Raw genomic sequence first — 70,997 nt, forward strand, 5'->3', positions numbered from 1 at the left:
CCTCCGCCTCTCAGGTTCAAGCGATTCTCATGCCTCATCCTCTCGAATAGCTGGGATTATAGGCATGCGCCACCACACTCAGCTAATTTTTATATTTTTAGTAGAGATGGGGTTTCACCATGTTGGCCAGGCTGGTCTCAAACTCCTGACCTCAAGTGATCCACCCACCTCGGCCTCTCAAAGTGCTGGAATGACAGGCGTGAGCCACCATGCCTGGCCTAGAATACATCCTTTCTCAGTAAGCATGCAGTTAATGCTACAGAAAGTACAGTTATTGATTACCAGTTATTAGAAATATTATTAATAACATTATGAAAGGTTACCAGACATTTACAAATGACTGAAAAAGAAAGAAGCGTATTTGAATTTCAAGAAACAATAGTGCGCCGGGCACAGTGGCTCGGGTCTGCAATTCCAACACTTAAGGAGGCCGAGTCAGGAGGATCGCTTGTGTTCAAGACCTGCCTGGGTAACATGGCAAGACCCCATGAGGGGTCATGAGAGTGAGGCCAGGTGTGGTGGTTCACACCTGTAATCCCGGCACTGTGGGAGGCCAACGTGGAAGGAAGATTTGAGCCCAAGAGTTTGAGACCAGCCTGGGCAACATGGCAAAACCCTGTCTCCAAAAAAATACAAAAATTAGCCAGTCATGGTGGAGTGCACCCGTAGTCTCACTACAGCTACTCAGGAGGCTGAGGTGGGAGGATTGCTTGAGCCTGGGTGGTTGAGGCTGCAGTGAGCTGTGACCACACAACTGCACTCCAGCCTGGGCGAAAGAGCAAGACCCTGTCAGAAGAAAGAAAAGAAAAGGAAAGAGAGACAGAGAGGGAGGGAGCGGGGGAGGAAGGGAGAGAGGGAAGGAGGGAAGGAGAGGGTGATGAGAGAGAGAAGGAAGGAAAGAAGGAAGGAAGGAAGGGAGGGAGGGAGGGGAGAGAGAGAAACAGCAGTTTTGCTGGAAGACCAGGAAGGGCTAGGAGCCTGCTTCTGTCTCCCTGGGGGTCTGTGGTTCCCAGTCTGGCCATCATAACCTGCCCCTTCCCTTTCTTAATTTAGCCCCTCAGTCCCACATGGGCTCGTCAGTAATGTTAGATATGGAAATTCCCAGAGTTTCAAAAGACCTCAAAGTGTCTTCAATCACTTCTTCTCCTGAGGCATGGCTCTGTACTCCTAGACACACCACTCTTATCCCTGCCTGTCCCTGACTACCTCCCCAGGTGGGGCACTCACTACCTACACAGCTGCCCTGACTATTGGATAGTTCATCTTGTGAGGCAAAACCGACCTTTCTTGGTAGCCTTCCGTGGTTCTGCCTTCTGGGTCCTCCCAGAACAAGTCCACACCCTCTGCCTCAGGCAGGTCCTCCAGCCTCAGAAGCAATGGCCACTAAATCAATTTCTCTCCATCTGAAACCTCCCCTGTGCCTTGCCCATCCTGGAGCAGGAAAGAGGCTACGTTTGCACAGAGCACCAGACCCGGGGAAGCATGGTAACACAGCCCTACAGAGAAGCCCAGGGAGCCACGCTGGCCTGCAGCACTGGTCACCAGCTGTGGAGCTTTCTTGCTGCCTAGCACAGAACTGCAGGCAGAGAAAAAGGCAAAGATTCGCCTGAAGCAAATACATCAAATCCTTCCGCAAACACACATTCCCCTGAACATCGACTCCAAAGATACGGAGGAGAAGAGGCCTACTTGATTAGATTTCTTTGGGGCCTGTCGCCTAATTTTGTTGCGCGTCTTAGCATGAGGTCCCTGTAGTGACTCTGTAACGTGTATAATTTCTCAAAGCCGCTCACAGGCTGGTGTGTAAACTCTCATCTCTGGATGTTACTGAAGGACCCTTGCGAGTTACAGCCCTTGGATCAGTGGCTTTGTGGGCAGTGGAAGGAAGGAGTTAAGGGTGTGAGTTCAGCTCCCATCCCAGCCTTCTCATTCCCCAGCACCGTGTCCCTTCCACAAGTCACTTTGCTTCTCCAGGCCTCAGATTCCCATCTGTAAAATGGGGACAATAATTCTCCCTACTTCTCAGAGCTTTTGCGAGTATCCTATGAGGTCAATTCTCTAAGGCCTCAGACCCAGTCCCGGGCAGGCAAGTAGGTCTTTGATAAATGAAATAATTTTTTTTGTTGTTTTTGAGTCTTGCTCTGTCACCCAGGCTGGGGTGCAGTGGCACGATCTCGGATCACTGCAACCTCCACCTCCCGGGTTCAAGCGATTCTCGTGCCTCAGCCTCCTGAGTAGCTGGGATTACAGGCGCCCGCCACCACACCCAGCTAATTTTTGTGTTTTTAGTAGAGACGGGGTTTTGCCATGTTGGCCAGACTAGTCTTGAACTCCTGACCTCAAGTGACACACCCACCTCAGCTTCCCAAGATGCTGGGATTACAGGCGTGACCCACTGTGCCTGGCCTGATACGTGAAATAATTTGATCTCAGCCAGAAGAGCTTGGGGAACTGGTGAAATCAGTCGGATTTAGGGGAGATAACTCCCCCTGGTGAGAAGGCCATTTGGTCCTTTCTGGCCGTAGGTCCGTGGTCTTGAACTTTACTATGCTTGAGATGCACCCAAGAGAGCTTGTGAAATGCCAAGTCCCTGGCCCTGTGCACAGAGAGTCTGATTCAGTAGAATCTGAGGCGGGCCCGGGAATCTGCAGTTTAACAACATCCTGTTCCATGAGGTTGGGAATAGATGTTACTGCTACAGTCACTTTGTTGGCTCTATGCCTGTACTGCGTCAAGAGCGGGGAATACTGAGTCAAATAAAACAGATCCAGCCCCGAATGCCAGGGAGCCCACCGGGGAATAGGGGTGCACTCCCTCCAGGTGGACGGGGGAGCTGGAGCTCTGGAGTGAGCAGGTTACCATTGCTGGAATCAAATGTTTAGAAGAGACCCACTTCCTAGAGCTGTGAGTGTTGTCACAAGACAAAGTCTCTGAGGCTTGAGCCTTGGGACATGGAGGCCTCGGGAGGAAGGGACACAGACTGTTCTGGAAGCAAAGGCTGTTCTGACTGACCCTGCCTGGGCTGGGCACTGGTGGGAACAGGTGAGATGTGGCATGGGGTAGATGACATGGAAGGTGGCACTCCTACTGAGGCAGTTAGTTCAGGGTGCTGCCTGTGGGGTGGGACCTGGGTTTGATCCCAGCTTGTCCTTTCTACCTGTTGTGACCTTGGGCCAGCCTAAGCTTTGTTTCCACTTCTGCAAAAGGATGACAGTTGTGTTGTCCATCCACAGAGGTGAGTTACCGAGAGGCTAATGAAGCTTTAGCTCCTGGGACTGTCATTTGCCAAGGCCCTGAGCTTAACCGCCTATTCATAACTTTGCACTATTCTTCTTAAAGTGGGTCCCCAAGATTATAAAACCTTCAGGCCCCATAAAACCTGGATCTACCCCATTCACCTAACAGAGTTATTGCAAGTTTTGTTGAAAGAAGACAGGCAAACCCCTAGGCAATCCTGGGTCGCAAATGGAAGCCTCCTTCACCCCTGAGTCTTGGAAGTAGAACGCCTTGACACCCCAGACGAGGGGGAGATTTGTCCAGGGAGGGCCAGCTGAGCCCCCACCCCTGTTCTGACTGCCCCGTAGCCCCCATGGCCTCAGGGCTCCAATCTCCCTAGCCCAGACTAGAAGCAGGTTGGAAGGAGGACCCAGATGGGGATGTGAAGGGCAGAGTGGGAGGAGGCAGCGGAGGTGGGGAGTAAAAGGACTAGATTGAGCCCCTCTGGCTGCCATATGCACGACCTTCTGCAGGGCCAGGCTGGTGAGAAGCCAGCTAGGGGTGAGCGCCCTGAGCAGTGGCCTTGGGGGTGGCGTGGTTTTAATAACGACCTTCAAATGTGTGGGCCCCTGGGAGAGGCAGATTATATGGGACCCAAAGTTGGGGCTTCGAGATGGGGAATACTGGGGGACTGGGCATGTTCCCCTCTGTGTAAAGTTTCCCAAGGACAGGACCTCCCTTCAACCGCGCCCCTACAAACTCTCTGCCCAAGCGCCGCATCTCCCACGTCCTGAAGACCACTGGCAGATGAGGAAGTGGAGGCTCCGAGAGCGCAAGCCGTTGCCTAAGGCCACACAGCAGGGGAGTATAGGATACAAATCCGGATTTGGACCCAGCTGTACCTCGAAATTCCTTCCTGCTCCTAACCCTTCCCTAATACCGCCCTCTGCTGTGGGCGCAGTGGCACGTAGTGGGCTCGCAGTAAGGATGGGGACGAAGGAAGGAAGGAAGGGAGGAAATGCCTAGGCCAGGTTCTTCCCACGCCCCCGTCTCCGCGGCCCGCTCTTTCCAGCTCCGCCGCCCGCCCCCCTCTCCCCTCCCAGTCTAATTGGGAGGTCTCCGAGCCGTCTCTCCCGCTTCCTCAGGTTCCCCCGCGCTCCTCCCGGAGCCCACCCCGAGGCAGCTTTCTCACAACGGGACCCTCCCCGGGCGGCGTGGGGACGCCTCCCGACCTCGAGGCCCGGCGGGAGAGCGGCCACCGCGGCCGGGTGGTCTCCGCGTCGCACGGCCCCTCCCGGTCCCCCCCGCCCATGGCGGCTACATAATTGATTCGTCCATAAATAATTGATCGGGGTCGCGCGAGCGCCCGGTGTCCCTAGGACTGGGATCCCCGTTAGGGTTAGGGGCGCGGGGGGTCGGCGGCCGCAGGGCTGTGCGTGCCGGGGCGCACGGTTTTGCTCCGCGGGCCTCTCTCGCTCCCTCGCTTCCTCGCGCTGGCTTTTTCCCTTTTTCTCTTTCCTTTTTTTCTTTCCTGGAGCGGAGCCCGGCGCCAGGAGTCTGGAACCAGCTTGACAGGCTTTTGAGTTATGGAGGGGGGAGGGGGAGGGGCGGGCGGCGGGGAGGGGGAAGGGAGGGCGCCGCCGCGGCGTGGGGGCGGGGCCGGCTTCCCGGTTTGGAGACTCGCCCCGACTTTGGGGTCCGCCGGCGGCGGCCGGGCGGAGGGCGGGGGGCTGCAATCGTGGGGGGAGTCACCCCGCGGGGCCCGGCGGGCGAAACGGGCTGGGCTTCAGAGCCTCAGTAAATGAGGCCCGGGGCGGGCGGGGGTGGACACGGCCTCGGGGCCACGGCCTCCCCCGTCGAGCAAGGCATTCCTTTCCGCTGAACTGGGCGCCCCGGCCCGCGCCGCGCCCTGCACGCCTCGCGCCCGGCGATCGGGCCCAGGGCGGGGGAGCAGGGAGGCGGCCCCAGCCGGTCGCCGGCGCCCCCAGGCGCTGCTTCCCAGGAGCTCGGTTCCCCGGGATGGAAGGGACTGACACTCAGTTAATGGGCGTAGAGCGTGAGCCCCTGAGGGTCGTCGCTGCCGGGGGTCGCTCAGCAGGGCCGACCTCCTCTGCCTGCCTGGGGTGTCTAATCCCCTCTCCGATCCTTTGCCCGGATCTGAGACTCGTCGTTCACGCCCCTCCTCCCTGGCGACTTTGGGCCTGGTGACAGCCCCCCGACCCTCGCAGAACCAGGGGCACAGCAGGCGCCTTAAGCCACTGGCAGAATTTCACTGGCGCTCTGCCCGACGCCCCCAGCCCCAGGGCCGGGCGTGGGTGGAAGTGTCTGGAAGGGTGGGTTCACCAGGGCTGGGCACGTCAGCGGCCCCGTACAGAGAATCCGGAGCCTGGGGTCTCTGGAGGGGGACTCAGAGTATCCGAGGAGGAGAGTCCTGGATGCTAACAGAGACCCCAGTTAGGAGCAGACCGCGAGACAGTTGGTAACAGTGCTGGCCTTGCCCGGGCGCCGGAAGGTTCCGTGAGGCCCAGCAAGTCCTGACTTGGCACAGGGCCCAGCACACGGTAAGCGCTCGGTACTTGGTCACTGTTGTTTGATTTTATCATTTCGGAGGGGCTCACCCAGGCCTAGCAAAGCCCCCCTCCCGGTGACCCAAGGGGAGTTCCAGAATGTTGAACCGCTGAGCGGCCTGGCTCCTCCTCTGGACCCCATCGAGCCAAGTGTCGAAATCATCCCAGACGAAGCTGCTGAGCAGAAATTTCCAGTCTCCCTGGCAAAGCTGGGAAGATTTTGGGTGTGGCTCAGAGACGCAGCTGGGTCGGCTCTGTGGAGCCAGGGCTGGGGAGGGACCCCCAGATGTTCTATGAGACCCAAGCAGCACCCCCAACTTGGGTTGGGGGCATTGGGGATGGAGCCTGGCCTCCTGCTGAGCCCCAGAGCTGATACAGGCAAAAGCCCATTGTCCTCAGTGGTCCACAGAGGCTCAGAGCATGAACGAGATCAGGGTTTGGGTGCTGGCGCCACCCCTCGTTTAGCCCCTACCCGGGATCTGAGTGAGCACCCATCCTTGGAACACAGGATAATAGGGTTGCTGTGAGGATGGAAGGAGACTGTGGCCATGAACACTTAACACAGCTCCCTGCCTGGGGAAAGCACCCAGGAAATGCGGGCTGTTTGTCTTAGTGATGTTCCACTTAATAGCACTTGTGGTGGCTCCCTGGCCCCCGAGAAGCCCACCTTGCCAGTTCTTGGCCACAGGAGGAGTACAAGCCCCTCCGTCAGGACGCTGGGTCTCATTGAGGCTGTCCCTATCCTGAGCAACCTAAAGAACTCACATGGAACTTAGCAAACAGGCAGACCCTTGCTTTGTTCTCAGGGCTGTGTGACCCTGGGTGAGCAACTCAGCCTCTCTGAACCTGGTACTCCTTCTCTGCAAAATGGAGACGATGGCCTGGGACCCTCTCCCGCTAGAGGGAAGTAGCATTGGAGGGGGAAGAGACAGGGGGAGCGTCCCAGCACTGCCCAAAACTGGACAGGTGACTTTGGACAAGTCTGAATGAGACTGAATAAGACAAAACTGAGTAACATTAGAGCTTGCTGGCTACTCTCTGCCCCGGGCCAGTGCTAGATGTTTTACATGCACTGTTATCACTGTTACTCATGGAGGGAGATTTTATTATTAACTTTCTTTTCCAGATGAGGTAACTGAGGCTCAGAGAGGTTGATTCACTTTCTCAAGGACACACAGCTAGGAAATGATAGAGTCACGATTCAAACGCTCATTTGCTGGCTTAGAGTCTGAATCCCTAAAGAAAAAGCAGGCAGGGTGTAGTGGCTCATGCCTGTAATCCCAGCAGTTTGGTAGGCTGAGGCTGGAGGCTCACTTGAGCCCAGGAGTTTGAGACCAGCCTGGACAACGTGGCAAAACCTCATCTCTACAAAAATACGAAAATTAGCCTGGCCTGGTGGAGCGCGCCTGTAGTCCCAGCTACTCAAGAGGCTGAGGTGGGAGGATCACCTGAGCCTGGGGAGGTCAAGGCCGCAGTGAACCGTGATCGCGCCCCTGCACTCCATACAGCCTGGACAACAGGATGAGACTCTGCCAAAAAAAAAAAAAAAAAAGAGAGAGGAAGAGAAAAGGAAAGAAAGAAAGAAGGAAAAAGAGAAAAAGCAACTTTAATTTTTTTAATATAACATTTTAAAGTCCCTACTATGTGCAGGGCATCAAGGTAGGTGGCAACAAAAATGAAGATGCCAGGACCCCAGCCTTTGAGATGCTCATAACTGAGTGGGGACAAAAGACTTGGAGGAGGCGCTCCTGAGAGTTAGATGTGAAAAGCAGCACCCTAGAGGCGTCCACCAGTGCTGAGGGCGCCGGGAGAGAGAGAGGTGGGTTTTGGTGTAGGGGATGGGGAGGGAGGAGAGCTGGTGGGGGAGGCACAGAGGCCAGGGGACAGCAAAGGCTGGTCTTGAGAAATCTCAGTGGAGGGCACTGGGCCATTCCCAGAGGTTGGCACAGCAAAGCCAAAGGCATGGTGGCAGGAGAGGGGCCACGCTCTGAGGAAGGGCCCGCAGCCCAGTGTCAGGGAGGGTAATGGGGAGGGGAAGGAGAATGGCGTTGTCGAGCCTGGGCCAGCCTGCAAAGGCTGGAGGAAGCTACCTTGCTTTATAAAAATGCGGAGCCATCGAAGGCCTTTGAGCAGAGGTGGATGTCATCCTATGGCAGTTTTACAAAGACAGCTCCATAGGCAGAGAAATGTCCTGGAAATGTACACGAAACCTAGAATGACAGTGTCAGGATGTACTGCATGAACTTTTACAGTGCTTCCTTTAAAAAAACTGGTTTTGTGTTTTTTTGTTTGTTTGTCTGTGTGTGTGTGTGTGTGTACGTGTTTGCCATGTACAGGTATGACTATTCTAACAAAAGAAGGGAGGACATTTTCAAAAGACAGAGGGGAGCCAGGAGGCAAAGAGACACAGGCAGCAGGAGGGAGCCCAGAGCTGGCAGGCCAGGCTGCCCCTCTCACTGCAGCACTGACTGTTTGGGTGATGGGCCATCTGGCAGGTCTACAAGGAGCCCAGCAGGCAGGGCCGTGGGGCCTCTGAGATCCCTCTCTTACCTAGAGCCTGAGCCTTGCCTGACCCATGACAGTTTCGGGCTGCTCCCCCTCCTCCCAGCAGTCTGTCCCTACCAAACTCCTCCCCATGGGTTAGACTGTGGGACACAGACTGATCTTAAATCCCATTCTGGGCCAAATGGGGACAGTGATTCCAGAGGCCTCCCTACGTCCTTGAGGACACATCACCCTATGAAAGAGCCCCAGCCACCGTGTTAGGTGCTGTACGGGCAGTGTCTCTTGATCTGAATATAAACCTGAAAAAAAAAATGTTATTTTCCCAGTTTTGCAGATCAGGAAATACAGGCCCTCACAGTGAGGAGGGAGGGGGATTTCTCACCCAGGATGGACCCACCCGAGTGCGGATGGACCACTAGGCTGTACTGCCTCAGGCCCTTTAGGAGAAAATCCGTCCTCCCAGTCTCCCCAGGTCTCTTGCCTTTGGCCTGCTCTGGTTCCTGTTATAGAATGGGGGCTGCAGGCGGGCGCCCCTCTGAGCTAATCCCGTGTCCTTGGGCTGCCTCTCCTAGGCAAACTCCTATTTACCCAGTGAAGCCCAATTAAATTATCGCTTCCTCTCCCGAGTCCTCTGGCTGCACCACTGTCCTCTGTGTTCCTGTGGAGCTCCCAAAGGGAGGGGAGAAAAGGCTCAGGGGACATGGCTGGGACACAACTTCCAGCCCAGCCCTGCGTGGGCAGAGATGAGGGAACAGTCCACCTATTCTAGGCTGGACGTGAGAGGGAGGACGGCCTTGGCTCAACCCAGGGCAAGGCAGCCTGACCAGCCCCTGGGGTTATTTGGCTTGGCGGCCAGAGAAGGACAAGTTGCAGGAGAGAGAACCAAAGATTCAGGCTGCCTAGTGTGGCCACCGCCCCATCAGCCCTAAGATGATGGCAGCCCTTTTCTGGCCACTGAATGTGGGCATGCCAGACCTCTGTGGCAAGGCTGGGTGAGAGCTGTCTTTGGTGCACAGGTGCCCGTAATCCCCCACCACCAGTGAGCATTCACACACAGAGGTGAACAGCCCCCTTGTGGGCCTGGAGGCTCCGAGGCCAGGTAGAGATGACCAGATTGGGGAGCAGAGAATCCCCAGTGCCTAGCACAGTGACTGGCACTGAAGCATTTGTTGGATGAATGAATGAGTGATTCCCTGACCTCAGGCCCAGGGAGCAAGGCCTGGTGTGCAGGGCAGCTCCTGGGAGGCTTCAGGGATGGGGAGGGGACGGAGGGGGACTGGGAGAGCCACAGGAAGGCAGCCCCATCCGACTGACTTGGGAGGGAAACAGAAGGTGGGCTGTGTTTCTGGGGGAACACCCCCCTGATGCCCGGGCACCAGGAACTTCCAGGTACCCCCGGATCACCCCATTGAGGACACTCCACAATTCCCCAGGAGGCATCACAGTGGGGCCGTTAAACCTAGGGACTTGGGATTCAGACACTTCTGGGCTCCAGTCCACCCCTCACTGGCTGGACCAGTTGCCTCAGTTTCCCCATGTGCACGGGGGATTGATAGGACCACGTGCTGCACAGGTTTGCTGGGAAGGCCATATGAGAGGTGCCGGCTCAGCACATCCTGTCTGCTATTGTTACAAACAACAGCACGGGAGAGTGGGGAGCAGAGCCGGCCAAACGCAAGACCCTGGGCTCTGGCTCCCCTGTGCTACTGACCTATGGGGTGGCTTTGGACAAGGCCCAGCCTTTCTCCAGGCCTTAGTTTCCCCGTTTGTACAGTCAGGCCCTGCTAACTTGGACAGGCTTTGGCCCTTCTCCAAGCCCCACAGAGACATCAGAGACATGTGCACACACGGCCCTGGGATTGCCGACAGACACACAGGCACACATAGGCACGTACACACAGGCACACAGACACAGGCACAGACTCACACTCGGCCCCTACCCTGCGCCCTCCCCACTCACACTCGCTCACACTCATGCTCACACTCACACCACCCGCCTCCCCCAAATCTGCTGAGCACCAACGGTTGGTGCGAGCGGGGTTGGGAACGGGAGGAAAAAAGCCCACGACTCAGCCCGGGAAGAGGGGTGCGGTGGGGGGAGGGCGGGTGAGGGAAATGACAGCCCGCGGTCCCCCTCGAGTCCCGGCTCATGAATATTAATACGGCGGTAATTAAAATGCAGGGACGCAGCAGGATGGATGCGGCTGCCTCCGGAGCGCGGGGGAGCGCGGAGTCTTTGCAGGCGGGTGAAGCCCGCTCCTCGCCGGCGAAAAGCGGGGCCGGGCTCCGGGGCCTGGGTCCGGGGCGGGCGGGAGGGGGGACTTTTTCGTGGTCCTGAGCGTCCCGTCCCGGCGTCCCCGCCCCCGCCCCCCGGCCGCCCCTCCGCGCCCTGCCCCGGGCCGCCCGCCAGGCCGCCGTTTCCCGGAGCCGGCCCCCTCCCGCCCTCGCGGCCGGCTGATGTCATCTGCACACAACTTTCCGCTTCCCGGCCCGTCTCGGGGCCCTGAGTCATCGCCGCCCCCGGCCCCGACGCTGGCCTGCGGCGTCTGTTTGTGCAGAGCGAGGCCCCGCCGGCCGGGCCTGACGTCAGGCTGGCAGGGCCTGGAACGGCCCCGCGCCGCGGCCCCCTGGGGGCAGGACGACACCGCTGGGGGCCGAGGGCAGGGCACGCCCTCGGAATCCGGCTTCGAAGCCGGCCGCCTGACCTGGGGCAAGTGTTTTCGACTCTCTGAACTTCGGTTTCCTCATCTGCCAGTTGGCAGACGCTCTGCAGATCTTCCTAGACTCACGGGGCGAATTGTACAGTTAGGTAAATCGAGGCCCAGAGATGGGAAAAGGACCGTCCAAGGTCGTACAGCCACCCGGAATTACAATTCCTTTCTGCCGGGTCACACGCTGTCATCCACGTGTTACCTAAGAGAGCTTTCCAGTCTGTGCTAAGAAAACTGCCCCACATCATCTGCAGTAGGACCGGGGAAGCTGGAGCCCTGGTCAGGCCACTCTGCTACTGACCAGTTTTCTCATCTCTAAAAAGGCGCAGTAACAATATAATTACCGTATGGAGTCCCCCAGGATACAGGGTCAAAGGAGAGCACAACCATCGCAGTTTGAAGCTCATGGGGCAGGTGAATCACTATTGTCACTACTGGGTTCAATTTTTTTTTTGTTTTTGAGATGGAGTCTCGCTCTTTCCCCAAGGCTGGAGTGCAGTGGCGCGATCTCGGCTCACTGCAAGCTCCGCCTACCGGGTTCACGCCATTCTCCTGCCTCAGCCTCCCGAGTAGCTGGGACTACAGGCATCCGCCGCCACACCCGGCTAATTATTTGTATTTTTAGTAGAGACGGGGTTTCACCGTGTTAGCCAGAATGGTCTCGATTTCCTGACCTCGTGATCCACCCGCCTCGGCCTCCCAAAGTGCTGGGATTACAGGCGTGAGCCACCGCGCCTGGCTACTGAGGTCACTATTGAAGTTGGCTAATGTCACTATTGAAGTCAAGTGAGAAGGCCCTCTTGGAGTCAGACCACCTAGGTTCAAATTCTGGCTCCTGCTTCCGGCTCCTCTGTCCCCCTTCTCCCCTCGGTGCCCTCCAAGCAGCGGGCCTGGGAAAACGTGTTCATGCTGGAAATGCCTGCCCAGCCTTTGCCCAGTCACACAGAGCAAGTGCTCCAGAAATGTCCTGAACCCCAGTTTACTGAGGGGAAGCTAAGAACCTTCTGGCTACAGCTCTCAGGCTGAGCAGGGATTAGGCTCGGGTCTGCGATCCCAGGCCCTGCGGCCTCCCAGAGGCTTGGTTGAGAGCTCTGGCTCTCACTCCCCAACCTCCGCTCAGCACCTGCCCCGGTCCAGGCTCACCCCCTACCCCTCCACCTGGTCAGTGGTGGCTCGGCCTTCTCTCAGCCCCTCCACCCCTCCTGGCTGTACACACCCTCAAGCTAACGGAACTCAAACTGGTGGAGGAAGGCCTGCCCTGTCCCTGCCAGCCCCTGCCTCTCCCTCCCTACTCCCAGCCTCACTGGACCACTTTCAAGTCCTCCAGTGCTCCAGGCTCCGTCTTCATGCCTCCAGGCCTTTGCACGTGCTGATCCCTCTCCCATTTTCCTGGTTAACTCCTCCACCTCCATCCGAGCTAGGCTCTTCCCCTGGAGAGTGTCCCAGTTAGCACCACCCCACAACACACACGCACACCAACATACACTCCCCACATCACAGGGACCACATCCCACACAGGCACAGACACACCGCATGACACAGATCACAGGCACAAAGGTGCATGCTCTAGCGTGCACACACACTCACACTCACACGCCATATGCCAATACACTTATCCCCCCACTCCCACATCACACAGACCATTCAACACACTCCTCACATGCTCTGGCCACACAGTAAACACACACAGACCACAGAGCTCGTGTCTGGGCTGCCCTGGTGCCCTCCTCTGGGCTCCTGCCCCAGCCTCAGCATTTACCCACCATTGAGGGCAGGGACCCATCCATCTCCGTTTTCCTCCATTTCAGCTCAGGGCCCTGCACCAAGTCTCTCCCAGTTGTTGCTTGGACCCAGACTCCTCCCACAGTCACCACTGTCACAGTCCCACCTCCTTCAAGGTCTCAAACACCCCTCCCCTGTTTCTGGCAGGAGCCGTCTTCACTCCCTCTATTGCCTCTCCAGGCCCAGACTTCACCCTCAGGTCACCCTCACCTGGACTTTGGGGTGCCCACACCCCGCCCCAGGCCCTGGCCTCTGGAATATTTGGAAACTTGAACGGGGCCTGAGGCTTAAGCTCACATCTGTCTGGAGCCTCAACTTTCTCCTCTGTAAAATGGGCTGACACTGAAAGAACCTTGCAGAATCTCAGCAACGTCACAGTGGACATTGTTAGCACAGCCAGCGGGCTCCTGCTGGGCTGAGTTTGTGGGTAACCCAAGCCTCGGCAGGTACAGTTCCTCCCTCAGGTAAGTGTTCCACCCCCAAGTGAGCATCCTGCTGCCCTTCCTGCAGATCAGGCCCCTGGGACACTTAGTGCTGAGCCTTGGGGGTGGGGTATTTGATCGGGGTTCCTGACAAGTGGCTGGGTTGTCTGTTCCCTCTCTTCAGAGGGAGCCTCCATGGGTGGCCTGGGCTCACATCGGCTCCTCCAGTCCAGCAGAGCACCCCCTTGGCTGCCCAGCCTGTTGAGAGAACTTGCTGAGCAAGACAGTGAGCCCCTCCTGGTGGGGGACCGGAATCAGGAGAAGACAGAGGGGAGGTGGCAGGCCCCAGGATGGAAGGAGGGCAGCTGAGCCGCCTGCCCTCATCCTCCCTGCCCTTCAGGTATTAGGGCCCTTCCCATGGCCCAGTAGGAACCCAGCGGCTCACCTGAGCCCAGACTAAGGATGGGACACTTTACCCCATATGCAGAGATGAGAAACAGAGGCCCAAGGAGGGAAGGGACTGAACACAGGGTGGAACAGCCCCGGGCCGCGCCTGTGTTTCCATCCGCCTTCCTCCTGCCTGTGCTGGAGTCACGTGCTGGTGTGCAGGGAACAGGAAGACAGCCGCTGCCCTCGAGGCTCAGGGCCTAGCAGAAGCCAAGTGACCACAGGTGAATAAACAAAGGCAGTGAGACAAAGGCGGGCAAGGAGAGGTGCTGGGATGGGGAGCAAGGGGGTACCCATGCTCATGGGTATGAACACATGGACCCATATACACCCATATTGATCCCAGAGTATCTTTCAGCACTTTTTTTTTTTCAAGACGGAGTCTTGTTCTGTAGCCCAGGCTGGAGTGCAGTGGTGCGATCTCAGCTCACTGCAGCCTCCACCTCCTGGGTTCAAGCAGTTCTCCTGCCTAAGCCTCCCGAGTAGCTGGGATTACAGGCGCCCTCCACCATGCCCAGCTAATTTTTGTATTTTTAGTAGAGACAGGTTTCACCATGTTGGCCAGGCTGGTGTCGAACTCCCGACCTCAGGTGATCTGCCCACCTTGGCCTCACACGGTGCTGGGATTACAGGGGTGAGCCACTGCACCTGACCCCCTCTAGAACTTCTCTGTCAGTTCACTGTCACATCTACACTGAACACCTTTGCCCAAGGCTGGGGGCAGAGTGGTTAAGAGCCAAATCTAGACTCCTTCTTGCTGTGTGACCTCGGCCAGGTCACTGTCCCCCACTGTGCCTCCCTATCATGTCCTCCTCTAGAAAATGGATGCATAGCCCTCAGGGCTGTTGTTGAAGGGTCCCTGAGATGACTGTGGAGCTCTTGGTGTGGGAACCCAAGCTCAACCCTGCCCCAAGTACTGTCCCCCAACCCAACTGCAGTACTTGGCCCCCCTAAACTTCTAGCCTCCAGTCTCTGCGTGAACCCCAGCACCTGGCAGTTCAGCTCAGTTCATTTACGTAGCCCAGCCTGGGTTCCTGTGAGATGAAGGCCGGTCATGAGGACAAGACTGCTGGGGACGATTGGGTCCCTGGCCAGGTACTCAAGTCTGCAGCCTAACTCACGGTGAGCTGTTTCCCAGCCACCCAACTCTTGGGCATCCCTGCAGGACCTCCACAGGGAGTCCTTGGCTCCCTGAAGGATGGATCATCAGAGGAGCTGCCAGGCTGTCAAGGCTGGAAGGGACCTCCACTGTGGCCAACCCCCCACTGCACACACAGAAAAACTGCAGCTCAGAGCCGGGCACGGTGGCTAACGCCTGTAATCCCAGCACCGTGTGAGGCCAAGGTGGGCAGATCACCTGAGGTCGGGAGTTCGAGACCAGCCTGGCCAACGTGGAGAAACCCTGTCTCTACTAAAAAATACAAAATTAGCCAGGCTTGTTGACGCATGCTTGTAATCCCAGCTACTCGGGAGGCTGAGGCAGGAGAATTCGCTTGAACCTGCGAGGCAGAGGTTGCGGTGAGCCGAGATCACGCCATTGCACTCCAGGCTTGGCAAAAAGAGCGAAACTCCGTCTCAAAAAAAAAAAAAAAAAAAAAGCTGCAGCTCAGAGAAGTGGACACTAGCCCAGGGACCCACAGCAAGGCCTTGGCCCAGCTGGGGCTAGATGGCAAGAGGTGGTTCAGCATTGGAGCTCCATTGCCTGTGTTCAAATCGGGGTCTGTCACTGGCCAGCTGTGAGCCTAAGTCTCTGAACTTCTCTGTGCCTTAGTGTCCTCATTCTGTAGAGTGGAGATAGTAATCATTCCTATTTCAAAGATTGTTGTGAGAAATAAGTGAACTAATACATGTCATATGCTTAAAAGCAGGGCCCAGGACACAGAGAGCATACAATAGACATTAGCTGCTGTGGTCTCTTGATTTCAAGCCCAGTGCAGATGCATCTGACTTACGAAACTTCAGTGACACCTGCTCTGTGCCAGACACCGAAGATGGAGCAGTGAACAGCGCTGACCCAGTCTGTCCTCCTGTTGCCTGCAGGCCAGGTAGGAAACACACTGGAAACTGGTAACTCCATGTGCTCATCGCCATGTGGTTTCTGCTGGTCTAGAGAGCCAGGGACAAAGAGCAGAAAACATGGTTCCAGGTAGAGGGGGGTAGCGCGCATGAAGACCGTGAGGCAGAAAGGACACAAAACTGAATTGGAGAGAAGGCCCAAATGGCTAGAGCTCAGAACCCGAGGAGAGGAGAGGGGCGGAAAGGAGGGACTTCCCGAGCCTGGGGATGATATGTAGAGAGCCCGGGAACCAGCGCTGGTCAGAGAGGGAAGGAAGCCTGCAGCCTTGCATTTTAGAAAGATCTGGCTGGCTGAGCTGAGGAGGGCAGATAGGAGGTTAGGGTGGCGGAGGGGGGTTGGGGGGGCAGGCAGAGAGTAGGGGCTGGGAGCCCAGGGAGCAGGCAGGAGATGGAGCAGCCGGATAAGGGGGATGAGGGTGGGGGGCAGTGGGGACAGGGTAAAGGGAGCTGACTCATTGAGGTGGGAAGCTCCCCAGGGTCAGCATTTGGCTGGGGCATGGGGGATCTGGCTGGGGCGGGGGTACATGGCTGGAGGTGATGGTCAGGAGCAAGCCCAAGGATGGAGGGAGACCCCGTGTCCAGCTCTGGCCACCCCAGCTGCCGCAGCGCCCTGGGGCCCTCAGCCCACAGACTTGAGCCCTGTGCTTTAGAGGGCAGCGCTCCTGGACCAGGGAGACATTTCCAGCTGGAGCCATGGGCCCCTTGACCATGATCTGGCACCTGGGGCCCTGGAGTTCCCTGTTCAATGGCCCCAGCCTGCGTCCTGGGTGCATCCTCCTGAGGGTTGTCTGAGCCACCTGTTTGGGCACCCCTAAACCCCAGGAGTGACCAGGAGGTGGCTGTTGGCAGGGGGTGTGGACAGAACATGTGCTTACAGCCTGGAGTGCCTACACCTGAGCATGCACAGCCCCTCAGGGAAAAGGACAAAACCTGGGGGAAAAAGAAAAGAAGAGGCAAGTGTGAAGCTGGAGGCCAGAGGCTGAGAGGCTGGCTCCCCCACCCGCTACAGCTCCTCCTGCGGTCTCCAAGGAGCCTGAGAATTCTAAACACAAACCCAGCCTTCCAGGTGTGTTTGTCCTTATGAAGGTGTATTTGTCAAGGAAGGAGGACAGAACATTTTTTTTTTTTTTTGAGACGGAGTTTCGCTTTTGTTGCCCAGGTTGGAGTGCAGTGGTGCGATCTCGGCTCACTGCAACCTCCACCTCCCTGGTTCAAGCAATTCTCCTGCCTCAGCCTCCCGAGTAACTGGGATTACAGGCACACCACCACCACGCCCGGCTAATTTTGTATTTTTAGTAGAGACGTGGTTTCTCCATGTTGGTCAGGTTAGTCTCGAACTCCTGACCTCAGGTGATCTGCCCACCTCAGCCTCCCAAAGTGCTGAGATTACAGGTGTGAGCCACCGCACCTGGCAACAGAACATATTTTATTTAGCAGTTTGTTAGCTTGATTTATAACTTGTAAATACCTAGACATGAGGTATGTGGGCCTCGGCTTGCACTCCTGCCCCAGGCTGACCCCTGGTGCTGCCCAGAGAGAAGCCGCCTCCCTGGGCTGACCCCTAACCAGCAGGCTGACCCCCAGGGGATCCTGCAGGCTTCTTCAGAGCTTCCTACTCCATGCACCCTCGCAGGGCTCAGTCCAGCCCCCTGCCTTTGTCTGAGGGTCCTCCTGCCTCCCCGTTTAAGGATTCAACTCCAGCCCCTCCCTGCCCTCACCCTTCTTCCTGTCCCTTGTCCATGGAGGTCCTGGGCTCTCCAGCTTGTCACTGGTTTTATTTGGCCACAGTGGCATGTGTCACGAGCTGACCAGCTGGGTATGAGTCCTGTCCCTCCTTCCGGAGAGACGGAGAGCTCCTAGAAGCAGCGCCTCCCAGCAGAAGCAGAATCTTGCCCTGGGGAGGAGTACAGCTCAGAACCCGCAGACTCGGGGTCAAATCCCAGCTCTGTGACTTTCTTGATGCGTGACCTTGGGAGGCAGCTTTGCTGCTCTGAGCCCCGTTTCCTCCCCGGAAAACCCATAATAATAACTGTACCTCTTGCAGTGAGGAGACAAGGTGGAATGGAACGCAGAGCCCACGTGTGCCTGGCACTTGGCAAGTACACCGGGAAGGAACTGGGAAGGGCAGGAGTTACATCATTCACCTCTGTTTACAGCTAAGCAAACTAGCGGAGGCTCAGCGAGGTGAAGCCAGTCCCCCAAGGTCACACAGCCGGCCGCAGGGCAGGGGCCGAAGACGTAGTTGTCTGACCTGTGCTCTAACCACTGTACTCTCCGGCCTCAAGCCGGCTCCCACACTACTTTTCCCTGTTCTCCGTGGCCCTCCAGCGCCTGAAAGCCGCTTGGGGGCCGCGGAGGCAGGTGGCATGGCCAGGGCAGAGTCCGCGGGGCGGGAAGGGTTAACGGGCTCCGCCGCATTGGGCCGTCCTTCAAGGGGGGAGCCAGCCAATGAGCGCGCGCCGCGATGAGGTAATGCCGGTACCACGCGGAGTGGGCGGGGCTGACGGGGACCCCGCAGAGCTCTGCGCTTCTTCTCTCCCCACCTACCCCTCACCTTTGACCTTGATGTACACCCCCCCTCCCCCAACCTTACCCCTGCAGAATCGGCTGCAGGGCCGCGGGCCTCCCTTAGTCTGGGACAGGAACTGAGAGACGTCCCGGCCTCAGTCACACCCTCTGGGCCTCAGTTTCCCTTTCTGCAAGAAGGAGAGTGGGTGATCGCTAAAGACCCTACCAGCTGTGGACGTCCTTGGATCCCAGGACAGTTTTCAGCCCTTCCCTGCCCTTGGCCCGAACTTTAATGGTCCCAGCCCTGGCTTCCCCTCAGGCGGTGCCCAGTGCCAGGGACCTAGGAGTCCCTCGGGCCACGGGGAGGGAGCCTCACCGGCCCAGCCACGCCCTCCATGTGACCCCGACCCATCCCTTGGGTGTCGCACCTGGCGCGCCCACCGATGCCACTAAACTCTGCTAGCTGCACCAGCAGCAGGACCTGCCGGCGTGGCGGTCAGAGGTCAACATTCATCCCACCGCCAGTAAAAATCGAGGGCCTACCGCGTGCCGCTCAGGGCTTCGTCCTGAGCCGTGTCCCGGGGCCGCCCGCGCCCGCCACCCCTCCCCGCGGGCCTGCAGGGAGCCCGTCCGCCCCGTTCGCGCAGTCCGGGCACGAAGTGGTTAACGCCTTTCCAGCCGAGCTGGCACCGCGCGGCCGGGCTTATTAGTCAGCTCGCGGGGAGGCGGCGAGGGGAGGGGAGGGACTCGAGTGGAGAACCGCAGAAAGCTATTCTCAGGGGCTCCCGAGTGTGGGGAGGGCGGCTCAGCAGGAGCTGCTGCTTCCCAGAAAGTTGATTATTTTTAACCCGGGAAGAAGAAAGGAAGGAGGCGAGGGAGAAGGACTCAGAGAAAAGAGGAGAGGAAAAGAGAGGAGAGGAGAGAAGTGGGGGCTGGGGAGGTCCGGGAAGGGGAATGGGGAGAGGGGAGGGAACGGGAAAGAGAGCAGGAGAGGAGGGGAAAAGGAGGGGAGACAGCAGGGTGATGGAGAGAGAGGGAAAGACAGAGCCCAGTTGGAGCTGGAGAAGCCAGCTGGCAGGGCCTGGGGAGGAGGAATGGATGCGGAGTGGGCACTGCCACCTCTCCTGTACCCCTGGGGCTCTGTGGGGCTTCATCCTGGCCTCCTGGTGCCCCAGCTGAGAGCAGCCCCCCAGCCTCATCAACCAGGCCCCGCGGGGGCGGGGGGGGGGGGGGGTGTGCGGGGCAGGGCACTGGGTTTGGAGTAGTGGAAGGCACAAGGCAGCCGCAGCCCTGTCCTGGGGGCTCTCCAGCCAATATGTCCTTGCCCTTTGAGTGGCCACTGGGACACAGGGCTTGGGAGCCCTAGGGGAGGGACAACGAGGCCTGCCCTGATACTCCAGGGTCTCTTCAGGGAGGGCTTCCTGAAGGAGAGGGTGGGAGGGACTGAGGCTCCCTTTTTCTTGCCTCTTGGTGGAGCCAGGCTGAAAACCAAACCCAGAGAGGGCCCCAGGAGGGTGCTGGGGACACAGTGACAAACAAGACAGCCACAGCCAGGCCCACACAGGGCAGTCCTACAGGAGAGACGGTAGCTGCACAAATCATGATGAATAAGCCATTAAAGAATGACGAGGCAGTAGCGGGCAGGGAGCACCTGTCCCCTGGGCCTGGCCTCCGCAGAGGTCGCAGAAGACCTCCCCGAAGAGGGTGCCTGAGGACCAGGGTGGCTGACGAGGGGAGGAGAGACTGGTGGAGGCAAGAGGGATAGGGGTGGTCTGGATGGGGACCCCCAGCCACAGACCTAAGAGCTTGAGAGGGGATCACTATGGCCAGAGGCAGGGAGGGGGCCATTTGGCCGGAGACCAGCCCTTGTCTTGTGGTGGCCGGAAGCTTAGGAAGGGTTTTATAGAGAAAAGAGACTAGATCGCCAAAGCTTACTCAAAATGGTAGGGACAAGAGTGGACACAGAAGCCGGTTGGGAGTGTAGCACTGAGATCCAGGGGAGATGGTGGCAGCTGGCTGAGACAGTGTGGGAGGTACAGGGGACAGGGCATGGTGTGGCATGGTGCGAGGGTGAAGGAGGCCAAGGAGGGGCTGAGGAGGCTCCTTGGGCCCTGGCATGTGCCGTGGGTGGACGCTGGTGCTGTCCCCAAGGCAGAGGACAGCATGGGGGAGCAGGTTCATGGGAGGCCAGGCATTTGTTTTAAGACATGGTGGGGGCAGCCGGGAACCGTGTGCCAGGGGGAGGAACAGCTTGAGCAAAGGTGCAGAGAGGAGACAGGCAAAGAGAACCACACGTGGCATGGTGGGACACGCTGGAATCTTCCAGAGAGGTGGGCCTCTGATGCAAACAGACAGGTCTGCCCTGGATCTGCAGGCACTGGACAGCTATGGGCGTGTGGGAGCAGGGGAGGGGAAGGGAGCTTCCAGCTCTAGACACAATGAGGGTGCCCAGCAGCCAGGGACCCAGGCTGGTGGTGGGGGAGTGTCACTGGGGCAGGTGTTAGGGCCTTAGCTCTGGGACAGCATGTGTGTATATTAGAGTGAGTGTAAAAGTATGAGAGTGAGTGTGAGAGTGTGTGTGTATGAGTGTGTGTATATGAATGTGTGAGTGAGTGTGTGTGTGTGAGAGCATATGTGAGTGTGAGTGTATATGTGTGAGTGTGTGAGAGTGTATATGTGTGGGAGTGTGAATGTGTGTGTGAGAGTGTATATGTGAGTGTGCATGTGTGAGTGAGTGTATAAGTGTGAGTGTGTGTGAGACTGAGTGTCCCTTGCACTAAGTGCCCTGCCCTCCACTTGAGGCACAACCCATGGGACACCTCCAACCTCTCCAGGATCAGGGAATGGCCCAGCCAGGCCATACTAGGAAATGATGGATGGAGGAGGGCCTGGGCTGCTCCTCTGAAAATCCACCCCCGGCCCTGGTCACTCTGGAACCCTGGAGCAGCATCTGAGCCCCTCCCCAAGGAGCCCAGTGGCTGGAGGGCAGCGTCCAGGGTCACCCGCGCAGCATCCAGGGCCACCCGCCTACTTCTTACTCAGGACCTGGTCTGTCCTGGGAGGCCCGGAGAAAGTGGAAGCCAGAGAGGAACCCAAAGTCCCAGAAACCGCAAAGAATGCCAGGGAGAGGAGGAGAGAGAAAAAGGCCACATAGCAGCCCTGAGCCCGAGAGCACGTGCCACAGTTTCTCTGTCTGTGGATCTGTTGAGTTTGGCCCAAATGGCTCTGAGCTGACTCTGCAGCCACAAAAACTTAGGGTCTTGAAGGTCCCATCCAGTGCATGAAGGACTCTCCCTGGGATGGAAGCAAAGAGGGAAAAAGGATTACAGGCACATGCCTGTAATCCCAGCTACTTGGGAGGCTGAGGCAGGAGAATCACCTGAACCTGGAAGGCGGAGGTTGTGGTGAGCCGAGATCACGTCATTGCACTCAATCCACCACACCCGGCCAATTTTGTATTTTGTTTTTGTTTTTGTTTTTTTGAGATGGCGTCTTGCTCTGTCGCCCAGGCTGGAGTGCAGTGGCACGATTTCTGCTCACTGCAAGCTCCGTCTCCTGGGTTCACGCCATTCTCCTGCCTCAGCCTCCCGAGTAGCTGGGACAACAGGCACCCGCCACCACGCTTGGCTAATTTTTTGTATTTTTAGTAGAGACGGGGTTTCACCGTGTTAGCCAGGATGGTCTCGATCTCCTAACCTCGTGATCTGCCCGCCTCGGCCTCCCAAAGTGCTGGGATTACAGGCGTGAGCCACTGCGCCCAGCCCAATTTTGTATTTTTAGTACAGACTTGGTTTCTCCATGTTGGTCAGGCTGGTCTCGAACTCCCGACCTTAGGTGATTCGCCCACCTCGGCCTCCCAAAGTGCTGGTATTACAGGCATGAGCCACTGCGCCCGGCCGATTTTCTGTATTTTTATTAGAGACAGGGTTTCACTGTGTTGTCCAGGCTGGTCTCAAACTCCTGACATCAAGTGATCCGCCCGTCTCAGCCTCCCAAAGTACTGGGATTACAGGCATGAGCCACCGCGCCTGGCCCAGGCAGTGTTCTTTTTCCTATTTTGCAGATGAGAAGACCAAGGCTCAGAGAAATTTGTAGTCGGCCCAGAGCTATATATACAGCAGGAAGCTGGGGAAATTGCGATTCAAACTCTCAGGCCTGCTGTCTGCCTGGGAATTCTGTTCTCACTGCCTCCATATAAAGAAATACACGTGCAGGAGGCAGCCCAGAGCACCCTCCTCTCCCTCCCAAAAACGCACACAGTGATCCTGGCCAGGCCCCCTGGGCCCAGGAGGAGCCGTGTCCCCATTAGGCATCTCTGAGCTGTGCTTTCACGTTGGGGTCCCCCCCACCAGGGCTGGTGGAACACAAAGGGGGGTGGCCAAGGCAGAGAAAGAGCCCGACAGGCCAGGAGCCGGCTTTTCTCCCTGCTTTCTTCCTCCCTTGCTTCTTTGTTAAGCTCCCTTTCAGCTGAACCGGCAGAGCCTGGGTGTTCCGAGCTGACAATAATTGCTGCGTCTAGACAGTGTCTGGTATGAGGCCTCCCTCTCCGCGCCTCGCCGGCCTCCCCGAGGCTCCTATTCCCAGCCCCGCTGGCCCCTGCTCTGCGCCCTCTGTTTCCCACACCCCTGGCCCTCTCTGGCTGCCCAGGGTGCCCTGTCCTGCCTCCCTCCTGCTCTAGTCCTCCCTGGAATTTTCAATCCTTGCATCTCTTCCTCCCTCCCTAGCCGCACCCCAGGCACTGGCCCCATTCCCTTCCACGGCCTGAAATTCAGGGAACAAAGGTGGTTTTGCATCTGGCTGTGGCTGGGAGACCTTCGAAGGAGACTGAGCCAGGCAAATCCTCCCCTCCTGGCTCTTGGCCCCCTAGGAGCCAGAGACTCACATTGCTGGCTTCCGAGCTGAGCTGGGAAGTTCTGGGATTGATGCTTGAAACACCCTTAAGGCTCCTTCCCTCGTCTTTCTATCCAGCCTGAATGGGAACCCAGAGAAATCAACGCAGGAAAGACTTAGGATAGATACAAGGAAGAACTTCCTGGTGACTCTGACCGGCAGACATGGATGGGATGGTTTCAAGAGCTTCAGGGGACAGGAATTCAGTCTTCACAAGGTGTAAGAGTTCCTCCTGCCAGGCTCAGATCTGCAGCTCTGGAAGATTCCCCAGAAGCCAGAGTCTCCTCACTGGTATCAGATGCTTAGGGTGACCCCGAGATAATAACAACCACAGCCAGCATTTGCCCAGCCCTTTCCTTGCACCAAGCACTGTGCAAACTCTGCATGCATATCAATTGTTATAATCCTCTCCAGGGCCCTGAGAAACAGAGAAAATGAGCTTATGATTAGTTCCATTTTACAGATGAGGTAACTGAGGCACAGAGGGGTTAAGTAACTTGCCCAAAGTCACGCAGCCAGGAGAGGAGAAGCCAAGATTTGAAGCCACAGAGGTTGGCTCCAGAGCCCCAATAACGACCGATGATGGGAACACGAAATGCTTAAAATCATCTACCCGGGACTGGGATGAGCCCTTGGCGTCTGGTGTTTCCTTGCATCTCACAGGCTGTTAAGATCCAGGGTTATGCCCACTATGTAGATGAAAAGAGAAGAGCTTGGGGCTGCAGGCTGTGACCAGATGGTGACCTAACTCCATGTCAGAAAGGCCGAACCATCCAGGCTACTGGGCTGCAAGTAAAAGGCTCACCGTGGAGTGGGAGCTCAATACATGTGCAGGACCATTTCCCACTCCTTCCTTCTGGGCTTTCTTGGGCACCTCCTGCCCTGATCAAGCTGGGGGAGATAGAGGCCAATGTGCGGCTCTGTCCTCAGAAGACCATGGCCTAGAGAAGACTGGCGAAGCAGCCAGCTTCAATCTGGAGGAGGAATTGTGATGATGCAAAGGATATGGGACCTCTGGGAGCCAACAGGAGGGACCCTAAATCCAAGAAGGCTTCCTGGAGGAGGTGGAATCAACATGGCTTCCTGACAGATGAGTAAAAGTTAGGCGGGCCAAGAGGGGAGGGAAAAGTGTTCCAGGAAGAGGAAATCCACACATAAGAAGGTCTCAAAGTGAGATAACAGGGTAATCTAGAAGAACTAGAGAAACTTAAGCAGCTGTGTCAGGTCAAACAGTGGGTGGGAATCATGAGGCTGGAGCCCAGCTGATCAGGAAGGCCTTTGAGTGCCAGGTTGAGAGCTGGGACTTTTCCTCAGGCAGGGAGGCCTATTGGGAGACTACTATGAGAGTCCAGGCAAGTGGGGCTGTGTTGACTGTGAGGATGTGGAATGGAGTGGGGCCGGAGGACTGGAGAGGCCCTCAAGAGTTGTAGAAAGAGGGTCTCCTCTGATGTGTCGCTGGCCTGCAAGTGTGATGCTGTTCCAGACAGAGAGAACAGCATGGACAAAGGCTTTCTTTTTCTTTTTTTTTTTTTTTCCAGATGGAGTCTCGCTTGTCACCAGGCTGGAGTACAGTGGCGTGATCTCAGCTCACTGCAACCTCCGCCTCCCAGGTTCAAGCGATTCTCCTGCCTCAGCCTCCCAAGTAGCTCGGATTACAGATGTGTGCCACCACGCCCTGTTAATTTTTTTTTGTTTGTTTTGTTTTGTTTTTTGTTTTTTGTTTTTGAGATGGAGTCTTGCTCTGTCGCCCAGGCTGGAGTGCAGTGGCCCTGATCTCGGCTCACTGCAAGCTCCACCTCCCGGGTTCACGCCATTCTCCTCCCTCAGCCTCCCAAGTAGCTGGGACTACAGGCGCCCACCACACCCAGCTAATTTTTTATATATTTTTTAGTAGAGACAGGGTTTCACTGTATTAGCCAGGATGGTCTCAATCTCCTGACCTCGTGATCCGCCTGCCTTGGCCTCCCAAAGTGCTGGGATTACAGGCGTGAGCCACCACGCCCGGCCAATTTTTGTATTTTTAGTAGAGACAGGGTTTTACCATGTTGGCCAGGCTGGTGTCGAACTCCCGACCTCAGGTGATTGTCGGCCTCGGCCTCCCAAAGTGCTGGGATTACAGGCGTGAGCCACCGCGCCCGGCTGATGGGCAGCCAGGTGTGCTCCGGGAGGAGGAGGACACCCTGGAAAGACAGTGGGGCCAGACACTGAACTGCCTTTGGAAGCAAGTAGGAGCAACAGCGAAGGTTTGCTGGCTCAGGTAGGAGGATTAATTGGAACGATTAAGCTGGAAGCTCTGTAAGACGGATTAGAGGGGCAAACTTGGAGGTAGGAAGGCTGGGAGGAGACCGCTGCTGAGTGATTTTTCTTCCCCCACAGGTTCCCAGTCCCTGATTTCTGGCCACTCCACCCTTTCTGTGAGTCATTTTGTTTTTGTTTTTTAGAAGCAAGGTCTCGCTGTGTTACCCGGGCTGGAGTGCAGTGGCTACTTACAGACATGATCATAGCATACTGCAGCCTCGAACTCCTGGACTAAAGCAGTTCTCCTGCCTCAGCCTCCAGAGCAGCTGGGACTGCAGACATGCACCACAGAGCCCAGCCTGAGTCATTTTGATTCTGTAACTGGTGTCCTCTCGGCGGGCTGGCTCACACCCTCCACCACCAGCTGGAGATGGAAGGAGGATGCTCACTGTTCATTCCTCATGCAGGCCATCGATGGAAATGTCAGACAGTGCGAGTCCACACCTGAACAGTTCTGGGGTCCGCTCTGGGACTGACACTGGCAGATCCATCGATGAGCTCCCGCCTGCCACCTCTGGGTCTGCATTGCAGTGATAGGGCCAAGGGCCTGGGCCTTCAGTTCTCCAGACCTGCCAAATGCTCAGCGCGGGCCTCGTCGGCAACTGCAGAAAAGCAGAGGCAGCACCTGGGCTCTGCCTGTGCCTGGCACAGTGAAGCGAGGGTGGGGGCAGGAATGAGGGTCCTCTCCGTGCAAGGGGGGAAGATAGAAGAACAAAATTTCACCCTAACGTAGTGTCTTTAGATGGTGCAATGTTGTGCTCCTGTTAGTCTGATATCAGGGGCTTGCAGCCTGGCAAAGGAAAAAAAACAGCCTGAGGCACGTGATAGAAGACAGGCAGGGATGCCACAATCATAACCATGGCAAAGACCGGGATCAGAAAGGCCTACCATCTCTGACCCCAAATCCCTGGGCAGATGTTTCCAGAACTCAGAATGTTCCCAGTTGTAGAAAGATGGGGCCGGGTGCAGTGGCTCACGCCTGTAATCCCAGCATTTTGGGAAGACGAGGTGGGCGGATCACCTGAGGTCAGGAGTTCGAGACCAGCCTGGCCAACATGGTGAAACCGTGTCTCTACTGAAAAAAAAAAAAAAAAGAAAGAAAGAAAAAGAAAAAAAAAATAGCCGGGTGTGGCGGTGCCTGCCTGTAATCCCAGCTACTCTGGAGTCTGAGGCAGGAGAATTGCTTGAACCCGGGAGGCGGAGGTTGCAGTGAGCCAAGATCGTGCCACTACACTCCAGTCCGGGTGACAGAGCAAGAGTCCATCCCCGCCCCCCCGAAAAAAAGAAAGAAAGATGATGTGATACATATCATATATTTCCTGACACCCCCAACCAAACACATTTATGCATCTGCTGCAAAGCAGACGAGGAAAGATTCTAAACAGGCTCTGAATCTCAGTTTTCTCATCTCTACAATGGGGCAGTGATGGTATGCACCTCCCAGGGCTCTTCTGAGAATCTTATGCCTCCCATTGCACTGGTGAGCCTGGCACAGGCACAGGTCCCACCCCAGGCCCTTTGAACTGGCTGTTCCTTTGGCCTGGAACATTCCTCCCCAGATACCTCCTGAGAGGGCTCCCTCACTTCCTTCAGGGCACTGCTCAAATGCTACCTCCTCACAGAGGCTTTCCCTGACCACCCCGTCTCTTTCCTCTTCCTGCATAGCCTCTGTCACCTGACATTTTATGTCATCAATTACTCATTTATTAATTTCCTGCTCTCCCTCAGTGGCACCCGAGCTCTGTGAGGGCACGACTTTGTTCGGCTGTGGGCTATGCCCCCAACCCCTCGGACAGTGCCTGCACAGGTGGGCATTTTTGTTGGATGAAGGATTTTCTGTTAAATGTGTCCAGCACACACACACAAAAATAAAGCCCAGCAGGTACGATGGTGATTATTATTGTTACTGGTGGTGCTCTATTATTGTTATTAGTATCTGTTGAAAAAGACCCTGAGCTATACCAGCCCTTGGTTCTCCAGCCTGTGAAATGGGCATCCTGGGCACTGAGGCACCAGCCTTGGGATGCTGATAGGGGGTCCCTGCAGGAGAGACAAAGAACACTGCGCACCCCCCGGGGGAGCCTGCGCCCCTCACCGGAAAGAGAAGCGGGGGTGGGGGGAGCAGAGGGAGCTTGCAGCCCCACACGCAGGGCTGCCAGAAGGCCATACATAATTCATTGCCAAATGGGGCTGCGGGCGGCTCTCCGCGGCGTGTGCTGGGGGCTCACTCTGCGCCTGGCACTTCGCTGACTGCGCTTCACACGTTGCCTCATTGCATCTTCATGGATTTGCAGGGTGTGACCCTTCCCCTGTTTTACCCAGGGGGATCCTGAGGCTCAGAGGATGGGGCCACCGTGCTAGTCACACAGCCTCTCTGTGGCCAAGCTGGGCCTCAGGTCAGCAGATTCGGCCCCCAGTGGCCCCATTCACTGCCTCTCTGCTGAGGGAAGAGACGGGCCTCGGGAGCGGGTGGGAGGTGCAAAGGAGACCCCACTCCGAGACAGGCTGCAGAAGAGGGAGCTGGGTCTCAGCAGGGCTGGGGAAGGCTCTGGCCCCAGCCCTCCGCCCAACCCCCTGCCCTCCTCTCCTGGAGGAGATGCTCCCCAAATTAGCCATCATGAGCACTGGCTCTGGGGGTTGGGGGTTGGGGAGAAGTTTGCTCAGCTGTAAAATGGGAATAACAGAAGCCGTCCCTGGGACTATGAGAATCAAGGTGCTCAAGAAAAGTGGTGTCTGCTGAGGGGAAAAGCCAGTCCCAAAAGGTTGCATACTCTCATTCTGTTTGTTTGTTTTTGTTTTTGAGACAGGATCTCGCCCTGTCACCCAGGCTGGAGTGCAGTGGCGCAATACAGGCTCACTGCAACCTCCCCCTCCTGGGCTCAAGTGATCCTCCCATCTCAGACCCTCAAGGAGCTGGGGCTACAGGCACGTGCCACCGTGTCTGGCTAATTTTTGTATTTTTTGTAGAGACAGGGTTTCACCATGTTGCCCAGGCTGGTCTCAAACTCCTGAGCTCAGGTGATCCGCCCACCTCGGCCTGCGATAAAATTGCACCGAAGTAAATACACACACGTGAGGATAAGGAAAACCGGGGAAACCTGAGCAAGAGCAGTCAGACCCCGGCTGTGATGGCGCCCAGTTGTTCTGCAAGATGTTACCATTGGGGCAACTGAGTGAAGGCGGGTACCTGGGATCCGTCTGTTTTCTTTTTGTTGTTGTTGTTGTTTTGAGATGGAGTTTCTCTCTTGTTGCCCAGGCTGGGTGATCCACCTGCCTCGGCCTCCCAAAGTGCTGGGATTACAGGCGTGAGCCACTGCGCCCAGCCTCTCTATTTCTTTTTTCTTTTTCTTTCTTTCTTTTTTTTTTTTTTTTTGAGATGCTCTGTCCCCCAGGCTGGAGTGCAGTAGCATGATCTTGGCTCACTGCAAGCTCTGCCTCCTGGGTTCACACCATTCTCCTGCCTCAGCCTCCCGAGTAGCTGGGACTACAAGCACCCGCCAACACGCCCGGCTAATTTTTTGTATTTTTAGTAGAGATGGGGTTTCACCGTGTTAGCCCGGATGGTCTCGATCTCCTGACCTCGTGATCCACCCATCTCAGCCTCCCATAGTGCTGGGATTACAGATGTAAGCCACCACGCCCAGCTGTTTCATTTCTTATAACTGTACAGGAATCTACAATGATTGTAACAAAAATTTCAATTAAGGCCACTCTAGGCACACGGCCTATGGGGTAGCCCTGCTCAACAAGGAGCCGTCAAAAAAATGTTTTTTAATTAAAAAAATTTTTCAATTAAAAAGCGTTATCTTCCTCTGCCCAGAAAGGGTTAAGTGAGTCACTGCAGTTAGCTCCCCTTCCCCCACAACCACCTAGACCAGACCAGGGACCAGCGGGCAATTGCCTGGCAGCTGGAGTTTTCCTCCGCTGTGGACTGTACTTCTTGCATCACTCTGAATGTCTCCAGTCTTTATTCCAGAATGTTCTGGTCCTCTCCCACTTTTCCAAGGACAGGAATTCCCTAGTGGGGCTCCAGAAGAGGCTCTGGAGGAGAACAAGGAAGGCCCTTGTCATCCATTGGCCTCAGGCTGGGAAATCTCGGTTCCAGTCCCAGCCCAGCCTCAATATTAGGTTGTCAGTCTGGAGTCTGAGAGCCATGCCCCCACCCCCTTAGTCTTTCACCTCCAGAAGAGTTGGGGATACTGGAAAGAATGTTGAGTGTCAGAGCCCCTCTCAGTGGCTCACGCCTGAAATCCCAGCCCTTTGGGAAGCTGAGACAGGTGGATTGCTTGAGGCCAAGAGTTCAAGTCCAGCCTGGCCAAAGCGGCGAAACCCTGACTCTACTAAAAATATAAAAATTAGCTGGGTGTGGTGGCACACACCTGTAATCCCAGCAGCTCGGGAGGCTGAGGCAGGAGAATTGCTTCAACCTCAGAGGTGGAGGTTGCAGTGAGCTAAGATCGTACCACTGCACTCAAAAAGTAATTAATTAATTTAGTTTAATTAAAAAAGAATGTTGAATGTCAGGCAATCTGGGTAGAACCCGTTGTGTTTCTACAGGATAGAATCTGCTGTGTTCTCTAGCGGAACTTCCAGATCACCTTCACAGTATGACTCTAGACAATTGCTGTCTACTCTTCAGTTCTTAGATGCCCCATTTGAAGAATGAAAGAATTGGCCTAGATGATCCTTTAGGGTCTTCCAGGCTGATGACAAGGGGGACCTGGCCCCTCTGCTGCTGACCAAAGAGGACTTTACTTCCCATTCCGTGTGGTTGAACAAGAATTGCTGGGCTCCAGTCCTGCCTTTGGCCCTTCCCTACATGTGACCTTGGGCCCTCTCTGCCTTTCAGCATCAATACAGTGGGAGAGTTACACAACCTCAGGTTAGTAAGTCATTCAACAAACATTTACTGAGCGCTCATCAAATACTGCATGCTGGAGTGGACACTGGAGAAAAAGGTGAGGAGAAGCCCGGGCACAGTGGCTCGTGACTGTAATTCCAGCACTCTGAGAGGCTGAGGCAGGTGAATTACCTGAGGTCAGGAGTTTGAGACCAGCCCTGTCTCTCCTAAAAATACAAAAATTAGCCGGGCATGGTGGCGCATATCTGTAGTCCCAGCTACTCAGGAGGCTGAGCAGGAGAATCACTTGAACCCGGGAGGTGGAGGCTGCAGTGGGCCGAGATTGCACCTCTGCACTCTGGCCTGGGCAACATAGTGAGACTCTGTCACAAATAAATAAATAAATAAATAAATAAGGTGAGGAGAAAAAAATACCATCTCTGTCTTCACAGAACTTATAGTTTGGGAGGGGAGAATCCTACAAGTAAATTAAAAATCTCAGCTGAGATGATGCAAAGAAGCAAAGGCCGTGTGATTACGGGTGTGGTGGCTCACGCCTGTAATCCCAGCACTTTGGGAGGCCGAGACGGGCGGATCACGAGGTCAGGAGATCGAGACCATCCTGGCTAACATGGTGAAACCCCGTCTTTACTAAAAATACAAAAAAATTAGCTGGGCGTGTTGGCGGGCACCTGTAGTCCCAGCTACTCGGGAGGCTGAGGCAGGAGAATGGCGTGAACCCGGGAGGCGGAGCTTGCAGTGAGCTGAGATGGCGCCACTGCACTCCAGCCTGGGCGACAGAGCGAGACTCCGTCTCTAAATAAATAAATAAATAAATAAATAAATAAAGGAAGGAAAGTGCCCAGTTGGGATGATGGTTTCAGAGGCCACAGTGGGAGCTTCCCAGAGAAGGGATGATTGAGCTGAGTCAAGTCTAAGCAAAAGGGGTGGTTGGGGCAGCAGCTGCTCCAAAACTGGGACTGGGGGTTTATGTGGAGAGAGAAGACACGGAGAGACCATGCCCAGAAGGAGGCGGCAGCTTCAGTGAACAGCGCAGGGGAGCAGGTCCGAGGAGGCCGCCTGCCAGGGGAGGGAGTTTCATCTCCATCCTAGACAAAAAAAGGGATCTTTTGAGATGCGTTAAGCAGGGGAGTCACAGATTGGATTTGTGTTTTGAGAATCTCCTCCTGCTTACCAAGAGAAGAAGGGCATCTCATGGGCCCTCATTGTTGCCTTAAATGATTTTTATTGTGTGTTACTTAAACATGTGCAAGCATAAAATGAGATATAAACTCCTTGTAGTTCTTATACAAGCATCAAACCAAGACAAATTGACCCATCACGTACAAAATCGATTCAAATCAGATTAATTTTATGTGACATGTTATTATGCCTTTTGTTTGAAACCCTGCCACCACCCACAGTGCAATTATGGCCCAACCACTGTGGTGTTCTGAATTTGTGGGACAGAGAAGATTGGCCTTTTAAACATGTGCATGCATGCATTTGTGTGTGCACACACACATCCCAAATGATTTTTTCCCACTATATATAAAGAACTCCTACAAATCAAAAAGAAAAAGGCAGACAATTAAAGAGAAAAATGGGGGAGGGCTTGCATTAAAGTACTTCATAACAAGAGTACTTAGGAGGCCAACAAATACACGAAAAGCTGCTAGCTTCATGATTCATGGGGGTGGCTTGGTCAGTTCAGGATACTGTAACAAAATACCTTAGACTGGGAAATTTATAAACAATGGAATTTATTGCTCACAGTTCTGGAGGCTGGGAAGTCCAAGATTAAGGCAGCAGTAGATCCAGTGCCTGGGCCCATTCCCTGCTTCAAACATGGCACCTTCTTGCTGTATCCTCACATGGTGGAAGGGGGAAGACAGTTCCCTGGGGCCTCTTTTATAAGGGCAGTAATCCAATTCATGAGGATAGAGCCCTCATGACCTAATCACCTTTCAAAGATCCCCATCTTCTAACACCTTCTAACACCATCACCTTGGTGATTAGGTCTTTTTTTTTTTTGAGATGGACTCTCACTCTGTTGCCCAGGCTGGAGTGCAGTGGCATGATCTTGGTTCACTGCAACCTCTGCCTCCCGGGCTCAAGTGATTATCCTGTCTCAGCCTCCCAAGTAGCTGGGATTACAGGCGTGTGCCACCATGCCCGGCTAATTTTCATATTTTTAGTAGAGACAGGGTTTCACCATGTTGGTCAGGCTGGTCTCGAACTCCTGACCTCATGATCTGCCCACCTCGGCCTCCCAGAGTGCTGGGATTACAGGCATGAGCCACTGCACCCAGCCGATTAAGTCATAACATATGAATTTTGGGAGAAACTCAAACATTTGGACAACAGCAAGGAGAATACAAAACCACAGTTAGCTACCGCTTCAGACACCAGAAAAGTTTAAGTGAAAAAGACTGGCAATACCAAGTGTTGATGAGGATATGGAGCAACCAGAACTCTCAGACATTGCTGATGGGAATCTAAATTAGTATAACCACCACAAAAGCATCCATAAGGTTTAATCGTGTTGAATACACCCTGCCGTCTGACCCAGCATTTCCACTCCTGGGCATACAGGCAAAAGAAATGCATCCACGTGTTCATCAAAAGATGTCACCTGTGCCAGGTGAGGTGGTTCATGCCTGTAATCCCAGCACATTGGGAGGCCAAGGAGGGAGGATTGCTTGAGCCCAGAAGTTCGAGAGCAGCCTAGGCAACAAGGTGAAACCTCGTCTCTACTAAAAAGTAGCCAGGCATGGTGGTATATGCCTGTAGTCCCAGCTACTCAGGAGGCTAAGGCATGCAGATTGAGTGAACCTGGAAGGTGGAGGCTGCAGTGAACTGTGATCTCACCACTGCACTCCAGCCTGGGTGACAGAGCGAGATCTTGTCGCAATTAAAAAAAAAAAAAAAGAAAGAAAGACAGACATAACCTGGAATAGTCACACCAACACTATTCATGATGGCCCTAAACTCGAAAGAATCTGAATATCTTCCAGCTTTAGAACAGATAGAGAAATTATAGACTATTCATTCATACAGTGGATGACTCATCAACTTTAAGAATAAACAAACCGTACACAACAATATAGACGAATCTACAACCATAATGTGCAAAATAGTTCACGTATATAAAGGACAAAAACAGGCAAAACTACTCCGTGGTGTTAAAAATAGGGATAGAGGTTACCCTCGTGCGGCAGGAGGGTTAGTGATAGGGGATTTGGAAGAAGAGGAGCCCAATGGACTGAAGAGCTGAGCTGGAAACAGCAATTTGTTCCTTAAAGTTCTGAACCCAACTGTTATCCAGCATGGAGTCTGTCTGGAGAGGCCAGATGTGGGGCCTCTCACAGGGGAATGAGAAGTGCCTCTCAGGGTCCCATCCATGACCCCCCTTTCCTTGCCCACACAACCACCAACTGGCAAGTAGTAACCCAGGACCTGTAGCCCCCACTGGGTTGACATAGAGCATAATGCAAGCTTTTCCTGCTCCAGGTCCTGGACACCGCTTTGCCCTTTGCCCCACACTTACAGCCCCCTGACCAAAAGCTGGGTGCTCTGGCTTGACTAGAGGGAGCTAGACTTCAGGAATAAGTAAGGAGCTGGGCTTCCAGGCTAGAGAACAAGAGCTTCTCTGGGGAAAGGGGCTTCCCATGAAGCCCTGGGGCACTGGGAGATTAATGGGCAGCTCTGGCCTCAGCTTCCAGGGTAGGGGAGGGTGTGGGCCAACATAAGGTGGCTACACTGGCCACAAGCTGATGACCCCAGCCAGCCTCAAGATGTCTCAGCTCTAGGCATGATTTTTCGCTTTGTTTTGTCTTGTTTTGTTTTTGAGATGGAACCTCGCTCTGTCGCGTAGGCTGGAGTGAAATGGCACCATCTCAGCTCCCTGCAACCTTCACCTCCCGGGTTCAAGCGATTCTCCTGCCTCAGCCTCCCAAGTAGCTGGGATTACAGGCTCCCGCCACCAAGCCCAGATAATTTTTGTATTTTTAGTAGAGACAGGGTTTCACCATGTTAGTCAGGCTGGTCTCGAACTCCTGACCTCAAGTGATCTGCCTGCCTCAGCCTCCCAAAGTGCAGGGATTACAGGCGTGAGCCACCATGCCCAGCATAGGCATGGTTTTGACAATCTGTGTCTTTGTGCCCTGGATCCTTCTCTAACTCCTCTTTGGAGGAGGCACAGGAGGAGGGGTCATTTCACTGTTCCTGAAAAGTAGACATATAACCTACATGCAACTGCCAGGTGATAAGGGCCCCATCTGTCTGGCACGATGTCAGTGGTCCACAAAGGCTGATTAGATGAATGCTCAGCTCTGGGCTGTACACTGTGTGGGTGGCTACAATGCTCACAGACAGGCGTGAAGGAAAGCAGGACTCTTAATAGAATATGTTCAGAGTTTTCACTGAAGAAGCCTCCAGTGTGGGCCAGACACTGTGCTTAGTGCTTTGATTCACAGTCTCATTTAATTCTCACCATTTACAGACAAGAATTCAGCCAAGATCCTTTTCAATCAAGTCTGGCAATATCTGCCTTTCAATGGCAGTGCCTAGTCCTTTCATATGTAATATACTTATCATTATGGGTGGGTTTAAGTCTTATCAACTTGCTATTTGTTATCTATTTGTCCTCCCTCTTTTGTTCCTCCTTTACTGCCTTCTATTTGGTTGAGACTTTATAAAATATTTTATTCCATCTTCTCTACTTACTTTTTAGCTATGCCTCTTTATATTTTTGGTTGCTGTAGTGGGGGTTACAATGTGCATTCTTCAATATCCAGTCTACTGTCCAATAATATTACACCACTTCATGTATAACGTAAGAACTTTATAAAAATATAATGCCAGGGCCGGGTGCGGTGGCTCACGCCTGTAATCCCAGCACTTTGGGAGGCCGAGGTGGGCAGCTCACCTGAGGTCAGGAGTTCGAGACCAGCCTGACCAACATGGAGAAACCCCATCTCTACTAAAAATACAAAATTAGCCGGGCATGGTGGCTCATGCCTGTAATCCCAGCTACTCAGGAGGCTGAGGCAGGAGAGTTGCTTGAACCGGGGAGGTGGAGGTTGCAGTGAGCCAAGATGGCACCATTGCACCCCACACTGGGCAACAAGAGCAAAACTCTGTCTCAATAAATAAATAAATAAATAAATAAATAAATAAGTAAATAAAATTATATATATATATATGTAATGCCATCACATCTTCTCCGGTCTTTTGTGTTATTGTGGTCATATACTTTATTTTTATATGTCTTTTTTTTTTGAGACAGAGTCTTGCACTGTCGCCTAGGCTGGAGTGCAGTGGCATCTCAGCTCACTGCAAGCTCCGCCTCCTGGGTTCACGCCATTCTCCTGCCTCAGCCTCCCGAGTGGCTGGGACTACAGGCACCTGCCACCACGCCCGGCTAATGTTTTGTACTTTTAGTAGAGATGGGGTTTCACCGTGTTAGCCAGGATGGTCTCAATCTCCTGACCTCGTGATCCGTCTGCCTTGGCCTCCCAAAGTGCTGGGATTACAGGTGTGAGCCACTGCGCCTGGCCAATTTTTGTATGTCTTATAGATCCCAGAATGCATTGTTATTTTTACTTTAAAAGGTGGATTAATTTTTAAAGAATTTAAGAAAAGAAAAATAGTGTTTGGACTGCTGGCCACAAATTCTCTGTTTTATTTATCCCCAGATGGTTTTATTTTTCCATTTTGAGAGATATTTTCACTGATGCCATTCAAAGTTAACAGATTTATTCTTTCATCACTTTTCAGATGCTGTTCCATTGTTTGCTGACTTGCATCGTTTCTATGAGAAGTCTGCAGTCTTTTGCAGCGTTGTTTTCCTATGTATGCTTGTCTCCTCCCACCCCACTCACCCCAGCTGCTTTCCACATTCTCTCTCTTTAATTTTCAGCAGTCTGCCCATGATGTGCCTAAATAGGACTTTCTTTGCATTCATCCTGGCTGGGGCTCACTGAACTTTCTGAATCTGTAGATTAATTTTCTTTTTTCAATAAACCTTGGAATATTTTCAGCATAATTTTTTTTCTGTCTTCTCTCTCTTTTCTCCTCTGAAATGCCAATTAAATATATGTTAGACTGCTTTATCCTTCCCCACAACTTATTGAGGCTAAATTTTTCAATCACTTCTCTTTGTGCTTCTGATGGCACTGGTGGTCCATCTGGAGTGGCCACTGCCATCACACCAGCTGCAGCGGGGAGGTGCAGCCAGGGCTGCACATTCCATGGAGCCAGCGGGAACTGCAGACACCTCACCTCTTCTGAGCTGGTGGGGCAGGAGCTCCCTGGATGCAGCCACAGCCACCCAAGTTATGCCTGTGGACCCGGGCCTCCCACTGCATGAAGCAGGCAGAAGCCCCACCCCACTAGGCACAGCTGCCACCCAAGTTGTGGCTGCAGACCCAGGTCTCCCTGGGCTCCTGCTAGGGGCAGGAGCAGGCAGAAGCCCTGCCCTTCCAGGCCCAGCTGCAGCCACCCACATTACAGCTGCAGACCAAAGCCTCCCAATCCATGGAGCAGGCAGAAGCCTTGTGCACCCCACCCTGCCCCATGCAGCTGCAGGGCCCAAACATGCTCAGGTCAGTGCTGACATGCCAGCCCCCAGCCACTTTGGCCCCCTCCAGACTTTCGGCACCAATGAGCACAGGAGGGAAGCTGATGGGGGCTGAGGGCAGCTCAGCACTGGTCTGCAGGTGCCCCTTGGCACCTACAGCCTGGGTGCCATGAATGGCAGCAGGAGGCAGACAGCTTCCTGGGCAGAAGGGGGTGGGTCTCTGGTGAGGTCCCACCTTCAGGCCAGGGAAGGCCTGAAGGCTGGGGGCCAGACTGCCAGTCCTGCAGGCTGAAGTGGGAAACTTGTGGTGCCTTTTCTGGGTCTGCCCATGGCCGCCCATGGACCAATCGGCGTGTACTTCCTCCCCTCTGAGGCCCATAAAAGCCCTGGGCTCAGCCAGAGCTGAGCAGAGGTCAGGAAGGCCAGCTGCAGAGAGGAGCTACCCACTCCAGGGCCTCCTCTCTGCTGAGAGCTGCAGAGATGACGAGATGACCAGCCTGCAGAGAGGAGCTACCCACTCCAGGGCCTCCTCTGAGCTATTCTGTTACTCAGTAAAGCTCCTTTCGCCTTGCTGCCCCTCCACTTAATTCTTCCTAGACACAGGACAAGAACTTGGGACCTGCCAAATGGTAAGGCTGAAAGAGCTGTAACACAAACAAGGCTGAAACACATCCATTGTGAGTGAAGAGAAGTAGAGAAGAGCCACAGCCCTCAGGGAGCCCAGACCTGAGAGCTCCCCAAGCCAGGGCTGTGACCCCCCTCTTTGGGGCCCTGCAGTGCCTGGAGTCTCCAAGCTTCTGGGCACCACCATGTTCCCCAGTGGCAGCCTTGAAAGATGCTTGCAGTGTGTCTGATCCAGTCACAGCCTCACGGAGAGCCAGCAATGATGCCGGCACCTGGAGCTGTCCACCCTGCCGCAGCAGCTGGCATGCCTGACTGCGTGCAGTGGCCGGACCCCATGCTTGTTTGCTCACACACCTCTGGCCACTCCACACCTGGCTCGCCCTGGGCGGACATGAGATCCAGGCTGGTAGAGTGAACTGAGTGCAACCAGGCCAAGTGGGTGGAATGAGCCTAGTGGGCCTGAGCAAATCTCAGGCAAAGGTGCCACGGTCCACAGAGGTTTCCAGCTAAAAAAGTGACACCCCAAGGATCCTGCAACACTTTCATGTAGATAATTTCTACTGACCTGTCTTTACATTTATTGTCCCTCTTAAAATTAGGTCTAATATGCTATTTTTTTTTTTAGACAAGCTCTCACTCAGTCATCCAGACTAGAGTATAGTGACATGATCACAGCTCACTGCAGCCTCAAACTCCTGAGCTTAAGTGATCCTCCTGCCTCAGCCTCCCAGATAGCTGGGACTGTGGATACATGCCATCATGCCCAGCTTATTTTTGCATTTTTTGTAGAGATGGGGTTTTGCCATGTTGCCCAGGCTGGTCTTGAACTCCTGGTCTCAATAATCCTCCTGCCTTGGCTTAGTGCTGGGATTACAGATGTAAGCCATTGTGCTCAGACAAGTCTAACATGCTTTAGTCCCATCGAATGAATATTCAATTTCAGACATTGTATTTTTTAGTTTAAAATTTAATCTGATTCTTTTTAAAAAATAGTTGCTGTATCTCCCCCACACACACCTTTTTTTTGAGACAGAGTCTCATTCTGTTGCCCAGGGTGTGCAGTGGCATGATCCTGGCTCACTGCAACATCCGTCTCCTAGGTTCAAGTGATTCTCTTACCTCAGCCTCCCTCCTGCAACTACAGGTGCATACCACCACTCCTGACTACTTTTTTGTATTTTTAGTAGAGACAGGGCATGTTGGCCAGGCTGGTCTCTAACTCCTGGCCTCAAGTGATCCACCTGCCTCAGCCTCCCAATGTGTTGAGATTACAGGCATGAGCCACCATGCCCAACCTTGTTATGGGTTTAATTACATCCACCACCTTCAAAAGATATGTTGTATTCCTAATCCCCAATACCTCAGAATGTGACCTCATTTAGAAATGGTGTCGTTGCTGATGTAATTACTTAAGATAAGATCATAGTGGAGTAAGGTAGGCCCTTAATGAAATATGACTGGTATCATTTTTTTTTTTTTTTTTTTGAGACAGGGTCTCTCACTGTTGCCCAGGCTGGAGTGCAATGGTGCAATCTTGGCTCACTGCAACCTCTGCCTCCCAGGCTCTAGCAATCCTCCCACCTCAGCCTCCTGAGTAACTGGGACTACAGGCATGCACCACTGCACCCAGCTATTTTTTGTATTTTTAGTAGAGACAGGGTTTTGCCATGTTGGCTGGGCTGGTCTTGAACTCCTGGGCTCAAGTAATCCACCTGCCTCATCATCCCAAAGTGCTGGGATTACAGGCATGAGCCACCATGTCCGGCCGGACTGGTGTCCTTATAAGAAAAGAGAGGAGGCCAGGCACAGTGGCTCATGTGTATAATCCCAACACTTTGGAAAGCCAAGGCAGACAAAGCACTTGAGGCCAGGAGTTCAAAACCAGCCTGGGCGACATGGCAAAACCCTGTCTCTACTAAAAATACAAAAATTAGCTGGGCATGGTGATGCATGCCTGTAATCCCAGCTACTCCAGAGGCTGAGGCAGGAGAATAGCTTGAACCTAGGAGAGGAAGGTTGCAGTGAACTGAGATCATGCCACTGCACTATAGCCTGGGCAACAAAGCGAGACTCTGTCTCAAAAAAAAAGAAAAAAAAAAAAAAAAGAAGGAAAAGGAAAGAAAAGAAGACAGAGGCTGGGAGCGGTGGCTTACCTGTAATCTCAGCACTTTGGGAGGCTGAGGCAGGTGGATCGCTTGAGCCCAGGAGTTCAAAACCAGCCTCAGCAACACGGTGAAACCCTGTCTCTACCAAAAATACAAAATTCAAGCCAGTCTCATAACCCAGCCTCAAAATAAATAAATAAATAAATAAATAAATAGATTAAAATTTTAAAAGAAATAAGAAGAGAGAGGACCAGGAAGAATGCCTTGTGACGAGGAAGGAAGAGATTGTAGTGATGCATCTATAAGCCAACGAATGCCAGCAACTGCTGGCTGTCGCTAGAAGCTAGAGAGAGGCATGGAACAGATTCTTCCTGAGAGCCCTCAGGAGAAATCCACCCTCATCATACCTGAATTTCATACTTTTAGCCTCTGTAACTGTGAAAGAGAAAATGTCTTTTGTTTCGTGCCACTCAGTTTGTGCTACTTTGTTCTAGTGGCCCTAGGAAACTAATACACTCCTGAAATTTCTCTTGTCTTTATCCACTATAATTGCCTTGCTTTTCCTTATAGATGAATTTTACTTTGCTTTTTTCTTTTCTTTTCTCTTCTTTCTTTCCTTCTTTCTTTCTTTTTCTTTCTTTATTTCTTTCTTCTTTCTTTTTTTTTCTTTCTTTCTCTCTCTTTCTCTTTCTTTTCTTTTCTTCATCCAGTGATGCAATTATAGCTCACTGCAGCCTCAAACTCCTGGGCTCAAGCAATCTTCCTGCCCCAGCCTCCCAAGTAGCTAGAACAACAGGCATGTGCCACCACATTCAGCTAATTTTTTAAAATTTATTTTTATTTTTTTAATTTTTTTTGAGATGGAGTCTCACTCTGTTGCCCAGGCTGGAGTACAGTGGCATGATCTCAGCTCACTGCAACCTCTGCCTCCCAAGTTCAAGCAATTCTTATGCCTCAGCCTCCCGAGTAGCTGGGACTGCAGGCGCATACCACCACACTTGGCTAATTTTTGTATTTTTAGTAGAGACAGGGTTTCACCATATTGGCCAGGCTGGTTTCGAACTCCTGATTTCATGATCTGCCCGCCTCAGCCTCCCAAAGTGCTGGGATTACAGGTGTGAGCCACCTCACCTGGCCTCAGCTAATTTTTTAATTTATTTGCAGAGATGGGGTCTCACTATGTTGCCCAGGCTTGTCTTGAACTCCTGGCTTCAAGCAATCTTTCCACCTTGGCCTCCCAAAATGCTGGGATTATAGGCATGAGCCACTGTGCCCAGCCTTCTTGTAGATTATAATAAAGAAATATATTATAATGATTTAAAGTCTGCTTATGAATTCCAAAATCTGCACCTGTTTCTATTTTTTTAATCTTAATTATGTGTCCCATTTTTCTGTTTCTTTACATATCTAGTAATTTTTTATTTTATGCTGGACATTGTAAATAATACAGTATAGAGATTCTGGATTGTGTTGTCTTTCTCTGAAGAATTTTGCATATTGCTCTGTTTAGTTGCTGACCATTCACCTTGATTTGGTGGAGTCTCGATTTGAAACTGTGTTGAGGTAGGTTTGTTTTAGCGCTTCTTCCTAAGTCATGATCTTCCAGGATCTCAGTGAAAAAGCCTGGAGTGTTTACCAAGCCCCACTAACTTGGTGAGATCTGAACGGGAAAATCCGTCTCCCAAATATCAAGCAGCTACAGGAACCTATGCTCCCCTCTTTTAGTCTTCCATCTGTGTCTTCCCCTAGGCTTCTTGGAGTCATGCCCCATGCCAGAGTCAGCCAAGGATTTCAGGGGAGTTTTCTCCCTCTGTGGTTCTCTTTTCTGGGATATTTCTTTTTTTTCCCTCTCAATTTCCAGTTGCTCTGGAAGCCCTCAACTCCAACTATGTAGTCTTGAGCCAATAAGACTTCTATTTTCCACTTAATTTCTTTTGTTGTTGTTGTTGTTGTTGTTGTTGTTGTTGTTTTGAGACAGAGTCTCGCTCTGTTGCCCAGGCTGGAGGGCAGTGGTGCAATCTCCGCTCACTGCAACCTCTGCCTCTTGGGTTCAAGCGATTCTCCTGCCTCAGCCTCCCGAGTAGCTGGGATTACAGGCATGCACCACCATGCCTGGCTAATTTTGTATTTTTAGTAGAGATGGGGTTTCTCCATGTTGGTCAGGCTGGTCTCGAACTCCCGACATCAGGTGATCTGCCCGCCTCGACCTCCCAAAGTGCTGGGATTACAGGCATGAGCCACTACACCTGGCTAAACAGATTATTTTATATATTTTTTCAGACTTTATAATTGTTAGCAGCAGAAAGTTAATCTGACACAAGCTACTTCTCCACTACCAGCAAGTCTGCTTTGTAAATCACTACACCATACTACCTAAGACTTAGAATTTAGGGCTCATGTTCAGTCTGGTTTTAGACTTGACATTGGAAGTGATATGACTTAGTGGAAAGTACAGGCCCTTTTGTTGGGGTCTGGAGCCAGCCAACCCTGATATTGAGCCTTTACCCTGATCCTTCACTGTGTGACCCTGGGCAAGCCCCTTTACCTCACTGAGCCTCAGTGGCCTCATCCATGTAATGGGAATCACCCTGTCTTGCAGGATGAGGAATGGAAGGAACCCCAGTGAAAACCCAGCACATTGTTAAGAGTGAATTACAGACCGGCCGCAGTGGCTCACGCCTGTAATCCTGGCACTTTGGGAGGCCAAGGCAGTAGATCATTGAGATCAGGAGTTTGAGACTAGCCTGGCCAACATGGTGAAACCCCGTCTCAACTAAAAATACAAAACTTAGTCAGGCATGGTGGCAGGTGCCTGTAATCCCAGCTACTAGGGAGGCTGAAGCAGGAGAATCGCCTGAACCTAGGAGATGGAGGTTGCAGTGAGCTGAGATTGCACCATTACACTCCAGCCTGGGCAACAAGAGCAAAACACTGTCTCAAAAAAAAAAAAAAAAAAAAATGAATTACACAGTTCTTTTCTGAAGTAAAGATCCCCAAATGATGTGACAGTAGGCTAGACCCAACGCTGGCTTTGAGTAAGAACCCACCCTCCTCTAGTGACACACTTTGACATACAAGCTGATGTCCACAAGTCTGGTTTTAGTTTTCACTGTCATGTCAGGGGTGCACCTGCTGAGTGCAAGGACTTGTACCCCCTGGGATGGCCCAGACTGTGCCTCCTGGGCAGCAGAAAGTCACCAGTTAGAGGGCTCATGTCTGAGCGAAATCAATTCCTGATTGAGTGGAAGGGGTCAGCTTGGGTGACACTCAACAGGCTTTCAACAACAACCCAAATAGGAAGAAATCAAAACACCTGGTATTGATGGGGACAGTCCCCTCTGAAGCAGCAGAGGTCACTGACACAGCAGCCAAAACAAGCACTTTGGCAGAGGGGACTCTTGTCTTCAGGCAGAGCTGTAGGAGCCAGTGCTACGTCCTGGACTAGCTTGTGTGGCCTTGGGCAAGTCCCCGCACCTCTCTGGGGCTCCTCCCATCACTTGCACAGAAAGCTGATTTGATTTGTTTTGTTTTGTTTTTGTTTTTGTTTTTGTTTTGTTTTGAGACAGAGTCTCGTTCTGTCACCCAGGCTGGAGTACAATGGTGCGATCTCCGCTCACTACAACTTCTGCCTCCTGGGTTCAAGCAACTCCCCTGCCTCCGCCTCCCGAGTAGCTGGGATTACACGCTCCTGCCACCACGCCCAGCTAATTTTTGTATTTTTAGTATAAATGGGGTTTCATCATGTTGGCCAGGCTGACCTCAAGTGATCTGCCTGCCTCGGCCTCCCAAAGTGCTGGGATTACAGGTGTGAGCCACCATACCCAGTGGAGAGATGATTTCTAAGGGCCCCCACAACATGGGATCAGAAATCAGGAGCCCTGACCCCTGACCATGGTCCTGCCTTCCACATGGTAAGTGGGATTGGGCACCTCAGTGAGTCTCTGCATCAGTGTCTCCACCTGTAACACAGGGGCACATGCCGCACCTCAGAAATAATACGGTGCCCTGAAACCCAGAATAACAAACACATTGCACACCCAGTGATCCACAGCCTTGAACCTCACTGGGCAAACTCCAGTCTTAAGGCAACTAAGGGAAATGGAGCCAGCTACCCTTGGGGAAAAAAATGAGAGCTTTCAAAGAGAGACAAATAACTTGCAATTTAAATGCATAAGAGACCAGGCTGTGCCACCACATATGCAGATAGATGCAAATGATATGCAAATAGCCCAACTAAGCCTGAGTTTGCCAATGTCCTTTGCCAAGCAGCCAGTTATGGGGTTCAGCCAGGTCTGATCTGTGCCAGAAGCTCACATCTGGGACCCAGAGGCCTTGGGTGAATGTTCAACGGCACCTCCTCCAGGAAGCCTTCCAAGACCCAGCAGTTCTTGGCCCCCTCTCTACTCTCCCCAGGACTTGGAGTCTGCCTCTGAATCATCTGCAGGGTGGTTCCTTCTCTGCCTCCATGAGCTCCCGAGGGTAGGGACTCCCTCTTGTTCACCACCACACCTGCAACTGGTACAAAGCCTGTCAGTGAATAGGCACCAGGGCTGTGGGCCAAGTGGACACGGGAAGGCAGGATGAGTGGATGAGTTCATTTCTTTTTTTCTTGCTTATGGGTTCTTTTTTTTTTTTTTTTTTTTGAAACAGAGTCTTACTCTGTTGCCCAGGCTGGAGTGCAGTGGTGCGATCCCGGCTCACTGCAACCTCCACCTCCCAGGTGCAAGTGATTCTCCTGCCTCAGCCCCCTGAGTAGCTAGGTTATAGGCGTGCCCCACCACGCCCGGCTGATTTTTTTATTTTTAGTAAAGATGGGGTTTCACCGTGTTGGCCAGGCTGGTCTCAAACTCCTGACCTCAGGTGATCCGCCTGCCTCGGCCTCCCAAAGTGCTTGGATTACAGGCGTGAGCCACTGCGCCCGGCTAGGTGGATGAATTCATTTCTAAGTCCTCCTTCATTCAGGACAGGGCTGAGCCCTCTTCAGGGTCTTCAGCTGTCCTGTCACCCAACAATGAGTGACATTCAGCATCAGTCCCTCGTTACCAATGAAGATGCAAGGGCTGAAGTTTGCAAGTGACTGATGTAATTAATATATGAAGTAGGAAAGTCTCCCTTCAGTTGATATCATGACTTCCTTACCCTCTCTTTCATTCTACCGTCCTTTATGGGGTGAGCCAGGGCCTGATGCAGACGAGGTGTACAGTAAATATTGGTTGACAAACGAATAAACAGACGAACCCATGAATGAATGAGTGCATGAATGAACAAATAAGTGAGATTTCTGCTAGCTTGCCAGAAATTGCTCATATTGCCGGAAATTGCCAGAATCATCAGGAGCTGCAGCCCATTCTGTCTACGCCACATCCCTTAAGTTCTGCTACCGATTTTTTTTTTTTTTTTTTTGAGACAAAGTCTCGCTCTGTCACCCAGGCTGGAGTGCAGTGGCACGATCTCAGCTCACTGCAGCCTCTGCCTCCTGGGTTCCAGCCATTCTCCTGTCTCAGCCTCCCAAGTCGCTGGGATTACAGGCGTCCACCACCACGCTGGGCTAATTTTTGCATTTTTAGTAGAGACAGGGTTTCACCATGTTGGCCAGGCTGGTCTCAAACTCCTGACCTCAGGTGATCCACCCGCCTCAGCCGCTGCTACTGATCTTTATCTGTTTGTTGTAGCCATTATGAGTGCTTTTTGGTGTCTGTGAACTTCAAGACTGTGGCAGACACTGTTTGTGCCACATCACCTCCCCTCGGCGGCCTCTGATCGGGGCTGCAGCACCGGTTCCACCTCCTGCTGGCCAGGGGGCCTCCTCCCACAGGTCCCTCCTGCCTTGGGGGTGAAGGCTCCTGGAGCAAACTTCTGCAGTGGAGGGCAGGAACCAGCGGATAGATACCCCCACCTGGAATCTTCCAGAAGACGATTCTGGGAGGCATTCTGTTTGCTTCCAGAATTCCCAGAGGCATGCAGCCTCCCCTCCCGGACAGCAGCCATCTCAGACACACACACCTCCATCTCTCCTCCTCCCCTGCCACATTCTCCTTCCTCCTGGCATCACCCCCAAGTCCTTAATGCAGGCTCTGCTTTCAAGGGACCCCAAATTAGGACAGAGGTATAAAAAAATCTCACATGGCTGTGCCTCTCACAAATATGGTATAAATGCGAAGGTGGAAAATAGATTAAGAATGGCTCTTGTTCACAGCCAAAGTGAACTGTTTCATTCAGAAGCCAGGGTTGAGTGGTGCTGAACGAGCGCTCATTCATTCATTCATTCATTCATTCTTGGCCACCTGCTCTGTGCTGGGTACTGAGGACATTACACAAGGCCCCACCCTCATGGCCCTCACAGCCTGATGGTGAAGACAGAGACTGGGTGAATCATCACGCGGGGAATCGTTTCATTATGGATGGGTGATCGGCTGAGCACCTTCTTTGAACCTCAGACTACTTGGCTCCTCTGGGGGCCCAACTGTGCCCACTTATGGGTGAGAAAACTGGGGCCTGGAGTGCAGGGGCCTGTTGTCGTAGGAAGGTCAGACAGGTCAAAAGTGGTAGAGCTGAGGCCTGAACCTACAGCATCTAATCCGGAGCCGGCAGAGGCCCCTTGGCCCTCAGATGTGCCAAGGAGTCACCTGGCCTGAGCACTAGACAAATGCAAGACACATAAGCCATCTTAAATGTTCTGGTAGCTACATTAAAACCACATAAAAAGAAACTCGGTCCGGACGCAGTGGCTCACGCCTGTAATCCCAGCACTTTGGGAGGCCAAGACGGGCAGATCACTTGAGGCCAGCAGTTCGAGACCAGCCTGGGCAACATGGAAAAACCCTGTCTCTGTTACAAAATACAAAAATTAGCCGGGCGTGGTGGTGCGTGCCTATAGCTCCAGTTACTTGGAAGACTGAGGCAGGAGAATCACTTGAACCCAGGAGGCAGAGGTTGCAGTGAGCAGAGGTTGCAGTGAGCGGAGGTTGCAGTGAGCGGAGGTTGCAGTGAGCCGAGATTGCGCCACTTCACTCCAGCCTGAACAACAGAGTGAGACTGTCTCAAAAAAAAAGAAAAAAAGAAAGAAACTGGTAGAATTCTTTTCATATTTGTATTTAACCCAATAGATCCAAAATATTATCACTTTGACAAGTAATTAATATTTAAGATTATTAATGAGATATTTACTTTTTTTTCCATACTAAGCCTTTGCATCTGTGTGCATTTCACACTCAAGGTACATAGCAGTTCAGGCTAGCCACATTTCGAGTGCCCTGCGTGCAGGACAGTGCAGCCCTGGCCTCCGCTGTGTCACCACCGCTTGCCTTGTGACCTTGAGCAAGTCCTTTCTCATCTCTAAGTCTCCGTGAGTTCCTCCCGGTGTGTCTTGGTCAGACAGCTATCACGGAGGGAAAGTGCTTTGTAACCTCACTGTGAGCCGGCCACCGTAACCTTCCTTCCAGTCATCTGCCCTGGCCACCAAGGGACCCACACAGACAAAGCTGCTGAACTTGCATCTCTTGCTTTTGAGGGGGCACAGGTTTGGGGAGACAGACATCTGGTTCCCATTGTGGAAACAGATCTCTCTTCCCAAGCTTGGGCTGTAGAACCGCACCCCAGAGAGGGAGAGGGGCAGGGCTGAGGAGGAGCCAGTGACCAAGTCTTTCCCTGCCACCCCCACCTTTTTTTTTTAGAGCAGTTTTAGGTTCACAGCAAAACTGAGAGGAAGGTGTTGAGACATTCCATATGTCCCTTGCCCCAACAATGCATAGCCTCCCATTATCAATGTCCCTACCAGATGTGTTACAATTGAGAACCCACACTGACACATCATTATCACCCAACACTCTCTGCCCTTTTTTGTGTGTCAAAACAGGTGAGGCTCTCTCACCTCGTCAAAGGCCTGCTCCTTCTCACCCTCCCCCAGGCTGAGCTCTTAGGAGGGCTAATTAGAGTCCATTTTAACCCAAATGACCTGTCACCTCCCTATTAAAATGCCAGAGGACAGTTCTGCTCCTGCAGTATCTGGGACCATCTGGGACAGGGGAGGTTAAGGTTGGGTTTAGTAAGGGGCCCGCAATGGCTGCTTTAATGTAAAGTGCAAAGTTGGTGCTTGGAGCTGGTGGAGTGGGAATGCAGCTTACTCGTTTGCGCATTAGACACACGTCTCTCCAGCGCCTTGGATGTTTATGCAGCTACTGTGAGGATGCTGGAGATACAGAGAGGAGAGGAGGCCGGCCTCGACCCCAGGGAGTGCAAGTCTGGTGCAGCAGAGAAGACAGCAAGCAAACAGCCACAGTAAGTGCCAGGGCCTGCAGGGGACGCACGGGCAATGTATGTGGGTGGACGTTCAGCCTGGGCCAGACGGTGGGAGCAGGAAGTTCAAAGCAGGGTGGCACGGAGCCTCTGATCAGCTGTGTGGCTGGAGGGCAGAATGCCAGAGAGACTGGCCAGCTGTGAGATGGGACCCAAGGCAGGTTGGGTCCAGGCCAGGGCGGGCCTTGAATACCAGGTTCAAGAGTATGAACATAGTCCTTTGTCCTCTAAGACTCCTGCTCCAAACAGCAGGACTGCTTGGCACAATTGCCAATTAGGTAGAAATGGGGCAATTCCATTCCATTTCCCCAATATTCATGGACCACTATTGATGGTCTGCTGCAGGGAATACAGAGATGCAAAAAGCATTTTTATTTCTATTTTTTATTTTTTTGAGACAGAGTCTTGCTCTGTTGCTCAGGCTGGAGTACAGCGGTGCAATCTCAGCTCACAGCAACCTCTGCCTCCTGGGTTCCAGTGAGTCTCCTGCCTCAGCCTCCTGAGTAGCTGGGACTACAAGCACATGCCACCACGCCCAGCTAATTTTTGTAACAAAAAGCATTTTTAAGGAAACCAAAAAATAGCCAAACAAAACCCTGGACTTCCATTTCCAGCCATATTGCAGGCTAGACAGCAGAAAACCCTCCTGCTACAACATACTACTTGGAAATGGTGGCCAAAATATAACAACTATCCTTTTAAATGCATGGCTGAGCTTGCAAGAAAGGAAAAGAACTCCCCAGGGACAAAAACACAGAAGCAGCTGAAAACTAGAGCAGGAATCGGGCGACAAAAACACAGAAGTAGCTGAAAACTAGAGCAGGAATCAGGCAGCCGATGTTGGTGTGGTGTGGGCAGCATGGGTGAGGTGGAGGGTGTTGGTCTCTGCAGTCTGGTGATGGGAGTTTACAGCCCCTCTGGGGACAATAAATGAGGCTTTGGGCTCCACAAAGCAGGGGATTGTAAATGAGACCCACCCCCAAGACAGACTCTCCAGAGTTTACATTCTCAGTGAAAAGGTAGACAAGGGTAAAAACCAGTCTCCACTCAGGCAGATCACCTGCCACATCCTGGGCTTGGAGTGGGGAAAGCAGGCTGCTCTGGGAATTTGTAACCATAGGCTTAGCCTCAGGGGGTTTGAGATTTAAATTTAGACTGCTACTTATATGCTCTGGGGACTCCCAAAGCAAAAACTTAACACAAAAACAGGTCCCTTGGCATGGGGCAGAAACAAATGCAAACATGCACTAGAGGGCTATGACCTCAACCCAGGCTGCCCAGGGTTCCCACCAACAGAAGCCCCTGCAGATGAGCTCACAAAGGTAAATTACAAAACCAAAGTAGCCATAAGTGAGATCCAGCTGCAAAACCAACAGTACAAGTGGACACCCCAAGAACCCCAGATGATAGATCCAGGAGATAGAGACCATAAAATAGCTGTGATTAAAATTACTAATGACAGGCAAGGTGCAGTGCCTCATGCCTGTAATCCCAGTACTTTGGGAGGCTGAGGTTGGCAGATCACTCAGGCCCAGGAGTTCAAGATCAGCCTGGGAAACATGGCAAAACCCCATTTCTATGAAAAATACAAAAATTAGCATGGCATGGTGATGCATGCCTGTGGTCCCAGCTACTCAGAAGGCTGAGGTTGGAGGATCACTTGAGCCTGGGAGGTCGAGGCTGCAGTGAGCCATGATCATGCCACTGCACTCCAGCCTTGGAGACAGAGCAAGACCTTGTCTAAAAAGAAAAAGAAAAAAAAGACACCCAGCACTTTGGGACGCAGAGGCAGGTGGACCACTTGAGGTCAGGAATTCGAGACCAGCCTGGCCAAAATGGCAAAATCCCATCCATACTAAAAATACAAAAATTCGCTGGGCATAGTGGTGTGCACCTGTAGTCCCAGCTACTCGGGAGGCTGAGGCAAGAGAATCACTTGAACCTGGGAGGTGGAGGTTGCAGTGAGCAGAGATGGCACCACTGCACTCCAGCCTGGGTGACAGAGCAAGACTCTATCTCAAAAAAAAAAAAAAAAAAAAGACATAAAGAAGTTTTGGGAAATATCAAAATGAATTAGATATTATGAAAGAAAAAAAAGGAGAGTTTCTGGTTAGAGACAGCAGAATAAACGCAGGTATTTATCCCTGCTACCTCCCGAAACGTTTTTAAAATGGCAGAAAAGGCATTTTCAAAATATCACAATGACAAAGAAAATGGGATGTGAGGCAAGAGAAACAAAATTTTCAAATTGGAAAGCAGATGGATGAGTGAGAACCACCTTAGTGGATGAAAAAAAAAACAGTCCTAAACTGGCAGTAAGGAGAGCCTAGACACAAAAGAAACCCCCAAAGGCTAGGAATTGAGTACCAGGTGCTTCTGGCAGCAGAGGTAAGGAGCATATTGAACCACAGGGGATTTGTTGAAAGACAGTTTAAAGAGCCCTCAGTAACAAAGAGACATTCCCCCAAGGTGACTCTCTCTACCACACCCCAGCAGAAGACAGATGGTTTATTCTGCAGAGTGGCTAAAGCCAAGGGTCTCTGGACTGAGGAAAAGTAAGTCCAACTGGGGACAGGGGCATCTCATTGAAAACAGAGGAATACAGTGAGGGTCTTTGTACTGAATATGAAAACTCCCAGTTGGCATCCAGGCTTAGTATGAACCTGTAGGCAGGAGATTCAAAGATAATTCCCTGGGGATCTGAGAAGCCCAAGAGCAAAGACCTAAAGACACTGACGTTGTGAGCTGGCTGATGAAAGAACCCAGCCAGATCACCCAACAGTGAAGTTCCTGGTGGGCAGCAAACTCTGAGCTCTCAGCTTCCTAGCAGCCTCTACACACAGAAGCCAATGGTCACCAAGGCACTTGGGGGAGGCTTCCAATAGAGACAAACAATAACAAACAGATCTTTTTTTAAAGAAAAAAACTTAGGGAAAGAGATAAGGAGAAGAAAATATAAAAAAAAAATTATCATTAGTAGTACCAAAGATGAGCTATAGCACACATTAAACAAGAACAGGATGTTATTAAAAAGGAACATTCTGGCCAGGCACAGTGGCTCATACCTGTAATCCCAGCACTTTGGGAGGCCGAGCCAAGCAGATCACTTGAAGTCAAGAGTTCTAAACCACCCTGGCCAACATGGTGAAACCCCATCTCTACTAAAAAAAAAAAAAAATACAAAAATTAGCCAGGTGTGGTGGCACACACCTGTAATCCTAGCTACTTGGGAGACTGAAGAAGGAGAATTGCTTGAGCCCAGGAGGTGGAGGTTGCAGTGAGCAGAGATCGTGCCACTGCACTCCAGCTTGGGTGACAAAGCAAGACTGTGTCTCAAAAAAAAAAAGGGAACATTCTGAGAACAAAAAATATCTCTTGGATAGCACAAATTAAAAGCTTAGTGGAAGGGTTAGAAGATAAGGATAAAGATGAGGAAATAACTCAGACAGCAGAGCAAAAGGACAAAGCATAGGAGAGAAAAGACATGAAAGTTACAGAATCGTTCTGGGAGGATCTAGCACCCAAGTATGAGGAGTCTCAGAAAGAATATAGAAAATAAAAGGGAGAGGGATCATCAACCAAGTTACTAAAGTAAATTTCTTTAGTTTTTAAAATTTTATTTTATGTATTTTTTGTTGTTGTTGTTGTTTTTGCTGTTGTTGTTGTTGAGACAGAGCCTTGCTCTGTCTCCCAGGCTGGAGTGCAGTGGTACAATTTCAGCTCACTGCAACCTCCGCCTCCCAGATTCAAGTGATTCTCCTGCCTCAGCCTCCTGAGTAGCTGAGATTACAGGTGCACATCACAACCCCTGGATAATTTTTGTGTTTTTAGTAGAGATGGGGTTTCATCATGTTGGTCAGGCTGGTCTCGAACTCCTGACCTCAAGTGATCCACCCACCTCCGCCTCCCAAAGTGCTGGAATTACAGACGTGAGCCACCGTGCCTGGCCAATTTCTTTACATTAAATGTGGGGCTGGGCCCAGTGGCTCATGCCTGTAATCCCAGCCCTCTGTGAGGCCAAGGAGGGAGGATTGCTTGAGCCCAGGAGTTGGAGACCACAGTGGGTAACATAGTGATACCCATCTCTACAAAAAATATTTAAAAATTAGCCAGCCACGGTGGCAGGTGCCTGGGGTCCCAGCTCCTTGGGAGGCTGAGATGGGAAGTTCACTTGAGCCTAGGAGATCAAGGCTGCAGTGAGTCTGATCGTGCCACTGCACTCCAGCCTGGGCAACAGAGCAAGATACTGTCTCAAAACAAAACAAAACAAAACAAAAAGATATGAGTTTCCAGATTGAAAATGTGTAACAAGTATCTAACAAAATGGATGAAGATATTTGCCCACTAGAACACATTAATGAATCTTTTTTTTTTTTTTTTTTTGAGACGGAGTCTCACTCTGTTGCCCAGGCTGGAGTGCAGTGGGATGATCTTGGCTCACTGAAAACTCTGCCTCCTGGGTTCAAGTGATCCTCCCACCTCAGCCTCCCAAGTAGCTGAGATTACAGGCACGAGCCACCGCACCTGGCCTAATGTACTATTTTTTAAAAATACACTAATGTGAAATTTCAGATCACTGGGAACAAATGAAAAGTCATACAAGATTTCAATAGGAAAAAACAGGTTATAGACAAAGCACAAAGAATCAGAATGACATCAGACTTTTCAATGGCCCTCCTGAAACCAAACCACAGTGGAGCAAATGCCTTCAAAATCCCAAGGAAAAAATATTTCAAAATACAGAATTCTATATCCAACCACAATATCAATCAGTTGTGAGAATAGAATAAAGACATTTTCAGAAATGAACACAGAAAAAGTTCAGCTCCTGTGCATGCTTTCTAGAGAATTTACTAGAGGACAAGCTCCACCAAAACAAGGGAATAAACCAAGAAAGAGGTGAAAGTGGGAAACAAAGGCAGAAGAGAGACAGTGAGAATTCCCAAGATGGTGGTGAAGGGAGATCTCAGCAGGCCTAGAAAGCAGCCAGAGAGATTGAAACAAACCAGAAGGATCTGCAAAAAAATGTTTCCAAGAAGATGCAACTGAAAGATTAACTGATGTGCTTGGATGTACCAAGAAGCAGTTTGTGCTGCTGAATAAGGGTTTGGGATGAAGTGAAATAGAAAACTAAGAAGTCGGCCGGGCGCAGTGGCTCGCACCTGTAATCCCAGCACTTTGGGAGGCCAAGGCAGGCGGATCACGAGGTCAGGAGATCGAGACCATCCTGGCTAACATGGTGAAACCCCGTCTCTACTAAAAATACAACAAAAAAATTAGCCGGGCATGGTGGCGGGCACCTGTAGTCCCAGCTACTCGGGAGGCTGAGGCAGGAGAATGGCGTGAACCCGGGAGGCGGAGTTTGCAGTGAGCCAAGATCGTGCCACTGCACTCCAGCCTGGCGACAGAGTGAGACTCCATCTCAAAAAAAAAAGAAAACCAAGAAGTCAAATAAATAAAAATAAGACAATATTACTACAAGGAAAACAAAAGACTGTGGAAGAAAAAAAATAACTGTAGTGTTTTACCTAGCACAGGAGATGAAGAGGATTTATACAATCACAATATCATAAACTTTCAATGTCGAGCTAGCCCAAATTATGATTGAAGTGTGTTGGAAGAATGATGAAACAGGAAGTAGGGTGAGGGTAGAGGAAGTAGTGGTGCTGGTGAAAGTCAGATAGTTTATTTATTTATTTATTTATTCATTTTTGAGATGGAGTTTCGCTCTTGTTGCCCAGGCTGGAGTGCAATGGCGCAATCTCGGCTCACCACAACCTCCACCTCCCGGGTTCAAGCAATTCTCCTGCCTCAGCCTCCTGAGTAGCTGGGATTACACGCATGCACCACCATGCCTGGCCAATTTTTGTATTTTTAGTAGAGATGGGGTTTCTCCGTGTTGTTCAGGCTGGTCTCGAACTCCCAACCTCAGGTGATCTGCCTGCCTCGGCCTCCAAAAGTGCTGGGATTACAGGCGTGAGCCACTGCACCCGGCAGTTTTTTTTCTTTCGTGGAAAATTGATACACAATGCTTAAAACTAAACACACACGCACGCACGCACGCACACAGTTATTTAGTGATATAGAAGTAAATTTTAAAAGCAACAGCTAAGAGTTCAAAGAGTTTGCATCTAGGAGCAAAAAAACGGAGGAATTTAGGGATGGGGGACAGGAGGCTGTAGTTTCTCATAATAAACGTTATGAACCTACTTGATGCTTTAAACTGCATACATGTATACAAATGAAAATTGAAAAGCAGTTGAGAAAGATTCAAATTTGGATAATAAGTTTCCCATATAATCATATGTGCCATCTTGAATCCTCTCAGCTCCATCAGTTTATGAGGATCTTGGCCACTTGTTCTGTCCCAACCAGTTCCGCATGGGCACAGCTCCCTGCAGGCACAACCCAACAGTATTCTCACCTCTGGCCCCCACGGGCTGCTCCGTGCTTGCTTGTGCTCAAAATGCTATGGGTTCCACTCAGTGCCCATGCATGTACCAGATGGTTCCCCCAGACCAAGAAATCCATCGTGATTAACATCAAGCAGTGGCCAGATCAATCATGTACTTTCATATGAGTTCTCCCTTTTTTCCTATTTCCCCCACTTCTAGCTTTCCTGTGCTTGCGCTCCCTGACACATTACTAGCCCTTCACCTTTACTTCAATTCTCAAGCCCTAGACAGTGGCCCTAGAAAGCAACCTTTGGTTTGAGATTTGGTGTTGGATTGTTCAGATCGTACTTAATAGTGAAAGACTGAATGCCTTCTCCCTTAAAATCAGGAACAAGGCAAGGATGTTTTCTGTCACTACTGCTAGTCAACACCATAAAGGAATTCCTAGCCAACGCAATAAGGCAAGGAGAAATGACATACAGCTTAGAAAGAAAGAGAGAGAGAGAGAGAGAGAGAGAGAGGGAGGGAGGGGGAGGGAGGGAGGGAGGAAGGAAGGAAGGAAAGAAAGAAAAGAAATCTGCCTCTCTTCACGCACAACAAGATTGTATATGCTGGCTGCGTGAGGTGCCTCACGCCTGTAATCCCAACACTTTGGGAGGCTGAGGAGGACAGATCACTTGAGGTCAGGAGTTCAAGGCCAGACTGGCCAACATGGTGAATCCCCATCTCTATTAAAAATACAAAAATTAGCCAGGCGTGGTGACACATGCCTGTAGTCCCAGCTACTTGGGAGGCTGACACACGAGAATCACTTGAACCCAGGAAGCGGAGGTTGCAGTGAACCAGCAGCACGCCACTGCACTCCAGCCTGGGTGATATAGTGAGACTCTGTTTCAAAAAAAAAAAAGAAAAAAGACTGTATGTGTTTAAAAATCCCATAGAACTAAAAAGTGTAGCAAGGTCACTGAATGTAAATCAATATACAAATATAAAAAATAAACAGTATATTCCTATATACTCCCAATGAATGACTAGAAATGAAAACTAAGAGATAGTGCTGAAAAAATAAATATTTGAGTATAAATCTGTATGCTGAAGGCTATGGAACATTAATGAAATAAATAATACCTAAATAAACGGAGACATAGACCATGTTCATGGATTACAAGACTCAATATTGTGAAGCTGTCAATTGTGGTCAAGTTGATCTATAGATTCAATCCAATCCCAAAGAAAATCTAAGGATAATTTTAATAGAAGTCAACAAGCTAATTCTAAAATTTATATGAAAAAGAAAAGGAATTGGAATAACAAAAATAATTTTTAAAAAGAACAAAGTTAGGAGAGTGACATCATCTGATTTCAAGACTTAATATAAAGCTACAATAAGCTTTATACTAATTTTTGTATTTTTAGTAGAGACGGGGTTTCACCATGTTGGCCAGGCTGGTCTCAAATTCCTGACCTCAGGTGATCCACCTGCCTCGGCTTCCCAAAGTGCTGGGATTACAGGCGTGAGCCTGTAAGTGGGAATGGTAAAGGGACAGACATACAGGTCAATGGAGCGGAGAATTCATAAATGGAACCACACAAACGTGGCCAAGTGATTTTTATTTATTTATTTATTTTGGAGACAGAGTCTCAGACAGAGTCTCGCTCTCTCACCCAGATAGGAGTGCAGTGGCGTGATCTCAGCTCACTGCAACCTCCCAGGTTCAACCAATTCTCATTCTTCAGCCTGCCGAGTAACTGGGACTACAGGCAGGCACACACCACCATGCCTGGCTAATTTTTGTATTTTTTTTTTAAAGATGGATTTTTGCCATATTGGCCAGGCTGGTCTCGATTCCTGACCTCTGGTGATCCACCTGCCTCGGCCTCCCAAAGTGCTGGGATTACAGGCGTGAGCCACCACGCCCGACCTGTATTTTTTTTTTTTTTTTAAGATGGGTTTTTGCCCTATTGGCCAGGCTGGTCTTGACTCCTGACCTCAGGTGATCTGCCCACATCAGCCTCCCAAAGTGTTGGGATTACAGGCATGAGACGCCGCATCCGACCAGCCAAGTGATTTTTGAGAAAGGTGCGAAGGCAGTCTAATTGAGAAAGGTAACTTTTTTTTTTTTTTTTTTTCCAGAAATGTGATTGGAAAAACTGGATGGCCACATGTGGGGGAAAAAAAAAAAAAAAGTCAACCCTTATCTCATATGTTATACAAAAATTAACTCAAAATTTATCATACACTTCAATACAAAATGTAAAACAATAGAGCTTTTAGAAAACAACATTGGGGAATTGTAACCTTGAGATAAGCAAAGTGTTCTTAGATATAACACCAATGCATGATCCATAAAAGAAATAATAAACTAGATTTCCTTCAAAATTTAAACATTTACTTGCATTAATTTTGTTAAGAGAATGAAAAAATAAGGCCAGGCACGGTGGCTCACGCCTGTAATCCCAGCACTTTGGGAAGCCGAGGCAGGTGGATCACCTGAGGTCAGGAATTTGAGACCAGCCTGGCCAACACGATGAAACCCTGTCTCTACTAAAAATACAAAAATTAGCCAGGCGTGGTGGCATATGTCTGTAATTCCAGCTACTTGGGAGGCTGAGGCAGGAGAATCGCTTGAACCCGGGAGGCGGAGGTTGCAGTGAGCCGAGATCGCGCCACTGCACTCCAGTCTGGGTGACAGAGTGAGACTCTGTCTTAAAAAAAAAAAAAAAAAAAAAAGGAAAAATAAGCCACAGTTTGGGAAAAAATATTTGCAAACCAAATATCCAACAAAGGAGTTATATCCAGATTGTATAAAGAACTCTAGGAGCTTAACAATAAAAAGACAAACAGGCCAGGCACAGTGGCTCATGCCTATAATTCTAGCACTTTAGGAAGCCAAGGTTCATGGGTCGCTTGAGCCAGGTGTTTGAGACCAGCCTGGGCAACATGATGAAACCCCACTTGTACAAAAAATATAAAAATTAGTCAGGTGTGGTGGTGCACACTTGTGGTCTCAGCTACTTGGGAGGCTGAGGTGGGAGGATCACTTAAGCCTGGAAGGTCAAAGCTGTTACTGAGCCATGATCACACCACTGCACTCCAGCCTGGATGCCAGAGCAAGACCCTATCTCAAAAAAAAAAAAGACAAACAATGCAATTTTTTTTTTTTTTTTTTTAGATGGAGTTTCATTCTGGTGGGTCAGGCTGGAGTGCAATGGCACAATCTTGGCTCACTGCAACCTCCACCTCCTGGATTCAAGCAATTCTCCTGCCTCAGCCTCCCAAGTAGCTGGGATTACAGGCGTGAGCCATCACGCCTGGCTAATTTTTGTATTATTAGTAGAGACAGGGGTTTCACCATGTTGGCCAGGCTGCTCTTGAACTCCTGACCTCAAGCAATCCACCCACCTCGGCCTCCCAAAGTGCTGGAATTACAGGCCTGAGCCACCGCACCTGGCCACAATACAATTTTTTAAATGAGCAAACAATTTGAGCAGACACTTCATCAGAAAAGATATATGAATGGTAAGTAAATGAATGAAAAGATACTCAATGTCATTTCCTAGTCACTAGGGAAATTTATATGAAAACCACATTGGGATGCTATTACACTTATGAAAATGGCTAAGTTCTAAAAAACAAACAATATCAAGTGCTATCAATATAATACCATGACCAAACCGGATTTATTCCAGGAAGCAAGAGTGATTCAATAATTTTAAGAGTTTAAAAAAATCAACCAACATAAGGCTGGGCACGGTGGCTCACACCTGTAAACCCAGCACTTTTGGAGGCTGAGGTGGGAAGATCCCTTGAACCCAGGAGTTCGAGACCAGCCTGGACAACATAGCGAAACACAGGCCAAGGTGGGGGGATCACCTTAGGTCAGGAGTTTGAGACCAGCCTGGCCAACATGGCGAAACTTTGTCTCTACCAAAAATACAAAAATTAGCTGGGCGTGGTGGTGCATGCTTGTAATCCCAGCTACTCAGGAGGCTGAGGCAGGAGAATAGCTTGAACCCAGGAGGCAGAGGTTGCAGTGAGCTGAGATCTCACCATTGCACTCCAGCCTGGGTGACAGAGTGAGACTCCATCTCAAAACAAAAACAAAAACAACAAACAAACAAACAAAAAACAGATTAATAAGAGAAGAACATAACAGAGGGCCCGGCGCCGTGGCTCACACCTGTAATCCCAGCACTTTCAGAGGCTGAGGCGGGCCGATCACGAAGTCAGGGGATTGAGACCATCCTGGCCAACGTGGTGAAACCCCGTCTCTACTAAAAATACAAAAATTAAATGGGTGTGGTGGTTCATGCCTATAGTCCCAGCTACTCGGGAGGCTGAGGCAGGAGAATTGCTTGAACCAGGGAGTTGGAGGTTAGAGTGAACAGAGGTCGCACCACTGCATTCCAGCCTGGTGACAGAGTGAGACTCCTTCTCAAAAAAAAAAAAAAAAAAAAAAAAAAGCTGGGCGCGGTGGCTCACGCCTGTAATCCCAGTACTTTGGGAGGCCGAGGTGGGTGGATTATCTGAGGTCAGGTGTTCAAAACCAGCCTGGTCAACATGGTGAAACCCCGTCTCTACTAAAAATACAAAAATTAGCCTGGTGTGGTGGCGTGCACCTGTAGAACCATCTGCTCTGGAGGCTGAGGCAGGAGAATCACTTGAACCTGGGATTGTGCCCCACTGCACTCCAGCCTGGGCAACAGAGCGAGACTCCATTAAAAAAAAAAAAAGAAGAAGAAGAAGAACATAATAAACATATTTCATCATAGTTTTACTTGATTATGGGAGCTTTCAGAATGAAGACCCAAAGACCCAGGGTGAACTGTGCACTTTTACGCTTAGATTCAATCAAGTATAGACAACTGCATAGAAATATGATTGGACCAAAAGGGTATGATCTAATAGTAAGAGGCTGAGTGTGGAAACCCAGCAAGGCCAGTCTGTTTAGACTTTTCTTGGCCTCTCTGTGCACGTTCCTTCCTTCCAGGTATGGGGCAGGACGTTCCCTGGAATGAGGGTCCCATGACCTACAATCAAACAAGGTAGGTCAGAAAAATTTCTTTCTGGCCAGCTGTGACACAGAAAAGTGAAGGAGGGTTAGGGTCATATTTGTAGGCACTGTGGCTGGCTTCAGGGAAGAGGGTTCTGGTTTCTATGATCCACTTTGGGGAACAGGAATTGCAGTTTCCACGGCTCACCTCAGGGGAGAATGAGGGGTGAGAGACAGAAGGGCAGGGAAAGGTCAGAGAGAAACTTTGCTTCTGAAGCTTTCACTTTGAGGTATTGTTTTCTGAGCCCCAACAACCTCAAGCCAGAAACAACCCAAATATCCACCAATAGGAGAATGTGGAGCTATATTGTGGGCTAGTCACACAATGGAATACTAAACATTAAGAACAAGTGAACTGGCCGAGAGCAGTGGCTCACGCCTGTAATCCTAGCACTTTGGGAGGCCGAGGCAGGTGGACCACGTGAGGTCAGGAGTTCAAGACCAGCCTGGCCAACATGGTGAAACCCCATCTCTACTAAAAGTATAAAAATTGGGGCCAGGCGCGGTGGTTCACGCCTGTAATCCCAGCACTTGGGAGGCTGAGGAGGGTGGATCAGGAGGTCAGGAGACCGAGACCAGCGTGGCCAACATGGTGAAACCCCCTCTCTACTAAAACTACAAAAAATTAGCAGGGCATGGTGGCAGGCACCTGTAATCACAGCTACTCGAGAGGCTGAGGCAGGAGAATCTCTTGAACCTGGTAGGTGGAGGTTGCAGTGAGCTGAGACTGCGCCACTGCACCCCAACCTGGGCAACAGAGCGATACTCTGTCTCAGAAAAAAAAAAAAAAAGTATAAAAATTAGCCAGGCGTGGTGGTGCGTGCCTGTAATCCCAGCTACCTGGGAGGCTGAGGCAGAAGAATCTCTGGAACTTGGGAGGCAGAGGCTGCAGTGAGCCGAGACTGTGCCACTTCACTCCAGCCTGAGCAACAGAGCAAGACTCTGTCTCAAAAAAAAAAAAAAAAAGGAACAATTGTACAATTGTACTTCAGAACATCACATGTACCCCATAAATATATACACCTATTACGTACCCACACAAATTAAAAATTAGGCCAGGCACAGTGGCTCATGCCTGTAATTCCAACACTTTGGGAGACCAAGGTGGATGAATCGCTCAAGCCCAGGAGTTCAAGGCCAGCCTGGGCAACATGGTGAAACCCTGTCTGTACCAAAACTACAAAAAATTAGCTCAGTGTGGTGGCACACATCTATAGCTCCAGGTACTCAGGAGGCTGAGGTGGGAGGACTGCTTGAGCCCAGGAGACGGAGGTTGCAGTGAGTTGAGACTGTGCCACTGTACTCCAACCTAGGTGACCCTGTCTCAAAAAAAAAATTAAAAATGTAAAAAGAGAATGATTGAGCTATTGTTACACAGAACACTGATGAACTTCACAAACATAATATGAATAAGTCAAATGCAAATGAATATACTGAATGATTTCATTTATAAAAATTCCAAAAACAGGCAAAACTTACCTATGATGACAAAAGTTGAATCCATGGTAATCTTCTAGGAGTTATATGACTTGGAGGGTATGAGGAACGCTTCTAGATGCTGATCATGCTCTAATCTTGATGGTAATTACATAGGTGTGTTCACTTTGTAAAAATTTCTCAAACTGAACATTTAAGATTTCTGCCATTTTCTGTATATTATTATTCATTAATAAACTGTTTACCTGGCTGGGCACAGTGCCTCATGCCTGTAATCTCAACACTATAGGAGGCTGAGGCAGGCAGATCACCTGAGGTCAGGAGTTCGAGACCAGCCTGACCAACATGGAGAAACCCCGTCTCTACTAAAAATACAAAATTAGCTGGGCATGGTGGTGGCGCATGCCTGTAATCCCAGCTACTCAGGAGGCTCAGGCAGGAGAATCGTTTGAACCCAGGAGGCGGAGGTTGTGGTGAGCCGAGATCGCGCCATTGCACTCCAGCCTGGGCAACAAGAGCGAAACTCAAAAATAAATAAATAAATAAAAACGAAATGTTTAAGCAAACAGCTTTGGCTTGTTTTGTATAGATATCATTCAAAAATACTTGATAAATACTAAAAGGTATAGAAGAGAATAAAAATGACCCATATTCTCCCACTCCTGTTCACACTTTGGTGGACCACCCCATTCAGTGTATATATATCCTAAAAGCCTCACTCACTGAAGACAAAATTTCACAAGCCATAGATCAAATGCTAAGGCTAGAAGGGCACTGACATAAAAGCTGAAGGCACCAGGCACAGTGGTTCACACATGTAATACCCAGCACTTTGGTAGGCTGAGGCAGGAGGATCACCTGAGCTCAGGAGTTCGAGACTAGCCTGGGCAACATAGTGAGATATGTCTCTACAAAAAATTTATATTTATTTTTATTTTTTTGAGACAGAGAGTCTCACTCTATGGCCCAGGCTGGAGTGCAGTGGTGCGATCGTGGCTCACTGCAACCTCCACCTCCCGGGTTCAGGCAATTCTCATGCCTCAGCCTCCTAAGTAGCTGAGATTACAGGCATACACCACCATGCCCAGCTAATTTTTGTATTTTTAGTAGAGACAGGGTTTCACCATGTTGGCCAGGCTGGTCTCGAACTCCTGGCCTCAAGTGTTCCACCCACCTCGGCCTCCCATAGTGCTGGGATTACAGGCGGCACCACCATTCGTGGCCTTTTTTTATTTTCAATTTTTTGTTGGACAAAATTTTTTTTAAAAAATTAGCTGGGCTACTCAGGAGGCTGAGGTGGGAGGATTGCTTGAGCCCAGGAGGTTGAGGCTGCAGTGAGCCATGATTGCACCACTGCACTCTAGCCTGGGCAACAGAGCAAGACCTTGTCTCAATAAATAAATAAATAAATAAATAAAAGCTCACGAGATGGAATAAACTCTTGACTAGACACAAAGAAAGACGTGGATAATAGAAAGCTAAAACTGAAGAATTCACATAGAAGGCAATACAGCAAAAGTGATGAAAAATATCAAAGAAAAATTAGGAGAAATGGAGGATAATATTAGAAGGTCAAGCATCCATATGATAGGAATTTCTAGAAGTACCATATAGAGGGAATGCCAAGAGAGGCATAGTCAAAGACATAAAGGCTGAGAATTCTCAAAAAGTGAGTAAGTTCTCAGAATAAAGAGACATGAGTTCTCAGAATAAAGAAGCCCAATGAAAGACAGGCTAAATAAGTAAAAATACACATTTCACCTAGATATACTGTAATTCAGAATGCCAAAAATAAGGATAAAATCTTATGAGCAACTCTGAGGGAGAAAAACAGTTACCTACAAAGAAATGACAAATGAACCAATAGAATTCTCCTGAGCCACAAAAGGAGCAAGAAAACAATGGAATAAAACACCTTTAGGGTGTTGAGGAAAATTAACTACCAACTCAGATTAACATACCTAGCTAAACTGTCAGTAAAGAGTGTGAGCAGGCTGGTTGAGGTGTCTCATGCCTGTAATCCCAGCAGTTTGGGAGGCCAAGGTAGAAGGATCACTTGAGCCCACGAGTCGAGACTAGCTCTGGTAACTTAGCGAGATCCCGTTTCTACAAAAAATTTAAAAATTAACTGGGCATGGTGGCATATGCCTATAATCTCAACTACTTGGGAGGCTGAGGTGAGACAATCCCTTGAGCTGGAGAGATCAAGGCTGAAATGACTCCCGATCATGCCATTGCAGCCCAGCCCAAGTGACAGAGCTTAAAAAAAAAAGGGGAGGGGGGGGTGAAAGGAAAATGTTTTCTTCTTTTTGTTTTCTTTTTTTTTTTTTGAGACGGAGTCTCACTTTGTTGCCCAGGATGGAGTGCAGTGGCACCATCTTGGCTCACTGCAACCTCCGCCTCCTGGGTTCAAGCAATTCTCCTGTCTCAGCCTCCTGAGTAGCTGGGATTACAGGCACCCACCACCACACCTGGCTAATTTTTGTATTTTCAGTAGAGATGGGGTTTCACCATGTTGGTCAGGTTGGTCTCAAACTCCTGACCTCGTGATCTGCCCACCTCAGCCTCCCAAAGTGCTGAGATTACAGGCATGAGCCACCGCACCTGGCCCAATGTTTTCTTCTTCTTCATTTCAACACTATCCACTTGGAGAGGAAAGCATTTTCAAACCTACAAATCCCAAGATTTTTCACCCCTAAACTTTTGCTGCAAAAACTCTTAAGAGAGATTCTCTGCCAAGAAGAAACATAAATTAAAAGGGAAGGAGTATCAAGGAGTGGTAGTGAACAAATAATTTAGTAAATGATATTGGTAAATCTAGTTATTATCCTAGGATAGAAGTTCAGCTGCTCTGACAGAGATCCAAAATACTAGCAGCTCACAAAGATAGAATTTTCTTTCTCCCGAAGTAACAGTCTGGGCATAAATAGTCATACGGCAGCTCTGAGTTGTTGGAGACTCAGGTTCCTTATGTTTTCTTTCTCTCTTTCTTTTCTTCTTTTTTTTTTTTTTTTTTTTGAGACAGAGTCTCGCTCTTGTTGCCCAGGCTAGAGTGCAGTGGCATGATCTCAGCTCACTGCAACCTCCACCTCCTGGGTTCAAGTGATTCTCCTGCCTCAGCCTCCTGAGCATATGGGATTACAGGTGCCCGCCTGTATGCCAGCTGATTTTTGTATTTTTAGTAGAAACTGGGTTTCACCATGTTGGCCAGGCTGGTCTCAAATTCCTGACCTTGTGATCGACCTGCCTTGGCCTCCCAAAGTGCTGGGATTACAGGTGTGATCCACTGTGCCCAGCCTGGGGCTTTTTTTTGAGACAGATCTTTGTTCCTGTTGCCCAGGCTGGAATGCAGTGGTGCAATCTCAGCTCACTGCAACCTCCGCCTCTGGGTTCAAGTGATTCTCCTGCACAAGAGATTACAGGTGCACATCACCACCCCCGGCTAATTTTTGTGTTTTTAGTAGAGATGGGGTTTCACCATGTTGGCCGGGCTGGTCTCAAACTCCTGACCTCAAGTGATCCAAACGCCTCATCCTCCCAAAGTGCTGGGATTATAGGCATAAGCCACCGCGCACTGCCCCTTATGTTTTCTTGCTTCTTGATCCCTGTAATGTTGCTCTGAACCCCCTAGTTCAAGATGGGTCACCACTGCACCCTCCTTCCCATCAGCAGAAACAGGGAAAGGGCAGGGCATGCTGTTTGCTTTCAAGAGTAGGATCTGTAAGTCACACACACTGTATCATTCCTACTTACATCCCATAATCCATAGCTAGCTCCAAAGGAGGCTGGGAAATATAGTTCTTACCGGGTCTACCACATGTCCAGATAAAAAATTCTATTACTTTGCAAGACAGGAAGAGTGGATATTGGGGGACAACCAGCAACTCTGCCACAACCATTGTCTGTAAAAACTATATAATCCTAACGAAATTTTAGACATGAAATAATATAATTAAATCAAGAAGGAAATGTATCTAGGCAAGAAAGCCTGGAGTAGGGATATGTATTGAATGATCATTTGTGCAGTTTGCAAAATGACACTCATTCAGTGTCAAGTGTCTGCAAAAGAGTGAAATTTCCATCTAAAATCAAGAAGTTCCATCTAAAATATAATAAGAAAAGACTAAGACTTTCACAAAGATGGAAGACCATATTAATGACAATGTTAAGAATTAAATTGAGAGCCGGACGCGGTGGCTCATGCCTGTAATTCCAGCACTGTGGGAGGCTGAGGCAGGTGGAACACAAGGTCAGGAGTTCGAGACCAGCCTGGCCAACATAGTGAAACCCCATCTCTACTAAAAATTAGCCAGGCGTGGTGGCAGGCACCTGTAGTCCCAGCTACTCGGGAGGCCGAGGCAGGAGGATCACTTGAACCTGGGAGGCAGAGGTTGCAGTGAGCCAAGATTGTGCCACTACACTCCAGCCTGGGCAACAAGAGCGAAACTCTGGCACCAAAAAAAAAAAAAAAAAAAAGAATTAAATTGATACACTAAGATATGTCAAATCACATTCAGAAGACAGGTAATTTATACATTACCTACCTGTTAAAAACAAAAAGGTGGGCTGGGCGCGGTGGCTCATGCCTGTAATCCCAGCACTTTGGGAGGCTGAGGCGGGCGGATCACGAGGTCAGGAGATCAAGACCATCCTGGCTAACGCGGTGAAACCCCGTCCCTACTAAAAGTACAAAAAATTAGCCGGGCGTGCTGGCGGGCGCCTGTAGTCCCAGCTACTCGGGAGGCTGAGGCAGGAGAATGGCGTGAACCCGGGAGGCGGAGCTTGCAGTGAGCCGAGATCGCACCTCTGCACTCCAGCCTGGGCGACAGAGCGAGACTCTGCCTCAAAAAAACAAAAACAAAAACAAAAAGTCGAATTGAAATTTCAGACAAAAGTAATACGGGTTATTTTTCAAGGTTTATGATATTTCCAGACTTACTACAACGCTACAGTAATCAGGACAATGGGATGTTGGCCTCAGGACAAACAAATAGATCAATGGAGCAAAGAATCTAGAAATAGACCCATACATATTTTTTTAAGGCAGCTTAAAATAACAACTATATCTTCTTTTTTTGTTTTTTGAGACAGAGTCTTGCTTTGTAGCCCAGGCAGGAGTGCAGTGGCATGATCACGACTCAGTGCAGCCTCTCAACCTCCCAGACTCAAGCAATCCTCCCACCTCAGCCTCTCGAGTAGCTGGGACTACAGGTGTGTGCCACCACACCTGGCTAATTTTTAAATTTTTTTATAGAGATGGGGTCTTGCGTTGTTGCCCAGGCTGGTCTGGAACTCCTGGGCTCCAGCAATCCTTACCTCTCAGCCTCCTAAAGTGCTGGGATCACAGGCACGCACCACCACACCCAGCCAACAACTCTGTCTTTGAAAACTAAGAAGCACATTTCTATTTCATAGGTTGAAGAAGAAATTGTTGCAGGAATGTTTATTTCCTAATCCTGATGCTTCCTTCCATGTAGCGGGAGCTAAATCTGCGTGACACACCCAGCCTCTCCCTTCTCCTTTCCACCCTCAGGCCTGAAGGAAGAGTGACTTACCTGATTGGTGAATGTGGGAACTGTAAAATGGGCCCACTTGACTCACCCACTCCCTTTCTCTTCCTGGGAGTGAGTGAGCCACCCACAGGCAGTGGTCATTCTCTGCTCCTGCACCTGCCACCTCCAGCATCACAGTGACCAGCGGTTAAGGTGGCCAAATCCCCCTTTACAGAAACCCATTTGGCTATTTTACCTACCCTCGTCCTCCAATCTTATTTCTACCAGTTTTTTTTAAAATGATTTTTTAAGGCCGGGTGCAGTGGCTCACATCTGTAATCCCAGCACTCTGGGAGGCCAAGGCAGGAGGACCCCTTGAAGCCAGGAGTTCGAGATCAACCTGGCCAACAAAGCAAGAACCCCATCTCTACCAAAAAAAAAAAAAAAAAAAGTTTTAACCACTAAAAAAAAAAAAAATTTTGCCCTCCTCTGCTGACTCTTGTCCTGTCTCTCAGTTAGTTCAGAATCCAGGAAGGAAAAGGGAAGTTATTCACTAAGCCCACTCAAAGACAACAGAAATCTCAATGGGAATTATGAAATATTTGCTCAATATGAAATATTTGCTCAATACAAAACAAAATTTGCAGAATGCAACTGAAAGGACATTTATGGAGAAATATATAATCTTAAGTGCATTTACTTTAAAACAAGAATGATTGAAACATACATGTGTAAAGCTTTCAACTAACTAAAGAAGCTTCAAACAAACAAAAAAAAACAACAGTGGAAGGGAATAAACAATAAAGATAAGAGCATCAATGAAAAGGAAATCAACTATTACAGAATGTTCAATAAAGCCCAAAGCTGGTTCTTTGAAATGACAAAATAGAAGAACATCTAGCAAGATTAATCAAGGGAAAGAAGAGTAAAGGCAGAAATATGTAATATTAGGAATTTTAAAAAGTATGAAACAACAGATTCTTAAATTCTTAAAGTTTAAGAATCATAAAGTTTAAGAATCATGGAAGTTTTAAGAATCATAAATGAAATAGAGAATTTATAGGAAAGTACAAATGATCAAAGTTTATTCAAAAACAAGAGAAACCCTGCTGGGCACGGTGGCTCACGCCTGTAATCCCAGCACTTTGGGAGGCCGAGGCGGGCGGATCACGAGGTCAGGAGATCGAGACCATCCTGGCTAACACGGTGAAACCCCATCTCTACTAAAAATACAAAAAAAAATTAGCTGGACGTGGTGGTGGGCGCCTGCAGTCCCAGCTACTCGGGAGTCTGAGGCAGGGGAATGGCGTGAACCTGGGAGGCGGAGCTGAGATTGCGCCACTGCACTCCAGCCTAGGCAACAGAGTGAGAGACTCCGTCTCAAAAAAATTTTTTTAAAAATACAAAAACAAGAGAAGCCCTAAATAAATCAATGGCCATTAAAGAAAAGAAATCAGTATTTTAAGAAATCACCCCTTGGCTGGGCGTGGTGGCTCACGCCTGTAATCCCAGTACTTTGGGAAGCTAAGGTGGGCGGATCACAAGGTCAGGAGTTCAAGACCAGCCTGACCAACATGGTGAAACCCTGTCTCTACTAAAAATACAAAAATTAGCCAGGCGTGGTGGTGGGCACCTGTAATCCCAGCTACTCAGGAGGCTGAGGCAGGAGAATCGCTTGAACCCGGGAGGCAGAGATTGCAGTGAGCTGAGATCGCACCACTGCACTCCAGCCTGGGCAACAGAGTGAGACTCCATCTCAAAAAAAAAAAAAAAAATGAGCCAAGTGTGGTGGCACACACCTGTAATCCCAGCTACTCGGGAGGCTGAGGCAGGAGAATGGCGTGAACCCGGGAGGCGGAGGTTGCAGTGAGCCGAGATCGTGCCACTGCACTCCAGCCTGAGCAACAGAGTGAGACATCATCTCAAAAATAAATAAATAAAACTTAAAAAAAAAAAAATCACCCCTCCCACTCTCCACCTCCCCAGAGAAACCCCATGTGCAGTGGACAGAAACGAGACCGAGATGTTTCTCGGAGGCAGAAGGAAGACAGGAACAGCTAGAGGTCTGGAAGTATTTGAGTCTCATGATCTCATCCTTACTCAGGGCTGCTCCATTCCTGTCCTTATCCCTGTTTTGTTTCACATGGACTCCTAAGTTCTCCTTTTCCTTAGGCACATTTGGCTTGGTGTCTGTCATTGTATGTAACCCGAATACAAGCAGGGATACCAAATGTCCCAGTCATTTTCAAAAAATGATGGAGCGGCACAGTGTCTCACACAGTCCCAGGGTTCCCCTTTATACAAATACTCTCAAAATTCCACATTGGTGGCCACTGCTAAAAACAAACTTTCCTTCTCTGTCTGCTTCTGAAACACCTCCCTAGCAGCTGATCCTACGAGCTTCCTTCCTTTGTGCCACATCAGCCCAGTCTTGGGTGGGGGGGCTTCTGGTCCCACCTGCTGTTCTGCTCTTGGAGACCAGAGAATCCTAGATCTCCATGACAGCCACGCAGCCCCCAACCTCCCCAGTCCCCTGGGGAAATCTTGGTGAGGAATTTCAGGCAACTAAAGTTTGCCTCCCTGTTGTACTGGAACCCATTCTCTACCTCTCAGAGCTCTTAAGAGGATTCAGTGCAAGGTGTTCAGCCCTGGTCTGACACAGGGCTGGGCCTTGAGGGTTCAGTGTATGACGCATCTCCTTCATCCTCCACCCCAGTGCCAACACAGAGCCTGGCCAAGCAGCATTTCCTCCAGGGGGAAATTTCCTCTAGTAGGAGGCAGAGAATGAGAGGAGCTCCGGACCACTGGGTAAGAGACTTCGGGGGCTACCGAATGAGAGTTAAAAGGGATTTCAGGGCTGGGCGTGGTGGCTCATGCCTGTAATCCCAGCACTTTGGGAGGCTGAGGCGGGTGGCTCACTTGAGGTCAGGAGTTCAAGACCAGCCTGACCAATATGGTAAAACCCCGTCTCTACAAAAAATACAAAATTTAGCTGGGTGTGGTGGCGCGTGCCCGTAGTGCCAGCTATTTGGGACACTGAGGCAGGAGAATCGCTTGAACCCAGGAGGCAGAGGTTGCAATGAGCCGAGATTGTGCCACTGTACTCCAGCCTGGGTGAGAGAGCGAGACTCCATCTCAAAAAAAAAGAAAGGGAAGGACTTCAGGCGTGAGCAACCAGGTTATTTCTCGAACTTGAATTTTTCTTCTGGAAGACTCTGGCATACACGGTCCCTTGTAGTAAGCTCCCAGCATAGAAGAAGGCACCAAGACAGAGACTGGATAAGAACTGAGGGTCCTTAGAATCGATGCCCTTGAGCGGACAGACTTCCCAGCAGCCCTGCAGGCATCGTCAGAGGATAACCCGATGTTCTAACCCCTTCCTGTCAGGCCACCATCATTCAAGCACAACCACACATGTTGAGGCCCAGCCGGGAAACCAGTAGCTGGTCAAACACGTTGCAATAAATATATTTCCAGCCAATGATAACTATTTAATTGGGTCCTAATTAATGAATGTTCACAGAGCATTTGTGATGCTTGAGTGGACGGTCCCCTGAAAGACACAAGTGCTATGAGTCTATTAGCGGTGGTATTTTAAGGCACTCAAAATCGTAAGTGTGCTAGATCCCAGAAGATTAAATTCGCTGAAAGTGAACATTAAAATTCGTGCCCTTGTGTGACCCCACCTTTCTCCACTACTTCTTTCCTCCTTCCTGCTTCCAGAAACATCATGGGTCTGACAGAGTCATGTGGTGTCAACAGAGCTCTTGTAGACTCACAACATTTGACTCTCAGGCTGAGAACTAGACCTTCTCACCAGGGACTCCACCGGGGCAGGTGTGGGTCTCCTTCATTCATGGCTGCACCCCAGCCCCTAGTGTAGGGCTGGCCTGGCACCAACAAGGGGCCTCATCTCTCAGTAGGATGAATATACGAAATGTTAGCCTCACTTTATCAGAGCGCTGGGCTCCCAGTGTCTCCATGGCAGGATCACAGACTGCTGGGCTCCCAGCACCCTAGACTGAAGGATGTGGAGGGAGGGCAGCACCCCCATTCTGCAGATGCAAAACCAAGAAGCTTCAGGGCTTCCGCCTCGCACTGCTGGTTGTTGGAGCAGAAGGAGAGGAACGGAGAGAAGGAAGGAAAGAGGGGCAAAGGAAAAGTCTTCTCTCCTGGTTATCAAGGGACACCCCAAGAGCTGGGACAGCAACAGAAGCTCCCTCTCCCCAAAGGGCCCCAGGACCCCTCCACTTTCCCTGCTCTGCCCTCATCCTCCCCTCCACAGGGCCAGGAAAGGCAAGGTAGCTCTGGGAGCTGGGAGGACCCTGAAGGAAGAGTGTAGGCTGTGACCTGCCCCCATGGGCTGCACTCTCCCCGTCCCACACTGGGGAATTCCACCAGGGCTCAGGGAATTCTTTCGTCCGCCCCTGGATGAAACTTGGACTCTTTTTTTGAGATAGAGTTGCATTCTTGTCGCCCAGGCTGGAGTGTAATGGCACAATCTCGGCTCACTGCAACCTCTACCTCCCGGGTTCAAGCGATTCTCCTGCCTCAGCCTCCCGAGTAGCTGAGATTACAGATGCACACCACTATGCCTCGTTAATTTTTTTGTGCGTATTTTTAGTAGAGATGGGGTTTCATCCTGTTGGCCAGGCTGGTCTCGAACTCCTCGAACTCCTAACCTCAGGTGATCCGCCTGCCTCGGCCTCCCAAAGTGCTGGGATTACAGGTGTGAGCTACCGCGCCTGGC

The 70,997-nt window shown here is 50.8% G+C and overlaps 1 protein-coding gene and 1 long non-coding RNA gene across 2 annotated transcripts; one reads left to right on the plus strand and one right to left on the minus strand.

Annotated features, from left to right (window-relative positions):
• The first annotated feature begins 12,599 nt into the window (after window positions 1–12,599).
• On the plus strand, window positions 12,600–15,727 carry LOC129043904 (uncharacterized). Its single transcript, XM_054501188.2, is given in 4 exon segments — window positions 12,600–12,741; window positions 12,744–13,004; window positions 13,007–13,245; window positions 15,578–15,727. Coding segments are annotated over 3 exon segments (597 nt in total). The 3' UTR covers window positions 13,201–13,245; window positions 15,578–15,727.
• Window positions 15,728–16,800: 1,073 nt separating this feature from the next.
• LOC134737931 (uncharacterized) lies at window positions 16,801–18,912 on the minus strand. The gene is made up of 4 exons (XR_010123376.1): window positions 18,778–18,912; window positions 18,320–18,422; window positions 17,445–17,620; window positions 16,801–17,134 (listed from the first exon to the last, which is right to left on the minus strand). It is a non-coding gene; the product is annotated as an uncharacterized LOC134737931 (long non-coding RNA).
• Window positions 18,913–70,997: the final 52,085 nt, after the last annotated feature.

The sequence above is a fragment of the Pongo pygmaeus genome, chromosome 13, assembly GCF_028885625.2.
Source record: "Pongo pygmaeus isolate AG05252 chromosome 13, NHGRI_mPonPyg2-v2.0_pri, whole genome shotgun sequence".
Classification (NCBI taxonomy): Eukaryota; Metazoa; Chordata; class Mammalia; order Primates; family Hominidae; genus Pongo; species Pongo pygmaeus.